Source organism: Lissotriton helveticus, chromosome 9, assembly GCF_964261635.1.
Source record: "Lissotriton helveticus chromosome 9, aLisHel1.1, whole genome shotgun sequence".
Lineage (NCBI taxonomy): Eukaryota > Metazoa > Chordata > Amphibia > Caudata > Salamandridae > Lissotriton > Lissotriton helveticus.
Genome location: NC_136070.1, coordinates 32,497,530 through 32,569,618, shown reverse-complemented (window position 1 = coordinate 32,569,618; position 72,089 = coordinate 32,497,530).

The following is a 72,089-nucleotide window of genomic DNA, read 5'->3' as shown; positions in this document are numbered from 1 at the left end:
GGTGGTGGGTGTGGTGGTGGTGGGTGAGATGGATGTGGTGGTGGTGGTAGTGATGTGGTGGTGGATGTGGTGGTGATGGAGGATGTGGATGTGGTGGTGGATGTGGTGATGGATGTGGTGGTGGTGGTGGAAGTGGTGGTGGATGTGGTGGTGGAAGTGGTGGTGGATGTGGTGGTGGTGGTGGTGGATGTGGTGGTGGATGTGGTGGTGGATGTGGTGGTGGTGGGTGTGATGTATGTGGTGGTGGTGGATGTGGTGGTGATGCTGGATGTGGTGGTGTTGGTGGACGTGGTGGTGGTGGATGTGGTGGTGGATGTGGATGTGGTTGTGGATGTGGTGGTGGATGTGGTGGATGTGGTGGTGGATGTGGTGGTGATGGTGGATGTGGTGGTGGTGGTGGTGGTGATAGTGGATGTGGTGGTGGATGTGGTGGATGTAGTGGTGGTGGTGGATGTGGTGGTGGTGGGTGTGATGGATGTGGTGGTGGTGGTGGATGTGGTGGTGATGGTGGATGTGGTGGTGGTGGTGGGTGTGGTGGATGTGGTGGTGGTGGATGTGGTGGTGGTGGAAGTGGTGGATGTGGTGGTGGTGGATGTGGTGGTGGATGTGGTGGTGGTGGATGTGGTGGTGGATGTGTTGGTGGTGGGTGTGATGGATGTGGTGGTGGTGATGGTGGTGGTGATGTGGTGGTGGATGTGGTAGTGGTGGAAGTGGTGGATGTGGTGGTGGTGGATGTGGTGGTGGTGGATGTGGTGGTGGATGTTTTGGTGGTGGGTGTGATGGATGTGGTGGTGGTGATGTGGTGGTGGGTGTGGTGGTGATGTGGTGGTGTATGTGGTGGTGAGGGAGCATGTGGTGGTGATGGTGGTGGATGTGGTGGTGGTGGATGTGGTGGTGGGTGTGGTGGTGGTGGGTGAGATGGATGTGGTGGTGGTGGTGGTGATGTGGTGGTGGATGTGGTGTGGTGGTGATGAAGGAAGTGGATGTGGTGGTGGATGTGGTGGTGCTGGTGGAAGTGGAAGTGGTGGTGGATGTGGTGGTGGTCATGGTGGATGTGGTGGTGGATGTGGTGGTGGTGAGTGTGATGTATGTGGTGGTGGATGTGGTGGTGATAGTGGATGTGGTGGTGTTGGTGGATGTGGTGGTGGTGTATGTGGTGGTGGTGTATGTGGTGGTGGATGTGGCGGTGGTGGATGTGGTGGTGGATGTGGTGGTGGTGGATGTGGTGGATGTGGTGGTGGATGTGTTGGTGGTGGATGTGGTGGATGTGGTGGTGGATGTGGTGGATGTGGTGGTGGTGGATGTGGTGGTGGTGGGTGTGATGGATGTGGTGGTGGTGGAGATGTGGTGGTGGATGTGGTGGTGGTGGAAGTGGTGGATGTGGTGGTGGTGGATGTGGTGGTGGATGTGGTGGTGGTGGATGTGGTAGTGGATGTGGTGATGGTGGATGTGGTGGTGGTGGATGTGGTGGTGGTGGATGTGGTGGTGGATGTGGTGGTGGATGTGGTGGTGGGTGTGGTGGATGTGGTGGTGGTGGTGGTGATGTGGTGGTGGATGTGGTGGTGATGGAGGATGTGCTGGTGATGGTGGATGTGGTGGTGGACACTTCCAGGGCTGCTGAGCAGGGGCCTCTGCCCCCTTCGAGGCATTTTCTCTGCATTCCTGTCAGGACCTCTGGGAAGCCCCATCCCTTTCAGACTGGGTGGTGGATGTGGTGGTAATGGTGGATGTGGTGGTGGTGGATGTGGTGGTGATGGTGAATGTGGTGGTGGATGTAGTGGTGATGTGGTGGTGATGGTGGATGTGGTGGTGGATGTGAATGTGGTGGTGGGATGTGGTGGTGGATGTGGTGGTGGTGGATTTGATGGTGGTGGATGTGGTGGTAATGGTGGATGTGGTGGTGATGGTGGATGTGGTGGTGTTGGTGAAGGTGGGGGTGGATGTGGTGGTGGATTGTGGTGGTGGTGGATGTGGTGGTGGATGTGGATGTGGTGGTGGATGTGGATGTGGTGGTGGTGGATGTGATAGATGTGGTGGTGGATGTGATAGATCTGGTGGTGGGGGTGGATGTGGTGGTAGATGTGGTGGTGGGTGTGGTGGTGGTAGATGTGGTGGTGGGTGTGATGGATGTGGTGGTGGTTGTGGTGGTGGTGATGTGGTGGTGGATGTGGTGGTGGTGGAAGTGGTGGATGTGGTGTTGGTGAATGTGGTGGTGGTGGATGTGGTGGTGGTCAATGTGGTGGTGGTCAATGTGGTGGTGGTCGATGTGGTGGTGATGGTGAATGTGGTGGTGGTGGTGGATGTGGTGGTGGATGTGGTGGTGGATGTGGTGGATGTGGTTGTGGTGGATGTGGGGGTGATGGTGGATGTGGTGGTGGATGTGGTGGTGGTGGTGGTGATGGTGGATGTGGTGGTGGTGGTGGGTGTGGTGGATGTGGTGGTGGGTGTGGTGGATGTGGTGGTGGTGGAAGTGGTGGATGTGGTGGTGGTGGATGTGGTGGTGGTGGATGTGGTGGTGGATGTGGTGGTGGTGGTGGAGGTTGTGGTGGTGGTGTATGTGGTGGTGGATGTGTTGGTGGTGGGTGTGATGGATGTGGTGGTGGTGATGGTGGTGGTGATGTGGTGGTGGATGTGGTAGTGGTGGAAGTGGTGGAGGTGGTGGATGTGGTGGATGTGGTGGTAGTGGATGTGGTGGTAGTGGATGTGGTGGATGTAGTGGTGGTGGTGGATGTGGTGGTGGTGGGTGTGATGGATGTGGTGGTGGTGGTGGTGATGGTGGATGTGGTGGTGGTGGTGGGTGTGGTGGATGTGGTGGTGGGTGTGGTGGATGTGGTGGTGGTGGAAGTGGTGGATGTGGTGGTGGTGGATGTGGTGGTGGTGGATGTGGTGGTGGATGTGGTGGTGGTGGTGGAGGTTGTGGTGGTGGTGTATGTGGTGGTGGATGTGTTGGTGGTGGGTGTGATGGATGTGGTGGTGGTGATGGTGGTGGTGATGTGGTGGTGGATGTGGTAGTGGTGGAAGTGGTGGATGTGGTGGTGGTGGATGTGGTGGTGGATGTGGTGGTGGATGTTTTGGTGGTGGGTGTGATGAATGTGGTGGTGGTTGTGGTGATGTAGTGGCGGATGTGGTGGTGGGTGTGGTGGATGTAGTGGTGGTGGTGGATGTGGTGGTGGTGGGTGTGATGGATGTGGTGGTGGTGATGGTGGATGTGGTGGTGGTGGTGATGGTGGTGGGTGTGGTGGTGGGTGTGGTGGATGTGGTGGTGGGTGTGGTGGTGGTGGGTGAGATGGATGTGGTGGTGGTGGTAGTGATGTGGTGGTGGATGTGGTGGTGATGGAGGATGTGGATGTGGTGGTGGATGTGGTGATGGATGTGGTGGTGGTGGTGGAAGTGGTGGTGGATGTGGTGGTGGAAGTGGTGGTGGATGTGGTGGTGGTGGTGGATGTGGTGGTGGATGTGGTGGTGGATGTGGTGGTGGTGGGTGTGATGTATGTGGTGGTGGTGGATGTGGTGGTGATGCTGGATGTGGTGGTGTTGGTGGACGTGGTGGTGGTGGATGTGGTGGTGGATGTGGATGTGGTTGTGGATGTGGTGGTGGATGTGGTGGATGTGGTGGTGGATGTGGTGGTGATGGTGGATGTGGTGGTGGTGGTGGTGGTGATAGTGGATGTGGTGGTGGATGTGGTGGATGTAGTGGTGGTGGTGGATGTGGTGGTGGTGGGTGTGATGGATGTGGTGGTGGTGGTGGATGTGGTGGTGATGGTGGATGTGGTGGTGGTGGTGGGTGTGGTGGATGTGGTGGTGGTGGATGTGGTGGTGGTGGAAGTGGTGGATGTGGTGGTGGTGGATGTGGTGGTGGATGTGGTGGTGGTGGATGTGGTGGTGGATGTGTTGGTGGTGGGTGTGATGGATGTGGTGGTGGTGATGGTGGTGGTGATGTGGTGGTGGATGTGGTAGTGGTGGAAGTGGTGGATGTGGTGGTGGTGGATGTGGTGGTGGTGGATGTGGTGGTGGATGTTTTGGTGGTGGGTGTGATGGATGTGGTGGTGGTGATGTGGTGGTGGGTGTGGTGGTGATGTGGTGGTGTATGTGGTGGTGAGGGAGCATGTGGTGGTGATGGTGGTGGATGTGGTGGTGGTGGATGTGGTGGTGGGTGTGGTGGTGGTGGGTGAGATGGATGTGGTGGTGGTGGTGGTGATGTGGTGGTGGATGTGGTGTGGTGGTGATGAAGGAAGTGGATGTGGTGGTGGATGTGGTGGTGGATGTGGTGGTGCTGGTGGAAGTGGAAGTGGTGGTGGATGTGGTGGTGGTCATGGTGGATGTGGTGGTGGATGTGGTGGTGGTGAGTGTGATGTATGTGGTGGTGGATGTGGTGGTGATAGTGGATGTGGTGGTGTTGGTGGATGTGGTGGTGGTGTATGTGGTGGTGGTGTATGTGGTGGTGGATGTGGCGGTGGTGGATGTGGTGGATGTGGTGGTGGATGTGTTGGTGGTGGATGTGGTGGATGTGGTGGTGGATGTTGTGGTGGATGTGTTGGTGGTGGATGTGGTGGATGTGGTGGTGGATGTGGTGGATGTGGTGGTGGTGGATGTGGTGGTGGTGGGTGTGATGGATGTGGTGGTGGTGGTGATGTGGTGGTGGATGTGGTGGTGGTGGAAGTGGTGGATGTGGTGGTGGTGGATGTGGTGGTGGATGTGGTGGTGGTGGATGTGGTAGTGGATGTGGTGATGGTGGATGTGGTGGTGGTGGATGTGGTGGTGGTGGATGTGGTGGTGGTTGTGGTGGTGGATGTGGTGGTGGGTGTGGTGGATGTGGTGGTGGTGGTGGTGATGTGGTGGTGGATGTGGTGGTGATGGAGGATGTGCTGGTGATGGTGGATGTGGTGGTGGACACTTCCAGGGCTGCTGAGCAGGGGCCTCTGCCCCCTTCGAGGCATTTTCTCCGCATTCCTGTCAGGACCTCTGGGAAGCCCCATCCCTTTCAGACTGGGGAGCAAATTTCCAACACTAGGAAAGTTAAACCAAAATTGTATCTCGTAGTTGGTCTAATTCTGCCTCGATCAAACCAGTTGGCTACCACAGACCGTAACAATTAATTGTTAAAGGAGAGTCAGTTCTAGTAAATTTTCCCGAATTTCTGTTGTTGGGTGGCTCTCCGAGCTACCCCCTCGGTCCAGCGTCGATCACATATCACCGCGACGTGGGCCCGCTCTGCTTTCTCACCACAGCAAGCAGTGCTGCGTGAAAGCTGTAATTTACTCAGATTTAATCTGTGCTGGTGCATCAGAAAGCCAGCAGTGTCACCCAAAAGCTGGAGACCTCGCTGTGCTTCCTTTCTTGGGAGATAGTTAATTAAAATTTTTATGAGGGCGCTTTCCTCCCCTCCCCCCTTCCCTGAAATTGCCGCCACGCAGGAGGGATATTTACATCCTGTAATAACAAAAGTCAGCGAAGGCTCCTGTCTCGGTATTTCATTGTGGATTCGCAATTTTATTAATGAGTTGTCCGATTATTCCTATTGGATCGCGGGCACCAGCCACCCTTCTATTTGTGATATTCTAACTGCTATCAACCTTATTCAACAACTCCTAAAATATATAATGCGGGCAAAAACACATAATGTGTTTACATCCCAAAACGCACCCGGTTTACATACAAATAAGTAATATAACAAGTGTGCTATGAGATTCTTTTCATAAGAATTCCTCTGTCTTGGATCATCTTCATGGACGTGATGTGGCCCAACAGCCAGAGCTACCTACTTTGGAAATGGGGAACCAGGGCCGAGTCCCAGCGTCGGTTCAACACCCTGTGATTCTGAGCAAATCACTTGCTGTCTCCGTGCCTGTCTAAGCCCCGTACTTTTCAGACTGGGGGCATGTTTTTTGTTGAGTGACGGATGACGTCTCGGATAGAAAGGACAACAAAAAACACGCCCCTCAATCCGAAACGGACAGGGCTTAGAGTGACAGGCAGAGCTCTTCTCCAATGGCTGGCCGCCATTTAGGAAGCCAGCCAATGGAGAAGAGCTGGCTCGTTTACCTCCCTACTCTAAGACATAATTTCTCGTCCAGCGAGACTGCGCATGCGCAGCCTACGCAGGCCGAGACCTAAAAAAGTGTAAGATTAAATTACACTTGACATTTATTCCAAAGTGTAAGTTACCTGTATGAACAGCCCTTACGTGAGAGGGCTCTTTTCACACACCAGGACATGTCCCTCACACATAACATGCCAATCGCACAACAATAAGTGCACTTTTCACAGACCAGAACGCGTCCCTCACTCATAACATGCCACTCGTGCACCAATGCATGCTCTTACACAAGACTGCACTTTTTACATACCAGAACATGTCCCTCGCACATAACATACTACTTGCACAGTAATGCATGTCCTTACACAAGAGTACTTTCTTAACATCAGAACATGTCTCTCACACATAACATGCCACTCGCACACCAATGCAAGCCCTTACACCAGAGTACTCTTTTCACACACCAGAACTTGTCCCTCACACATGACATGCCACTCACACGCTAGTGCATGCCCTTACACCAGAGTACTCTTTTCACACACCAGAACTTGTCCCTCACACATGACATGCCATTCACACGCTAGTGCATGCCCTTACACCAGAGTACTCTTTTCACACACCAGAACTTGTCCCTCACACATGACATGCCACTCACACGCTAGTGCATGCCCTTACACAGACTGGCAGAAACCCCACACTCACGATAGCGTGCCCTCTCTCACATCTCATGCCCCTCATAGGCTAGAATATCCCCCGCACAAACCCACACATGACCCTCAAGCCTTTCACACACCAACTCATGCCCTCAGTTCTTCAGCAAGACCCCTCTTCTCCCAGAACCCGGGCCCTCCCCTCGGACTGCGGAGCGTTTCACACACCTAAAGACAGTGCAAACAGTGTCAGGTGAGAAAATAACATGGAGCACATCTTAGCAAAACATGATGCAACTTGTAGCATAAAATGCAAAATCTAAAAACCTAGGGAGTGGAAGGCATAAAAAACAACATAATTTAAAATACACAGGATAATAAAACATACACAATATAACATGGCTTAACGTTTAACATAACATATTGCAATGTGTAATATAAAATAACATGATGTAACATGATATGTAATTCCTAGTAACATAGGTAGCATAAAAACCAACATATTCTAAAATACGCTGCATAATAAATAATACAATATAAACATAGCATAACATATTGCAATGTGTAACATAAAATAACATGATGCAACGTGTAACATAATATGTACTACCTAAAAACACGGGGATCAGAAACCATAACAAACAACATAGTTAAAAACACACTGGCATGTAACCTAATATATTACAACATGTAACATAATATATTACAACATGTAACATAAAATATTATGATACATGTCACCTAATGAGTAATACCTAAAAACACAGGGAGCAGAAAGCATAAAAACAGCATAATCTAAAATAATATTACATAACAAAACATACAACATAATGCATGACATAACATTATAGATTATAATGCGTAACATAAAATAACATAATCATGCTAAAACATATAGTATAACATATACAAGTAACTTCTTTAATAACACTTAATGACACATATAAAATATAGTATACCCTGTGACATCACAAGGCACTCGGACTTAAAGCAAATATAATTTTGGAACATATAGCATGCATAATGTTAAAGCATAACATAATAAAAATAGCAAAGACTATATAACATAGTATATATCACAAAACACAGAATCAAAAATAACAGACGAATACTTCAACATAGCATCTCTAAGTACATTACATAAATAATATCGTAACAGATAAGATACCATATTAATAATAATAGATAGCATAAACTATACATTATACACATTATGTTATTATAATAAATGGCATTCCATACCATAAGAAATCATAATGCATAAAATATAATGATATACGGTAATATAACATTTAACAATGTTATGTGTCATAAATCATTACATTTAACAAAACAGAACTTAATGAACCGTTAACACATCAAAACATTTCATCCCGGTATCATACGCGGACGATACCCAACTCCTCTTTCCTTTTAAATCTCTTACCACCGAGGTTAAGAACTCCTTTTCCCATGTTTACCCGGCTTGTATGGCAACCAAACGTATGATCTTATGGACTCCCGTTACGCTTTATTTGGACTCATGTAGTGCACGCTTGTTTCACCCTCTGCCTCCACAACAGGAAGTTCCTAAACCACCTTAGCTCCGATACATTCCACTTATTCTCCATTGTATCATTTTGTTTGATTCTTTATCTTGTTTCCATGCTTGTCATATCTCATGTTCATGTGTTATTTCAATGCCTTTTTTCTTCTTCCATTTTGCAATCCGATCTCTTTTATTATACTGCTTGCTTTTGTCTATTCGTTTTATTTTGCTCAGAGTTTTTATCTTAATATCATATTGTACTCTGTTTTGACACCTGGTTTTCTCTTTTATTATCATCAATAACATTTTCTTGTACTTAAAAAAAAAAAAAAGAACTCCTTTTCCCAGGGAATGAAAGCGGTGGCACATTGGATGTCGTCTAACTACTTGCAATGCAACGTTGGAAAGACTGAAGTCATGCTGTTCGGTGAAGCCAAACTCCTGTGGACTCCGGACTGGTGGCCACTAGATCTTGGCTCAGTCCCTGAGCCCAAACAGGTAGTAAAAAACCTGGGAGTGCGATTGGATCAGGAGCTCTCACTGAAACAACATGGCAACCATGTGGTGGGTTCCTGCTTCCACATCATTGGCCTGCTACGGAAAGTGTTCCCATTGCTTCCTGACTCTACTAGAAGGACTCTGGTACAGGCACTGGTCCTGAGCCGACTAGATGACTGTAATGGCCTGCTACTGTCTGCAAATGAAGGAGTAATGGCAAGACTGCAGGTGGTTCAGAACACCGCTGCCCGCCTAGTATTGAACGCCCCTCCTCGAACCCCTTCTAAACCCCTGCTGGCGAAATTACATTGGCTATCAGTCGAACAGAGGGCCAAATTTAAAATATGCTGCATAATACACAAAAGCCTAAATGGACTTGGGCCAGCATACTTGGCAAATAAATGCATCCCCTATGTCCCTACCCGCTCCCTTAGGTCAAGTGAGCAAGGCCTACTCTGTGTAGCCAGGGCTAAGAAAGCCAGACATGGGACCAGAGCTTTATCTGTGGCAGGACGCTCCCTATGGAACAGCCTCCCCAAGTCTCTCAGACAATGCAGAGAGCACTTCCCTTTTAGAAAGCAACTTAAAACTTTCCTATTTCAAAGTTAGAATGCTTCTCAGCTGCTTGTCCCCCTATTTATGCTGTGGCTGTCAAAGGCGCGGAGATACTCCTCCGGGAGTCGAGTCCAGCGCGGTACAAACTCGCAAATAAAAATAAAATAAATAGACCTTAGTATGACCTTATTATTGCGCAGCCGGGCGGTTGATGTTGTGTTATAATTGTGGTTGGAATGCAATCAGTGGACCAACGGTATTGATCACAATGTTAGATTCTCCTTGTCGTTTGCATGCAGAATCGTTGACCCACACTAAACAGAATGCTAAGAAAAAACGTGGATGGCACGAGCTACTCACACATGGACATCAGAAACGTCACATCTATGGGATAAACACACACTGATTTTTGACACACTACTCCATGACAGCCGAGCTCGAAAGTTTTCCAGGTAAAAGCAAGAGTAGCTCCTCAAGTCCATGTTTTTACTTTGTATTCTGGGTATTGTAGTTCCTGATTTATTAATGGGATAAAGCATTTATAAATTGAATACACGTTTTTTTTTGTTGCTTTTTTTAAAAATGATCCATCATGGCAGAGCTCTTAAGTTTCAAGGTCAAAGTGAGAGTATGTCATCCAGTACAGAAATTTTTGTTTGCATTCTGGGATTTGTAGTTCCTGATATGGTAATGTGATAAACTGGACCACTAATCGTTGCATGCTAACAAAGAAACTTGACTAAATGAGCTACAAAATGACCTGGGAACTCGACATCTCTACGCCATGATTATACGTGCCAGGCACACCGATTTCTTGCCACGGTACCTTGGCACTAGTGCATGCTGGGACATGTAGTTCCCGAAACTAGAGGGGGCTGCCAGAGTGCCCTTCCCCCATCCGTGTCTACTGCAAAGCAGTGTAAGCAGAAGCAGATGGGTATGGAGCACTCCCCTGCCTTCCGCGGGAGCGTTTAGACCTCTTCTGTTTTAATCCCTGTACCTTTATTTTGTAGCGCTAATCCGCGCTTTTTAAAATTCACATTGCCTACCTGCCTCTGGGGTCCTGTCCTCAACTCTGCCGCCCTCGCAGCCGAGCTGATCGCTGCTTCGCCCGCTCATTCCATCGCCTGCCGCCTGGAGCGGACGCTCCCCCGGCCACGCCCACTCCTTGACCACGCCCCCTTGGGCCGGTATTTAGGAGCTGATTGCTAGCTCTTTCCCCATCGGAGCACTCCCCTGCCTTCCGCGGGAGCGTTTAGACCTCTTCTGTTTTAATCCCTGTATCTTTATTTTGTAGCGCTAATCCGCGCTTTTAAAATTCACATTGCCTACCTGACACTCCCCCGGCCACGCCCCCTTGGGCCGGTATTTAGGAGCTGATTGCTAGCTCTTTCCCCATTGGAGCACTCCCCTGCCTTCCGCGGGAGCGTTTAGACCTCTTCTGTTTTAATCCCTGTATCTTTATTTTGTAGCGCTAATCCGCGCTTTTTAAAATTCACATTGCCTACCTGCCTCTGGGGTCCTGTCCTCAACTCTGCCGCCCTCGCAGCCGAGCTGATCGCTGCTTCGCCCGCTCATTCCATCGCCTGCCGCCTGGAGCGGACGCTCCCCCGGCCACGCCCACTCCTTGACCACGCCCCCTTGGGCCGGTATTTAGGAGCTGATTGCTAGCTCTTTCCCCATCGGAGCACTCCCCTGCCTTCCGCGAGAGCGTTTAGACCTCTTCTGTTTTAATCCCTGTATCTTTATTTTGTAGCGCTAATCCGCGCTTTTAAAATTCACATTGCCTACCTGACGCTCCCCCGGCCACGCCCACTCCTTGACCACGCCCCCTTGGGCCGGTATTTAGGAGCTGATTGCTAGCTCTTTCCCCATTGGAGCACTCCCCTGCCTTCCGCGGGAGCGTTTAGACCTCTTCTGTTTTAATCCCTGTATCTTTATTTTGTAGCGCTAATCCGCGCTTTTTAAAATTCACATTGCCTGCCTGCCTCTGGGGTCCTGTCCTCAACTCTGCCGCCCTCGCAGCCGAGCTGATCGCTGCTTCGCCCGCTCATTCCATCGCCTGCCGCCTGGAGCGGACGCTCCCCCGGCCACGCCCACTCCTTGACCACGCCCCCTTGGGCCGGTATTTAGGAGCTGATTGCTAGCTCTTTCCCCATCGGAGCACTCCCCTGCCTTCCGCGGGAGCGTTTAGACCTCTTCAGTTTTAATCCCTGTATCTTTATTTTGTAGCGCTAATCCGCGCTTTTAAAATTCACATTGCCTACCTGACGCTCCCCCGGCCACGCCCACTCCTTGACCACGCCCCCTTGGGCCGGTATTTAGGAGCTGATTGCTAGCTCTTTCCCCATTGGAGCACTCCCCTGCCTTCCGCGGGAGCGTTTAGACCTCTTCTGTTTTAATCCCTGTATCTTTATTTTGTAGCGCTAATCCGCGCTTTTTAAAATTCACATTGCCTACCTGCCTCTGGGGTCCTGTCCTCAACTCTGCCGCCCTCGCAGCCGAGCTGATCGCTGCTTCGCCCGCTCATTCCATCGCCTGCCGCCTGGAGCGGACGCTCCCCCGGCCACGCCCACTCCTTGACCACGCCCCCTTGGGCCGGTATTTAGGAGCTGATTGCTAGCTCTTTCCCCATCGGAGCACTCCCCTGCCTTCCGCGGGAGCGTTTAGACCTCTTCTGTTTTAATCCCTGTATCTTTATTTTGTAGCGCTAATCCGCGCTTTTAAAATTCACATTGCCTACCTGACGCTCCCCCGGCCACGCCCACTCCTTGACCACGCCCCCTTGGGCCGGTATTTAGGAGCTGATTGCTAGCTCTTTCCCCATTGGAGCACTCCCCTGCCTTCCGCGGGAGCGTTTAGACCTCTTCTGTTTTAATCCCTGTATCTTTATTTTGTAGCGCTAATCCGCGCTTTTTAAAATTCACATTGCCTACCTGCCTCTGGGGTCCTGTCCTCAACTCTGCCGCCCTCGCAGCCGAGCTGATCGCTGCTTCGCCCGCTCATTCCATCGCCTGCCGCCTGGAGCGGACGCTCCCCCGGCAACGCCCACTCCTTGACCACGCCCTCCTGCCGCACTATTTATCATGTGCTTCTACCGTTCGCGCAGCGGACGGGCGCAGCGGGCGCGCCGTTTGCGCGCCGAAGGCGTGCCTAAGGCAAGCCCGTCTGCGCCCGTCCGCGACCGGCCGGGACCAGGGGCCACAGACCCTGCCCCTCGTCTGGCGTACTCTTCGGCTCAACTATCTTCTCTCTCTGCCTCTATTCCCCTCTCCCCTTCTGCAGCTCTAAACCTTTCCTTGCACGGTATCTACGCCCCCTCACTCTCTGGTGCTGCTTTGCCCTCTTCTCCTTCCCCAATTCTTCCTCTGCCTTCCCTAGCTCGTGTTCCCCCTGGCCCTCCTCCTGCCTCTGCTATTCTTTTAAATACGCGCTCCGCCGTAAAACACCAAACCGCTCTTTTCAATTTACTGGACACTGACCCCCCGGATTTCCTTTTCCTCACTGAGACTTGGTTTTCTGCCCATTCACTCCCTGACCTTCTTGCTATCCTCCCGGCAACTCACTACGCCCTCCGCGCCGACCGCCCAGATGGAAGAACTGGGGGTGGCGTGGCGATGATAGCTCGCCGTTCCTTGCAATTCCAGCTCCTTTCGCATCCTTGTATCCCCAGTGTTGATTTTCTGGTGGCCCGCTCTCTTAATCTCCCGGTTCCCCTCACGGTGATCCTTCTGTACCGTCCCCCTCAACACATGCCTTCTTTTGTGTCCTCTCTGCAGGATCTCTTGGCCACCCTGGCTGTAAATAATTCTTCGCTAATTCTGCTGGGGGATTTTAACTTTTGGCCGGGTGATCCGCGGGAGGACTCTCTCTCTAAAGATTTCTCTGCTACTCTCTCTTGCCTTAATTTTTCATCCCACGTTTCGACCCCCACCCATACCCACGGTCACATCCTTGACCAGATTTGGTCTCTACGCTGTAACCCTTTGGTCTCTTCTATTGCTCCCTGTGGTTGGTCAGATCATTTTTTGATCTCTTTTTCCATCCCCTTAGGTCAGCCCGAGAAAGCCACCTTGCCCAAGAACATCTGGGCTCGGAGCTGGAATAAGGTTGATCTCAATGACCTTTCCTCCTCTCTTTCCCTATCGGCCCCCGTTCTGACCGACCTCTCTGTGGAAAACCAGGCGAATGCCATTCACATCTGGCTTTCCTCGGCTTGTGACCAGGCCGCTCCACTTAAAAAGATCAGATCGGCCCGCCTCCACGATGCCCATAGGTGGTTCTCCAACGACCTTAGATCCCTGAAGCTCGAGCTTAGGCGGTCGGAACGTCGTTGGCGTCGCAACTATTGTCCCACTCTCCGCCTGACCTATAAGGCTCTCCTCAACAATTATAAATCGGCCATCTTAGCGGCCAAATCTAAATATTTCACGGACCGCGTTGCCCTCTCAGCCAACAAATCCCGTGAGATCTTTTCTTTGGTCCGTAGCCTTGCCACCTCTGACCGTGCTGGTCTTTCCCCCGCTCCCTCGCAATCTCTCTGTCATTCGCTGAATAACTATTTCATTAATAAAATCATCACCATTAAGGCCAACATCCCGACTGTGCCTCATCTCGACCTACCGGACCATCTCCCCCTCTCTTCCTCTGTTCTCGATCATTTCACACCTATCTCACTTGAGCTGTTTCTTGACCTTCTTGTTAAGGTCAAGTCCGGCTCTCCGGCGGATTGTGCCCCTGCTCGAATTCTCAGAACCCTATATACTAGTTGTCCCACCCCCCCCCCTAACCTTCCTCAACTCTTGCTTAGCCCTGGGTACTGTCCCTTCTTTCTTTAAGTCTGCCATTGTGCTTCCTATTCTGAAGAAAGCTGGCCTGGATCCCTCCCTTCCATCGAATTTTAGGCCGATCTCCCTCCTCCCCTATCTAGGGAAGATTCTTGAGAGCCACGTCACATCTTGTCTCTCATCTTACATCGAGGAGAACAACATCTTGGCCTCCCACCAGGCTGGCTTTCGACCGGGCCACTCCACTGAGGGTGTGGTCCTTGCGGTCCTTGATGAATTGAAGGGCAAGGCTGATGGCAATTTTCCTCAGGCTCTAGTCCTTCTGGATCTGTCCGCTGCGTTTGACACGGTCGATCACGCTATTCTTCTTGACCGTGTCAGCGCAGCGGGCATTCAGGGCTCCGCCCTCTCCTGGATCTCCTCCTTTCTTCAGGGACGCTCACAGGCAGTCCACCTCTCCGCCTTCTCTGCTCCCCCCCTCCCGGTCACGTGTGGGGTACCCCAAGGCTCTTCTCTTTCCCCTCTTCTCTTTAACCTTTATATCCGCCCTCTCATTTCCTCGCTTCTTGAGCTGGGGGTCTCGGTGTATAACTACGCTGACGACCTCCAGCTCGTCTTTGATCTATCTTCCCCCACTCACTCTCTCCCCAAGCTCAGCTCTACTCTTGTCTTTATTTCTCAGTGGATGAGCTTCAATCATTTGAAGCTCAACCCTGACAAGACAGAGCTCGTCCTCACTGGTGGTCCCTCCAACCCTTGGTCCCCAGCTTTTTGGCCCCTTTCCTTTGGTCCTCCACCCTCCCCGGTTCCCTCTGTTCGGACCTTGGGCATCAAGATCAGTAATGATCTTTCGATGCACGCGCACATCAGTTCTGTTGTATCCTCCTGCTTCCTTTCCCTCCGCCTTATTCGCAAAATTTCCCGGTTTTTTTCTGTTGACGCCCTTAAAGTTATTATCACTGCCCTCATTACATCCCGCCTGGATTATGGTAATGGCCTGTATGTAGGCATTCCCGCCTACGAGACTCGTCGTCTCCAGGCCATCCAGAACCAGGCGGCCCGTCTTGTCCTCCGCCTTCCTAAATTTTCCCATATCACTCCTGCCCTTAAAACCCTCCACTGGCTCCCCGTTCAGTTCAGGTCCCAGTTCAAACTTGCCTGTCTGGCCTTTCGGGCGCAGGCTCGTTCTGCTCCTTTCTTTATCAATTCCCTGATCTCCTCTCACGCCCCCACCCGCTCCCTCCGTTCTTCCTCCCTTTCTCTCCTTCACGTCCCCCGTTTCCGTAAGTCCCGCACAGGGGGTACCCGGTTCTCCGTGCGTGCCCCGCAGATCTGGAACTCTCTTCCTATCTCTATTCGTTCTATCCCTATTTTCTCTCACTTCCGGAAAGCCCTTAAAACTCTCTTCTTTCGTCAGGCGTTCCCGGTCTAAATTTTCCCCCGCACTGGTCGGCAGACACTGATGTGTTCCTCAGCGCCAGGAAGCCGCTTGGCCACAGAGCGCTTTATAAGTTTATTTTTCATTTCATTTCATTTCATTTATGAGAGAGAACGAGGCTGAGAGCGGGTCAACTCTGCAAAAATATTATATATATCGGCCTCAATCTTTTTCCAACTTAAATGTAAATGCCAGCATTTGTAAAGTGCACAGCTACCTCCGACGGAGGTGTCCCGGCGCTGGGGGCCGTCGGGAAGATTAGGCAAGCTATTGCCCAGTCACATGGTGCTCGGCGGACCTGCCGCCGGAGCTGGGGATCGAACCGTGATCCCTGTGGTCCGAGTCAGTTGCCCTGGCCGCTGCGCCACACAGCGAGTTTGCCGCTGCCCGCGTCCCCCACATGGGGACATTAGCAGGACAGCCCCCTTAGTGCCCATTAATCGTAGTACCCCCCCTCCTTCAGTCCTTGTAGAGGGGTAGGCTCGGGCAGTTCACCAGCCCCTCCTCTGGCCGGGTGCACCAGTGACGTGCATCCGGGGGAGGGCGTGTTTGGGGGCGGGCAGGGTATTTAGGCCCCAGCCGCCCAGAATGCGACCTCTTTGCTGGTCATCCTGCCCCTCCTGGCTGTTTGCTGTCCGGATGCGGTTCCGGTCGTCCTGCGCATGCCTCGCTGCACCCACCCTATCCTCGTACCCAGCAGCTGGGCAGGTGGCATGCTGTTTTGGACGTTCTAATGTTTTTCTTTTGTGTTGCAGGCGGAGTTACAGGGCGATCTGGAGGTAGATGGGTACAGTAAGGGTACCTCTGCGGCAAACTGGTACAGTAAGGGTACCACTGCCTGGCACAGTAATGGTGCCTGAGCCAAAGACCTGGAGCCGCAGGGAGGTTCCGGGAAAACCACAACGGCGCCCCGTTAGTCCTTCGGGCGGTTGGGGGGCCTGACCAACCGGGGGTGTGCCATACCACACTCCGCCCTGAAAGGGGGGGAGTATAAGACATGATCACGTGATCCGGAAGGGGATCACCAAAGGCTGCACTGTCCGGGCGTCGACCCACCATGCCGGCTGGCTCATAAGGCGGGCGGGGCAGCGAGGGGCTGCCTGCCCTGGATCGCCCGTAAGATAACCCACTAAAACGTCATACTTTTGTTGTATGAAAATTAACCTGCAGCAGTTCTTTACCCATAACAATGTGTCCTGTGTAATCATTACATGGGAAGTGTATAAAATGCAAGGGGGAGCGGATGACCGGTGTGGGCACTATGGGGTCGCTCTGATGTTCTCCGCTCTAACACAGAAGAGACCCCGCAGAGTAAGGAGCTTCTAGGCGGAAACTGCGATGGGTGATTGGCTGGCGGGGAGCTTCTGGGGGGACCCTCAGTGGGCGAGTGACCGACTGACAGGCTGGACAGCTATTGGAGCTTCTGGGTCCTCCTCCTGACGGACAGGGTGGGCGGCTTCAGTGTAGACCCTCTGACTGGTAGATGGGCTGGGACCACCACTGACGGAACCTCTGACTGATAGACGGGCTGGGACCACCACTGATGGACCCTCTGACCCACTAACTGATAGATGGGCTGGGACCACCACTGACGGACCCTCTGACCTATAGATGGGCTGGGACCACCACTGACAGACCTTCTGACTGATGGACGGGCTGGGACCACCACTGACGGACAGGAGGGCCTGATCCCGAATGGACCCTCTGACCCTCTGACTGACAGACGGGCTGGGACCATCAATGACGATCCCTCTGACCCGCTGACTGATAGACGGGCTAGGACAACCACTGACGGAACCTCTGACTGATAGACGGACTGGGACCACCACTGACGGACCCTCTGACCTACTGACTGATAGACGGGCTGGGACCACCACTGACGGACCCTATGACCCTCTGACTGACAGATGGGCTGGGACCACCACTGACGGACCCTCTGACTGATAGACGGGCTGGGACCACCACTGACGGACAGGAGGGCCTGATCCCGAAGGGACCCTCTGACCTTCTGACTGACAGACGGGATGGGACCACCACCGACGGACCCTCTGACCCTCTGACTGACAGACAGGCTGGGACCACCACTGACGGACCCTCTGACCTACTGACTGATAGACGGACTGGGACCACCACTGACGGACCCTCTGACCCTCTGACTGATAGACGGGCTGGATCCACCACGGACGTACCCTCTGACCCTCTGACTGATAGACGACTGGGACCACCACTGACGGAACCTCTGACTGATAGATGGACTGGGACCACCACTGACGGACCCTCTGACCCTCTGACTGATAGACGGGCTGGAACCACCACTGATGGACCGCCTGACTCAGATACGGACTGGGACCACCACTGACGGCCCCTCTGACCCTCTGACTGATAGACGGGCTGGGACCACCACTGACGGACCCTCTGACCTACTGACTGATAGACGGGCTGGGACCACCACTGACGGACCCTATGACCTACTGACTGATAGACGGGCTGGGACCACCACTGACGGACCCTCTGACCCTCTGACTGACAGACGGGCTGGGACCACCACTGACGGACCCTCTGACTGATAGACGGGCTGGGACCACCGCTGACGGACCCTCTGACTGATAGACGGGCTGGGACCACCACTGACGCACAGGAGGGCCCGATCCCGAAGGGACCCTCTGAGGTTCTTTGGTTTTCGACTTCATCCCGTATGCGGCCGCCATTTTTTGTCCCGCCGCCATTTTGTGTTCTCAGGCAACACGGCGAACGGAGTGTTTTTGCCTTTTCCAGCTGCTACGTGTCTTTTCTGTTAAAAAGTAACCCCCTGCCCTTGTTTAGGAAACCGATGTCAGGGTTTGGCCGAGTCCACTAATCCATGTCTGGGCTGATTGATCCCTGTCTCGACTGACTGTTGGCTCTCCCTATTCTTTCTTACTTTATCTTATATGACTGGCCTTCGCTATTCTCGCCTTGTATTCTCTTATTACACAACTATCCTTTGAGGCACACAAATACGTCCTGCCACCTGCAAATTGGATTACAGGCACTAGCACTGATTAAAATGTGGGAAGGGGTGAAACACGGGGTCTGAAAGAAGGGCGTATTCGGGACATTTCATAGCTTGTTTTCCAACTTTTCCTATTGGCCAGCCTTGTATGTATTGGGAGTAGACATTGTAAATATGTGTGTTATAAAAGATTGTGCGCCACGAAGTAAAGTGGCAGTCTCCTGAGAACCTACTTTGTACTTCTATTTTTTTTTTTTTGCAGAGTTTTATATAGCGCGAACTAGAACCGAACCGAATCAGTTATCAGAGCGCTTTACATAGCACCAGTTACGTTACATGAGGACACACTTTCATTTTAGGCACGGGCAGATTAAGTGATTTGCCCAGAATCACAGGGGGTTTTTGGCGTCGTTACCGAGACTCAAACCCAGATCCCCAGGTCCGAGGTCGAGCGCCTTAGCCGTTCGGCCAACCCCTCTGTCCACTTCTAGGACAACTGTGCTTAGATGCAGCTAATAAACCCTGTTTTCTACGCCTAACAGAGTGTCTCGTGTCTCTGTCCGATAAGGCAGGTGAACTCTAAGATTTAAGGCGTGCCCTGCGCCGCCAGGTCCATAAGGCCCGGTTCTTCACCTCTGCTGATAGACGGGCTGGGACCACCACTGACAGACCCTCTGACCCACTGACTGATAGATGGGCTGGGACCACCACTGACGGACCCTCTGACTGACAGACGGGCTGGGACCACCACTGACGGACCCTCTGACCCACTGACTGATAGACGGGCTGGGACCACCACTGACGTACCCTCTGACCTACTGACTGATAGACGGGCTGGGACCACCAATGACGATACCTCTGACCCTCTGACTGATAGACGGGCTGGGACCACCACTGACGGATCCTCTGACTGATAGACGGACTGGGACCACCACTGACGGATCCTCTGACCCACTGACTGATAGATGGGCTGGGACCACCACTGACGGACCCTCTGACCCTCTGACTGACAGACGGGCTGGGACCACCACTGACACACAGGAGGGCCTGATCCCGAAGGGACCCTCTGACTGATAGACGGGCTGGGACCACCACTGACGGACCCTCTGACCCTCTGACTGATAGACGGGCTGGGACCACCACTGACGGACCCTCTGACCCTCTGACTGATAGACGGGCTGGGACCACCACTGACAGACCCTCTGACTGATGGACGGGCTGGGACCACCACTGACGGACAGGAGAGCCCGATCCCGAAGGGACCCTCTGACTGACAGACGGGCTGGGACCACCAATGACGATCCCACTGACCCTCTGACTGACAGACCGGCTGGGACCACCACTGACGGACCCTCTGACCCACTGACTCATAGACGGGCTGGGACCACCACTGACGTACAGGAGGGCCTGATCCCGAAGGGACCCTCTGACTGACAGATGGGCTGGGACCACCACTGACGGACCCTCTGACCCTCTGACTGATAGACGGGCTGGATCCACCACTGACGGACCCTCTGACCCTCTGACTGATAGACAGGCTGGGACCACCAGTGACGGACCCTCTGACCCTCTGACTGACAGACGGGCTGGGACCACCACTGACGGACCCTCTGACTGATAGGCAGGCTGGGACAACCACTGACGGACCCTCTGACCTACTAACTGATAGACGGACTGGGACCACCACTGACGGACCCTCTGACCCTCTGACTGATAGACAGGCTGGGACCACCAGTGACGGACCCTCTGACCCTCTGACTGACAGACGGGCTGGGACGACCACTGACGGACCCTCTGACCTACTGACTGATAGACGGGCTGGGACCACCAATGACGATACCTCTGACCCTCTGACTGATAGACGGGCTGGGACCACCACTGACGGAACCTCTGACTGATAGACGGATTGGGACCACCACTGACGGACCCTCTGACCTACTGACTGATAGATGGGCTGGGACCACCACTGACAGACCCTCTGACTGATGGACGGGCTGGGACCACCACTGACGGACAGGAGGGCCCGATCCCGAAGGGACCCTCTGACTGACAGACGGGCTGGGACCACCAATGACGATCCCACTGACCCTCTGACTGATCGATGGGCTGGGACCACCACTGACGGAACCTCTGACTGATAGACGGACTGGGACCACCACTGACGGACCCTCTGACCTACTGACTGATAGACGGACTGGGACCACCACTGACGGACCCTCTGACCCTCTGACTGATAGACAGGCTGGGACCACCAGTGACGGATCCTCTGACCCTCTGACTGACAGACGGGCTGGGACGACCACTGACGGACCCTCTGACCTACTGACTGATAGACGGGCTGGGACCACCAATGACGATACCTCTGACCCTCTGACTGATAGACGGGCTGGGACCACCACTGACGGAACCTCTGACTGAGAGACGGACTGGGACCACCACTGACGGACCCTCTGACCTACTGACTGATAGATGGGCTGGGACCACCACTGACAGACCCTCTGACTGATGGACGGGCTGGGACCACCACTGACGGACAGGAGGGCCCGATCCCGAAGGGACCCTCTGACTGACAGACGGGCTGGGACCACCAATGACGATCCCACTGACCCTCTGACTGATCGATGGGCTGGGACCACCACTGACGGAACCTCTGACTGATAGACGGACTGGGACCACCACTGACGGACCCTCTGACCTACTGACTGATAGACGGGCTGGGACCACCACTGACTGACCCTCTGAACCTCTGACTGATAGATGGGCTGGGACCACCACTGATGGACCCTCTGACCTACTGACTGATAGACGGGCTGGGACCACCACTGACGGACCCTCTGACCTACTGACTGATAGACGGGCTGGACCACCACTGACAGACCCTCTGACCCACTGACTGATAGATGGGCTGGGACCACCACTGACGGACCCTCTGACCCTCTGACTGACAGACGGGCTGGGACCACCACTGACACACAGGAGGGCCTGATCCCGAAGGGACCCTCTGACTGATAGACGGGCTGGGACCACCACTGACGGACCCTCTGACTGATAGACGGGCTGGGACCACCACTGACGGACCCTCTGACCCACTGACTGAAAGACGGACTGGGACCACCACTGACGGACCCTCTGACCCTCTGACTGATAGACGGACTGGGACCACCACTGACGGACCCTCTGACTGATAGACGGGCTGGGACCACCACTGATGGACCCTCTGACCCTCTGACTGATAGACGGGCTGGGACCACCACTGACAGACCCTCTGACTGATGGACGGGCTGGGACCACCACTGACGGACAGGAGGGCCCGATCCCGAAGGGACCCTCTGACTGACAGACGGGCTGGGACCACCAATGACGATCCCACTGACCCTCTGACTGACAGACAGGCTGGGACCACCACTGACGGACCCTCTGACCCACTGACTGATAGACGGGCTGGGACCACCACTGACGTACAGGAGGGCCTGATCCCGAAGGGACCCTCTGACTGACAGATGGGCTGGGACCACCACTGACGGACCCTCTGACTGATAGGCAGGCTGGGACAACCACTGACGGACCCTCTGACCTACTGACTGATAGACGGACTGGGACCACCACTGACGGACCCTCTGACCCTCTGACTGATAGACAGGCTGGATCCACCACTGACGGACCCTCTGACCTACTGACTGATAGACGGACTGGGACCACCACTGACGGACCGTCTGACCCTCTGACTGATAGACTGGCTGGGACCACCAGTGACGGACCCTCTGACCCTCTGACTGACAGACTGGCTGGGACGACCACTGACGGACCCTCTGACCTACTGACTGATAGACGGGCTGGGACCACCAATGACGATACCTCTGACCCTCTGACTGATAGACGGACTGGGACCACCACTGACGGACCCTCTGACCTACTGACTGATAGATGGGCTGGGACCACCACTGACAGACCCTCTGACTGATGGACGGGCTGGGACCACCACTGACGGACAGGAGGGCCCGATCCCGAAGGGACCCTCTGACTGACAGACGGGCTGGGACCACCAATGACGATCCCACTGACCCTCTGACTGATAGACGGGCTGGGACCACCACTGACGGAACCTCTGACTGATAGACGGACTGGGACCACCACTGACGGACCCTCTGACCTACTGACTGGTAGACGGGCTGGGACCACCACTGACTGACCCTCTGAACCTCTGACTGATAGACGGGCTTGGACCACCACTGATGGAACTCTGACCTACTGACTGATAGACGGGCTGGGACCACCACTGACGGACCCTCTGACCTACTGACTGATAGACGGGCTGGACCACCACTGACAGACCCGCTGACTGATAGATGGGGTGGGACCACCACTGACAGACCCTCTGACTGATAGATGGGGTGGGACCACCACTGACAGACCCTCTGACTGAAAGACGGGCTGGGACCCCCACTGACGGACCCTCTGACCCTCTGACTGATGGACGAGCTGGGACCACCACTGACGGACCCGCCGACTGATAGACGGGCTGGGACCACCACTGACGGACCCTCTGACTGATAGACGGGCTGGGACCACCACTGACGGACCCTCCAACTGATAGACGGGCTGGGACCACCACTGACGGACCCACTGACTGATGGACGGGCTGGGACCACCACTGACGGACCCACTGACTGATGGACGGGCTGGGACCACCACTGACGGACCCTCTGACCCACTGACTGATGGACGGACTGGGACCACCACTGACGGACCCTCTGACTGACAGACGGAATGGGACCACCACTGACACACAGGGGGGCCCGATCCTGAAGGGGGGGTCTGACTGACGTGCTGGGGCGCTTCTACTGAGACCCTCAGTGGGTCAACTGTGATTGGCAGGCTGCGCAGCCATGCCCACAGTTACCACTCAGGAGCCAACTGCTCGCCCCATACGTGAAGAGGTTCTGCACCCATCAGAACATGTGGTTCACACACTACATACCCTCCCACATCATAACATGCCATGCGCAGATCATACATGTCTCTCGAACATCAAACATGCCCCACATCACAACATGCTAATCGTGCATCAGAGCTTGCCCATCACGCATTAAACATGCCCACGCATATCAAAACATTCCTCCAAATTCACAACATGCCCGTCACATATGATCATGCCCCCTCACAGAAGAACATGTTGCCGACAGGCGACAGCATGCCTTTCATACATCACATGTTCCTCCCACACCTGAAAATGCCCATCACACAACAAAAGGCGCTGTTCACACATGAGAACGTGTTGCCCACACACTACAAGATTCCCTTCACACACTACAACACGCCTCTCTCACATCAAAACATGCCCTTCACATGCTAGAACATACGCATTACTTTTCACGACACATCCTTCACACATGTGTGTCACACATCACATTTCATTCACATATCAAGCGACTATTCACAAGAACACTCCCCTCCCACACCCAAACATGTCCCTCACACACATGCCACTCCTACACAGATGCATGCATTACATACATGAACACTCTCCTCCCGCACTAGAACATGCCCCTCACACACACATGCAACTCGCACATGAGCCTATACCCCACACACAGGAAATTAAGACATGTCCATCACACATACCATGCCACTCGCACTCAAATGCATGCCCTTATGCAAGTGTGTGCTTTTCATACACCAGAACATGTCTCTCACACATAACATGCCACTCGCACACCAATGCATGCCCTTACACAGACTGGCAGAAACCCCACACTCACGATACGATGCCCTCACTCATATCACATGCCCCTCGAAGGCTAGCGCATGCCCCTCACAAACCCTCACATGACCCTCAAGCCTCTCACACACCAGCGCATGACCTCAGAGCTTCAGCAACACCCCTCCTCTTCCAGAACCCCGTGCCCTCTCCTCGGACTGCGGAGCGGGCACACACCTAAAGACCCAGGGGGCAGAAAGTATTACAAACAACATAATCCAAAATGCACGGCATACCAAAACATACGACATAAAATGTGGCATAACATTTAAAACAATATATTATAATGTGATATATAAAATAACATGATGGAACATGTAACATAATATGTAACATCTAAAAACTTGGAGAGCAGAAAGTATCACAAGCAACATAATCTAACACACGCTGCAAAATAAAAGATACAACGTAAAACACGGCAAAACGTTTAACATGACATATTATAACGTGTAACATAAAATAACTCAAAGTCATACGAAAACATATACTATAACAGATGCGATATGTAACTTCTTTAGTAAAACTTAAAGACGCATATAAAATGTAAAATGTCGCATCATAAGGCGTAGAACAAATAACATATCGAAAAATGCAACCTGCATAATGTAGCATAACATAACACAAATAGCAAAAAATATACCGTAGTTAATGCCACAAAATACCACAAACCACAAAATATAAAAATAACACAAGAATAATGCAACATAGCATCTCTAAGTACATTACACAAACAATATTGTAACTGATGAGATACCAATTCAATTAAAAAATTCTTTATTTCGGCCTTTATGGCCATAAAAGCACAGAAGAAAAAAAATACCATAATAATAAATAGCATAAACTATATGTTATACGTGTTATGTTGTTATATAAAATTACATAATTTACTACATACATTAATAAATCATAATGCGCAAAAGATCATAATACCATAATACGACATAAAATAATGTTATAAATCAGAAAACATAACAAAAGAGAAAATAATGAACCATTAACACAAACTACAGCAATACGTCTGGCATATACCTAAAGGTGACACAAAACAACACCACATAAAACATATAAAATAAAACATGTAACGTAAGATATATAGTAACAAAGGACATAGCATAACCTACCTTACATTACTTACATCATAAGGTATAGCACAACCTGTTCCCCAACAGGTAAACGTGTGTGTGACACTTTCCAGTTCCCTTCAAGTGTGTATAAGTTTCCGAAGTGCAGGAACGCAGCGCTGCGAAGTGAACGCCCGCGGTTAAGGCACTGCGCCCACTTTATGTGATGGCTAACACATGTGAGGTGGCGGCTCGTCCTCTTCACGCCCAGATCTTGGGCATATTTAACCCCCCCCCCACCCCTCCCTCAGCGACCCTCCCCCTCGGCCATCATCTGAGTAAGTTCCATGTAGCGCCCTGAAGGTTGTAGCGCCTCCGCCGCCCGCGCCCCCTCCTCGCCGCGTCTGCAGTTCTTTTTTTCCTGCCTGTATTGCTTTGTTTTGTTTTGGTTTTTTTCTTGTGTCTGAGAGTTTGCGTGCCGTCTTTCTAATGTTTTCATCGATGTCAAGCCCTTGGAACAAAAACACGACCAGTGCTGCGCGGTCCCCTCCCCCCGCTGGCCCCCGGGGGCCCCTGGCTGGCTGCGCGCGCCCCCGCCGCCTGGCATGGCTGCAGGAGTGTTTACTGCACGCCTTATTTCCCCTTTATCTTTGCTGGCCCTGGATGTCAGGGGCTGTGAATTTAATATTGATTTTATAAAGTAGTTTTACTGTAACATGTCGGCTCGCGTTAGCCGGCGGCGCCCGGACGCGCGGGCACTCAGGCGTGTTGGCACGCAATGCGCGCCCTGCCCGCGCCCCCGCCCCGCAGCCCATGGCTTATGCATGAGCCCAGTCTGGAGTGGATGGCGAGGCCGGCGGGGGGTCCGGGCCAGCGCCAGGATCCAGCCTCTTAGAGGGGCTACCAGGGCTATATATACCCGGCCAGGGGGGGCCACGGGGGCACCTGGGCGAGCCATGCGTGCCAGGAGCCTGTTAGAGGGGCTACCAGGGCTATATATACCCGGACAACCGTGCTACAGGGGCAGCCCGGGCAGCTATGCGTGCCAGGCGCCGCTTAGAGGGGCTGCGAGTCTCAGGAAATGTATATTATATATATAGCCTGCACGCATGCTGCTTTCTCGCAGGCTATGTTCTTATTTTGTTTAACTTTTTTGTTTTGTTTACCTGTTTTTTATGTTCTTTTTATACATGTGCTGAATTTATGAGTTTATGCTATGTATTATGATGGTATTTTTTTCTTCTGTGCTTTTATGGCCATATAACAAATTGCTGTTAAACATGTCGCCTTGAGCATTGTACAGCGCTCTGATACCCCTAACGGTCATGTTAGCGCTATAAGTACATTCTACATATACATATATATAAAAATATAGGAGAGACCGAAAGGACGCACTTGCGGAGGTCAGGGGTGATGTCAGAATATTGGGGGGGGGGGCGAGGCAGAGACTTGGGGGACAGTGGGAGGACGCGGATCAAGGAAGGTCTGTCAGCCAGAGTCCCACAGAGTGTGGGCCCCAGAAAGCCCCTCCAGTTAAAGGTACATGTATGAGACCCCCGGGGCAGATCTCAGGGGTACTCTAAGGTGAGCCACCAGAACAGGGCATTAATTGAGGTTAGTGCCCTACATAGAATGCTGCGAGGGGCCCAGCCAATCAGATGCTTAGGAGCTGGGCATTAACTAGAGTTGTTTGCCTGCATGCTGAGCTCTGTGGGGGTGCCATGAGCAGACAGGGACAGAGAGCTGGTCGGCTGCCTCTGTTGGGGGAGGAGGGGGTGTTAATCGCATTAATAAACTTCCTTCTGTAGCCACTGACCCTGCAGGCCCAGCGGGCACCCCTTACCGCAGAAGGAAGGCGACCATGTGATGTAAATGATACCTCACCCCTGTCTCTCCCGGACCCGGGTACCCCACTCAGACCAGCGAAAGATGACCTTTTATTGACATAACGAGGTCTCTGCTGGGAACAGAAGCTGAAAGGGTCGCAGGAAAATAGGTGTCCTACTTAAAATGATTTACCCAAAGTTGCATCCTAGCTGAAAAGGTATGTCCTGAAGGAGCAGCGTACGTCACGGCCCCTCCTGCCCAGCCTCGTGGTCCTGGGTGGGGCCCCATTGCCAGCCCTGTCCCTGGCAGTAATTTTCACCCTCCGCCATGACATGAACCAAGGGAGTTTCGGCTAGAAATGTAAGTTCTACAAAAGGGGGTGGTGATGGACGGAGCATCTGAACCAATCAAACACTCACACCCAGTCAAAAGATCTGGGTTTAATCCATCACCGTTCTTTAGCCCACTCCGCCACCCCAGTTCAGACATGGCCATATGCAAATCAGTCTGACCCTGTGCCTCATGGGAACAGTCCAGCCCCAACTGCCAAGCCATGCCTTCCCTGGACCGGAAACAAGCTTCCGAGGACCGGTTTCTGGCATTCCAGCCGTCTTCAGCCCGGCTTGCTTGAATCCAGTGGCAAAGTGAGCAAGGGACTCACGTCTGAGCATACCCTGCCACACTTATGGCGGCCAAAGCGGATAGCAGTGCTGCATTGTTCATCATAGAACAAAAAGTCAGATTGTGCTCTGACATAACCTTCGACTCTCTCTCGGCTGCAGCTGCAGGTTCTGTATCGGCTATTCAGCCAGACGCCCTACCTGGATGTGTTCCTGAAAGGCTGACAATGCACAAAAGGCTCTTCTAAGTTACACCTTTTGGTGGAATAAAGGTCCTTGCTTCCCAATTAGAAGACCTGTTGAAAAGCTCGGTTGAGGATCGTAAACTTCTTACCATTGTAAGACCTCCCTAAAGGTAGGGGGTTTGTTTTCTGTAGAGTCTTTGGTCAGACATCTTTTGCTAGAGGTGCCAGTCATGCCATTCGAGGCCGGGGAAATGGCCGTGATGGATCCTTCGCCAACAAATCCTGGCAACAGCCTGCAGCACCTCCAGCAAACTCTAAACCCTGAGCATCCTACCAAAGTGGAAGAATCCAGGCATTCTCAGCAGTTTGGGAATCAGATGTCTCGAACACGTAGGTACCGTGTCTAGTGAGAGAATACTATGACATAGATTTTGTACCCCTTCCCCCACCAGGGACATCTTCATTCCGATCGGTTTCACAAATGTCTCACAATCCAGACAAACATCAAGGGGCTAAAAGGAATACAGGACTTATTGAAGAAAGGTACAGTGATTCCAGTTCTGCAGCAGGAAGTCAATCCAAAAAGTTTGGGAGAGTTTCTGCCATTCCGGATTAAAAGAATGTAAATCTGTATATTCCTTCACATCAAATGCCCTACCCTTGCAGCGGACAATAGTTCTCCCACCAAACAGGTTTGGTGTAACGCAGGAGGTATATGCATATATTTTTTACACGTGAGTTTCATACACATATTTAGTGAGCCCATTGAACAGAAGTTGCAAGGCTGCGGCAACACCATTATTGTTATTGTTATTGTTACTTTAGTTTGTATAGCGCCAGCTCACCTACAGGTCTCAAGACGCTTTCATTAGAGAAATGGAGAAGGCGTGACAAGGCACTTCTGCGCTTCCGAGCAGCGCTCCTTGCTCTTGAACTGCATCCAGGAACTACCCTCAGTTGAACAAGACTTAAAATGCAGTCAGCGGCTTGTGTTACATGCCATGAACCCTTCGGTTTCCAGCAGAAACCTGGCACTTTGTAGACGCACATTCAATAAACAAATGTAACTAGAATGCCGATAGTTAAAAACCAATCCTATTTCCTAGAACGTTTTGTCCTTATAACAAAACCGCACACACGATATAAGCGGTCACAAGTAAATGGGACAAATATAACGAAGACCCATTTTACTGTAAACATACAAATAAAATCATTGAAAAAAGCAAATCATTCACATGTTAACTTAAAAATATCTTGGAAAACTGTGTGTTTAAAAGTTAAAAATACCATCGGATAAGCGTGTTTGGTTCAAACAGCTGAAGAACACAACAATCTGAGAACACAACCAAGGCAAATGAAACAAGCATTTGAAAAAAAGCATGGTGCGTTATGTTTAATTAGTAACCTGATCCACGACGAGGAATGCAGCTGCCACCCTGCGCGACGTTGCTCGCTCCCGAGAGCACAACAGCGTGGGAGTGAACATTAAAAAAGAGGTGGGACATGCACCCACCTTTAGTCATTTGCGTGCTTTCATTATAGAAAGACACAAGCAAAAGCCAATCCAATGTGTGGGAGGAGTCAGACCCACACAGAGTAGACACAAGAAGCCTCGCTAAGCTCGACCTAAAAAGGAGTGCAGTGGTGGCACATCTGTTGGTGTTTTGGAAGGTGTGTGAATTTCCAGGGTGTGTGACAGCAGCGAACAGCAGATCACACCTCTTTTACTTAACTGAGGGACTGACCGATGACCAGCCTTAAGCGTCTTAACTGAACTGACTTCTGTTCTAATCCCCCATACAATGGCACCCCCAGGTCCATTGAAAGACCTACTAACAAGAGAAGGGTCAGATGTTGTCCTCTGTTAGCACTTATTAAAGATGGGTTCTGATACAAGACTTTCTACCTCTGCCTCAATCAATCAATCAATCAAATATTTATAAAGCGCTGAAAATCACACGTGAGGGTCTCGAGGCGCTGGGAGAGTTATCTGCTCTGGTCTCCCATAACTGGACTCCCCACTTCCAGGCGACCATATGTTGACATGTTGAGTGTACGAGTGCTGCACATACAGACCATGTGCAAATTGTGTGATTTCCAGGACATATTGCTTCCAGTTCCAAGCTCCCTCTCCTTGTGTCGTGTTTTGGCAGCTCCTGAGTTAGCGTTTAGCACAGCTACACGGTCTTTTCTGTTAACTTGACCAAAACGAACGGGGGCCATTTTGAATCCTTCTGCCTTCCGTTTCCTATGAACACGTTGCCTCGTGGTCAGTGTGCCCTTTTGTCCTTTCTCGATACCCATGGTCACTAGTCTGCTCGGCAACAGGCTATTTTTAGTACTGGTCAAGCGCACATGCGCATTACGCACCAATTGGTCACTCTTCAGGAATGTTCATGCCAACTGACCAGTGCTGTCGAAACTCCTCCCACGTGTTGGCTGTGTTCCAAAAATGACCTTATATGTACCTAAAATGTGTAAACTTGTAACCGCCTATCTTTTTATTGCTATTAAACTATATAAAAGTGGTCGCGCACCGATGTTCGGTGTGCTACTTCTTACATTACCGAAGGGTGCTGTTGGAATGTATCACCACCCCATGGGGTCTTAATAAACTTGTCTTTTACCTTTTCCAGTGTCCGTGCCAACTTCTATACTAAGGTGTTCGAGAGTTTAGCAGAGTATGTAGGCCTGATTTGAACCCAACACCACAATTGGCGACCACGAAGGGACTCATCGGCGACTCGGAGGCCCGAAGGAGAGGTCGTGACGAAGGTTAGGAAACTCGCCATGGACGCGATCGCTGCCATTGAGTGACCCGAGTCTCGGCACCCACGGTGTGTTTTCCCTTCCTTCCGATCTGACCTTCCAGGTGGCGCCGGTCTTCGACTGAGATTCTGATCTTGGATTGTCGTGATGTGCCGTTTTGGCTGATTTGACCACAGAATTTGGCAGTTGGACGTTGGACGTTTGCAAATATTTGGTAAGCTTTTGAGCGGTGAGGTAGTCTACTGACACTTACTGTGGCTTTTGAACCTTTGAATTTGAATTTGAATTTGTTAGCTAACGTTTTGAATCTTTGAATTTGAATTTGAATATGTGAAGTGCACCTCACATAGGCAGGCATGTAGGGATATTTCTCTGATTTATTTGATTTGAACAGTGCACCGTGTTAGGTGGCATTTTTGTAGTATCGCGTTTTCGTGGTACTTTTTGAAACATGCCTGTTTTTAGCACACTCCGTAGGATGTGCTGTTCTGAAAATGGTACCAATTATGTAAATGTAAATGTACAGGAATTTATATAGCGCAAATCACCAAGCGGTTTCTAAGCGCTTGCTTAGGGAACCCGTCCTGGTATTCCCCTGTGAGATAACCCCGCCAGGGTATCCACAAGGTGAAAGCCAGGCATCCCGCCGCGAGGGGCCGTTGTGGAGATTAAGCAAGCTATTGCCCAGAGTCGCAGAGTGTGAACCCGTGAATTGTGTAGGCACCGGAGCGAGAATTGTCGAGTCCATGGACATTTTAGGACTCAAGACCCCGCCGATCCGGGAATTGAACCCTGGTCCTGGGCTGACCTCTGCTTCCAGGTCTGCCTCCTCTAACCAGTGAGCCACACTTCTCTCAATTATCGATTAAGTGAAAAACAGCCGGCTCCCCCAGAGGGGACTCCAAATCGTGAAATGTATATTAAATTCGGTATTCCACCTATAATGTATAGTACATTATGGCATAAGTATACTAAGACTGATCGTGAATTACAGTGGCCACTATATGGGTCGTTTGACCTTCGAAAGGTACAGTATGTCGAGCAGTGTTTGTTTCAGCGAAGGTCTAGACAAGATATGTTTGATTGTGTGCGTATGTGGGAGAAGGAGGTGCGTGAACGAGTGAAGCGTGAGGAAGCCTTGGCGGAGAAAGTGCAGCGGAAGGCTGCACATGACAAAGCTTTACAGCTACAGGAGAAGGAATTACAGGAAAAGAAAGAGAGGGAGAGACGAGAACGTAATTTACAGGTTAATGGTCAATTCCCTATCAGGCGTCCTCTCTATCCAGTCCTTACTAATGAAACGGATGATTTTTCATTACTAGATCGTTGTCCGCCTCCGTACGTCGTACCTACGGCTCCGAACGAGGACTCGGACGAGGATAGTGATCGAACACAGCGTACCAGGTTATATACGGAACGAGCTGCGGAATTACGCTCAATTGCGCGAAAGCTAAATAATAATACTGTTACTGTTTCTGATGTTACTAAACAAATGGAACAGTGGTCTGATAAGGAACGACTGTATTTTTTAGATCATTTTGGAGATGAAGTTGTTGAGCGGTATAGAAAATATTCTCTCGAGTTAGAACCTAAGGAGATATCCAAGGATCGTGAGAATTTTCGTAAAGGTCTTTTTGTTCTTTCAGATGCGGACGACTTCTTCAAGCGTTTGCTTGAACTGCGTAATGAGACGACACGGCTACGGGAGTTGGAAAAGTCGAAGAATTCGTCTACGTCCGGAGCGACGGGGATATCCAAAGAATGCCCTATCTTTGAAACAGATAAGATCGCTGCGATTAATGTTAGACCTATGCGAGAAGCTGCGCCTTTATATGTCCCTCATAAAGGGGATGGCACAGATGATGATAAAAGCTCCAAAGACGCGAAAGGGTATTTTGTATATAATTGGGTTTATACGCCTTGGAATAGAGCAGATGTCATGGCGCTTAAGAATGCTTTACCTGATCCCCGTAAAAACCCTGCGGCTTTTTATGAAAATGTTGAAAGTGCAATTTCTTCATGTATCATGACGTTAGTTGATATTGATCTATTTTTCGGGTTGATATTGCCCCCTGATATGTGGAGAGCCATTCGTAGGTTTGATGATCTCACGACTCTCGGGGCCACTTGGAAAGATCTTGTTCAGGCTGATTTAGATAGAGAACCAGCATGTAAGCCGTGTCAATTAATATTAGACCTTCCAGGTGCCATACTAACAAAACTAAAGACTCTTGCTCCCGCTAAAAAGATTGATTGGACTATATTAGCCTCTTGTAAGCAGAAAGCGGATGAATCAGTTTCCGATTTTTTCTCTCGCTTCGAGGAAGCGTTCCATGATTACAGTGGTCAATTATTGACAGAAGATACTGGCAGGCATCTATTCGTTGATAAGTATGTAGCTAATCTCCTACCGGAGATTGCGAAACGATTAAAAGCGAGTGAAAGTTCATGGACCACAGCAACCCCTGCCTCTTTATTGACTATGGCTCAATATTATGAAAGACAGGAATTGGAGGCGAAAGAAAGTAGTGAAAAGAAGGCGAAGGAATTGAAAACGAAGGTAATGTTAGCTCAGGTTCAGGCTACGAGAGGGAACAATAGAGGGGGGCGAGGATCGTACAGTAATGCTCCTCCCCCTCGTTCTGACATTTCTGTGAATCAATGTGCATACTGCAAACAGTTTGGGCATTGGATTGCAGACTGTCCGGTGTTTCGAGAGCAGCGTAATTTGAGGGGACGAGGAAGTGGGAGATCTAGGAATTATTATGGAGGGTCAAGAGGAGGTTATGGCACGAACGATCGTGGAGGATATGGAGCAAGGGGTCGTGGTCAGTCAGATTATAATACGTTTGATAACCGCAATCAATATCAGATAAATGAGGGTGATCCTGCTGAACCACGGGATGAGCATTACGCGTAGGATTGCGTAGGATGGGGTGTGGAATCGGTTGAGGTACCAGTTGATCAGAGGGGTCCATACATAGAAGCACATGTTTTGGGTTCTACTGATCAATTTCTGGTCGATACAGGAGCTACTCGTAGCGCTTTGTCCAAACACTTGGTTCCAAGGGCTCCCCTGTCTGGCGAGGTAATTACAGCAATAGGGTTCGATGGAACACCTACTTCTAGCCCACTGTCTCAACCAGTTGCATTTCATGTAGATAAATTTGCTGCCCCTTGTCCCTTTTTGTTGTCTCCAAATACACCCGATAATATTATTGGACTCGATATGTTAAAACACTTTCGAGCTACCATTCGCTGTGCCCCAGAAGGAGTGCGAGTTGTGCTGAATGAGAATTACCCAGACTTTGAGCGAGTGTGTTTTGTCCATGAATCTGAAGTTCTGGCCTCCTTACCAAAAACATTGTGGGCCACTTCTGACACGGATGTAGGACGAATGATAATTCCCCCAGTGCGTATTACTGTAAAGGAGGGAGTATCTCTGCCACGTGTCCCGCAATATAAGATTTCTAGAGAAGGTGAACTTGCTTTAATACACATTGTAAATGATTTGATTTCGGCAGGAGTAGTCGAGGAAGTTCCTTACAATGTTTGCAATAGTCCAATTTTACCGATCCTTAAGAGAGATACCGATACTAAAGTTTACCGTTTCATTATTGATTTGAGGGAAATAAACAAGATAGTAGTGCCTCAGTATCCAGTGGTATCTGACATCACCACATTGCTTACGTTGGTTCCACCGACGGCGACTACTTTTACAGTCATTGATTTGAAGAACGCCTTCTTTTCGATCCCTGTACATCCTGACAGTCGATATCTATTCGGCTTTACATTAAATAATAAATCGTACAGATTCTGTCGAATTCCTCAAGGCTATACTGAAAGTCCTAGCATTTATAGTCAGGCATTAAAAAGGCAGCTTGATTCCTTTGACTTACAAGAGGGAGTGGTTCTCATTCAATATGTAGACGATATCTTACTTGCTGCAGACACGCCAGAACAATGTGAGAAGAGTACCTTTTCCTTGCTTTCCTTCCTGGCCAAACATAATCATAAAGTTTCGAAGAAAAAGCTGCAATATTGTAGACCAAAGGTGACCTACCTCGGTCATCTTTTGTCTAAGGAGGGCCGTGCGTTGACACCAGATCGAATTCAAGCAATATTAGATACCCCAGTTCCTCGCACTCAGAAAGATGTTCGCGCCTTTATAGGTTTGACGTCTTTTTGTAGGCAATGGATATTGGGTTTTTCACATACCGTTAAACCATTGTTGGCATTGTTGTCTAAAGATACACCGATTCCCATTGAATGGACGGATGAATGTCAGAATGCTTTTGAACAATTGAGACAAGCTCTTTGTTCTGCACCAGTGTTGGGTACACCTGATTACACGAAGATCTTTACATTATATGTACACGAGAAGGATGGGTGCGCATTGTCAATGTTAGTGCAGACACACGGAGACAAACAGAGGCCTTGTGCATACTTCTCGGCGGTACTCGACCCTGTGGCTCGAGGATTGCCTGGATGTTTTCGAGCAGTTGCAGCAACAGCAGTTGCGATACGACAAAGTGAGGGAATAGTTTTGTCACACAAATTGTTGGTGCTAGTTCCCCATGCGGTAGATGCGTTACTGAATCAAACGAAAACACAGCATCTAACCAGTGCCCGTCTGACAGGATATGAGCTAACATTGTTGGCGCCGCACATCACACTAAAGCGATGTGCAGCACTAAATCCTGCTACTTTATTGCCGGATCCTGTTGCTGAGACCCAGAAGGAAGAACAACATGATTGTGTTTTTCTGACTGAGGAACAGACAAAGGGTCGTATCGATTTACAGGATACGCCATTTCCAGATGTGGATGGGGAACTGTGGGTTGATGGGTCATGTGTGAGGCTACCAGATGGTACGACTTCCGCAGCTTATGCGATCACGACACTTAAGACTGTGGTAGAAGCAGCACGGATACCCCAAAAATCAGCTCAAGCGGCTGAGTTGATAGCCTTAACGAAGGCATGTGAGTTAAGTGCTGGATTATGTGTGAACATTTACACGGATAGTCGTTACGCTTTTGGAGTAGTGCATGATTTTGGCCTACTTTGGAAGGAACGAGGATTCCTGACTTCACACGGAGTACACATCATGCATGGAGAGTTGGTGCGCGATCTCCTGAATGCACTGTTATGCCCAAAGAAAGTTGCAATAGTCAAGTGCAGTGCACATAAAAAGGTGACGGACAAAATAGGGCAAGGCAATGCTTTTGCAGACCGCATTGCGAGAGAGACCGCTATGCTGCAAAATAATTGCCCCATGTATGTGGTGAAGTCACAAGCTGAGCGGTGGCATGATGCTAGAGAAGAAATACTCGATATACAGAAGTCAGCATCAGAGGCAGAACTTGTGAAATGGGCCACCGAGGGAGTATTGGATGATGAGGGTTGCTGGCGTAGTAAAGACATGGAGAGATGGAAACTACCCATGGCCTATTTACAAACAATGGTGCAAATGACACATGGACTGGCACACATTGGAGCTCTCGCAATTACTAAATTGCTTACACGAGTTTGGGAAAATGCTGACATTGCTAGCACGGCTAAGAGAGTAGTGCAGACCTGTCTGATATGTTTGCAGCACAATCCCGGACAAGGGACTCATACTCCTAAAGGTGGGTTTGTTCCACCTACTGCACCATTCGAAGTACTACAAATGGATTACATCCAGCTGGAACGCTGTAATAATCTCAAGTATGTCCTAGTAGTGGTGTGTGCCTTCAGCAAATGGATTGAGGCTTACCCTACGAAAGACAATACAGCATTGACAACAGCTACGGTGCTACTCAAGGAGTACTTCCCGCGCTATGGTGTTTGTAAACTTATGTGGAGTGATAATGGCCCTCATTTCATTGGAAAAGTAGTGGAATATGTCCTGAAAGGATTGGGAATCAAACAACGATTCCATGCTGTCTTTCATCCGCAATCAGCAGGTTTAGTGGAGAGATATAATGCAACTCTGAAGCTGAAGCTAGCAAAGATAGTGGCATCGACATCTCTGAAATGGCCGGACGCTTTGCCTCTGGCATTGCTGTCCATTCGATCAGTGCCCCATTCTCGGTCTGGCCTCACACCCTATGAAGTAGTGTTTGGAAGGCCTATGAATATCTGGGGAGTTCCAAAACCTCGTTTGATACATGATATGCCTTGTATAATGATGAACGATTATCTGGCACGATTAACAAATGATTTGCTTTCTATTCATCAACAGGTTCGAGAGGCGCTCCCTGATAACTCCGCTGGTGAGGCTCACGATCTCCGTCCTGGGGACCACGTGATGGTCAAAATATTTGAGCGATCCAGCAGTTTGGAACCAAGATGGCATGGCCCTGAGCAAGTGCTGCTGGCCACGCGAACTGCTGTGAGAGTCACCAACAAGAAGCGGTGGATTCATTCAACGCACTGCCGACGTGTCTCTCCGGATCTGGTGAGCCCTGTGGTGCTATCCGACTACAGAAAGATTTTGGATACAGAAAAGAGCCCAGCTGTCACGCCTGATGAATTGGAGGGAGCCTTCCCGGACCACGTTGTTTCGGATAAAGTGAAGTACAATCTACGCCCCAGGAAATAAGATTTCTTTTGTGCTCTTTTTGAAACTGGTTGGTGACCGCTCTGAGGTTTGTGAAACGGAAGCCGGGAATATCAAGGGGGGGGGATCAGTTCTGCCCAGTGTAGCGACACCCGTCTTGAATCCCGGAGAACAAATCAACGGCAGCCTCGGTTCAGGACCATCGTTTTAATTTTTCTCGCTTAGTATTGCTTTTGAAGAGTATTGTTTTGTGAACTATGGCATCTCCTTCGACACGAAGAGGGAGAATTCTTGGTGCTGTTTTATTTGTCTTGACCGTAGTGGTGATCGCAGTATTAGCTTGGACTATAGAACTGTTGTTTCCTGCACGAGAACATTTACTGCCCACCACTCCAAGTCCGTCTGAACATTTTCATTTCACTCTGCCTTTTCACGAAGAAAGACATAGGCAGACTTATTTGAATAACAGCTTTATTAAGATTCTGCATCATACTCATAACATGACCAACACGTCCAATTGTTGGGTATGTGGGATGTTGCCCGGACATCAGAAGAAGGGAGGAACACCACTCATTCCTCTCCCGTTTTCTCATAATGGTTCTTGTCATGCTTGGTACACTCTTCTTTTTACTCTGCGATGGCCAACGAAAGGTGGATTACTTTTTCGGTTGAATAAAATATGCTATAACGATAAAGATGGCTATCCACATGCTGAAGGAACTAAATTCGAATGGGAAGAATATCGTCCGGACAATATTTCTACACCTCGTGTATATACGAATCAAAGACTCATAAATGTGACGAACATGCATATAATAACCGTGATCGATACAAAAGCAGATTTGTGTATTAGAAATAAAGGTACAATCCCCGTAGGTCGCAGTGAATGTAATATTACACTTACCTTTGATACACCAACTGGAATTGCATTTGTAGCTTCGCATAACACATATTTTATTTGTGGAAATAAGGGATATCACCGTCTACCTTTGGGATGGTTAGGAACGTGTTATGTAGCATTTGTATTACCACCTGTGTTTATTGCTCCTCCCATGTATCACAATGATTATGTTTTGTACCATGATTTCATATTGAATAGAGTGAAACGAACAATAGATCTTGATGAAATAGACCAGACTGATACCACTTTACAACAGTATGTAGATTTCAATTTGGGGTTATTTTCATTCGTAGGAGCTGCATTGAATAGCAGAAAGATAAGGCGGCTTACACGTGTGGTGGAAGCCGTTGCCAACGAAACTGCCTCTGCTTTAGGGAATATTACTGAGGAATTGCAAATTACCAGAATTGTGGCGCTCCAGAATCGAATGGTTCTAGATGTGATACTAGCTGATAGGGGTGGAGCATGCCGCGTCATCGGAAGTAGTTGTTGCGTGTACGTACCAGATAACTCACCTTCTGTATATGATTCAATTACAAAATTACATAAGATAGCTGCGGAGATCCACCCAGAAAATGGAACATGGACCTTTTCTGGTTGGTTCTGGACCCTGCTTAGTACTTGGGGTTGGAAATTATTAACGATTCTCTGTGTTTTTATTGGAGTATTATTTTTCCTTTGTCTATGTATTCAATGTGGCCCTACATTATGTACTGTATGTATCACAGCCTGTATTCCGTCCAAACGAGCTATTGTCAAACAAGAGAAACTGATCAATGATGAAGTATTGAAAATAATGGCTATTGACATTAAGGATGAACATTCTGACTATGTCCACTATGAGGTAGCTTTTGCTAAACGCTAAAAGGGCCGTCTGTCGTGTTTTGGCAGCTCCTGAGTTAGCGTTTAGCACAGCTACACGGTCTTTTCTGTTAACTTGACCAAAACGAACGGGGGCCATTTTGAATCCTTCTGCCTTCCGTTTCCTATGAACACGTTGCCTCGTGGTCAGTGTGCCCTTTTGTCCTTTCTCGATACCCATGGTCACTAGTCTGCTCGGCAACAGGCTATTTTTAGTACTGGTCAAGCGCACATGCGCATTACGCACCAATTGGTCACTCTTCAGGAATGTTCATGCCAACTGACCAGTGCTGTCGAAACTCCTCCCACGTGTTGGCTGTGTTCCAAAAATGACCTTATATGTACCTAAAATGTGTAAACTTGTAACCGCCTATCTTTTTATTGCTATTAAACTATATAAAAGTGGTCGCGCACCGATGTTCGGTGTGCTACTTCTTACATTACCGAAGGGTGCTGTTGGAATGTATCACCACCCCATGGGGTCTTAATAAACTTGTCTTTTACCTTTTCCAGTGTCCGTGCCAACTTCTATACTAAGGTGTTCGAGAGTTTAGCAGAGTATGTAGGCCTGATTTGAACCCAACACCACAATTGGAATTGGCAATTCTCTCTTTTTTATTTTTTAAAATTTTTTTTGTGTTTTAAATAGTCAGAGACATTGGGTATTAGAGCGCTTTACATGAGCACCAGTTTAATTACAGATGGACACATTCATTTTTGTTAGGCACAGGGATATTAAGGGGCAGATTTACTATTACTGGCGCATCCCTGCAAATTAGCAGGAATGCGCCAGTAATTGTGCGCCGCAGCTCCACCACCCATGATGCACCGCATTTACAATGCGGCGCACCATGGGGCCAAAATGGCACAGATGCGTCACGCATCTGTGCCGTAAAAGCGGCGCATTGCTGGAGTTGCGTCGCAAGAGCGACGCAGCTCCAGCAATGCTCTGGGGGGTCTATTCTTTCAATGCTGCCTCAAGCCTTACGCCTGCTTCAAGCAGGCGCAGGGTTTTGATGCAGCATTGGCCTAAAAGTGACTGAGTGAAATCTTGTAGATTTCACTCAGCCACTTTTAGGAGGCGTTCCTGCGCAGGAACGCCCCCCCTGCGCAGGAACGCCTCCTTATGGCGCAGGGCTTTACAACGTGACGCATCTCCCAGATGCGTCACGTTGTTAATACCCCGCACCACGGTGCATCTTTTGCGCCACCGCTGCGTCACAAAAGTGACGCAACGACGGCGCAAGGGGCTTGTAAATCTGCCCCTAAGTGATTTACCCAGAATCACAGGATGTTGAGCCTCGTTGCCGAGACTCGAACCTGGTTCCTCAGCTTCGAGGTCGGCCGCTCTAGCAGTAAGGCTACATCCTCTCTTCTCTTTGCTCTAGTCATTCCTTGGGGTGGCTTCTCAGAGAGCCCTTGGTGAATGACCCATGTCTGCTTCTGGTGTAATCTACGCCTAGGGAGAGCCTTCCATAGGACAGGAGAACACCACGCCCCACTATGTTGTAAGTAACGCAGACGCAGACTAAAGTAACAGTGTACTTTACTGAGAGCGGCCCCACACTGCAACAAAGCAGCATCCAGGCAGGAACACAGCAGAGCAGGACTCACAACATAAATTGAACAACAGCAACTAAATGGACCAATTCAAATATAGGAGCATTGGAGGTACCACATTCTGAAAATAAGTACTCACTTGTATTACATGAAAAGGTAACTACACACTGTCTGCCTGGCAAGATTTGCGTCCAGATCTGCCTATGTATTTGCTCTGGAAAGGGAAGGACCTTCTAGAAGCAATTATCTCATGCAGTGCTCACTATAAAAGACAACTCATTAATAAATAAAATAAAGTAGCCTGCAGTCAGCTCAAAGAAGGCTTCAGACCAGGACAACCCTGTTACTACCTCACTCAGGACTGGGAACAGATCACAGTGACTGGAAAACCCTTGCTGATGTCCCCAGCCTTGGGAGAGGAACTGCTAAGATGCCAGGTGAGGAGAGCAACAACACTGACCAGAGCACAAAGCGAAAGGCCAAGCTGGCAGCAAACCTGCATGGAGGTCGGCTCAAGGACTTGATCCATCCTGGACCCATGAGTAACAGGCAGCCAAGCCGAGAACCTGATCCTTCCTGGAGCCATGAGGAATTTCCAGCCAAGAGAGAACCTGATCCATCCTGAAACCATGAGGAATTTCCAGCCAAGGCGCGAACCTGATCCATCCTGGAGCCATGAGGAATGTGCAGCCAAGCCAAGAACCTGATCCATCCTGGAGCCATGAGGAATGTGCAGCCAAGCCAAGAACCTGATCCATCCTGGAGCCATGAGAAATGTGCAGCCAAGCCGAGAACCTGGTCCATCCTGGAGACGTGAGGAATGTGCAGCCAAGCCGAGAACTTGATCTATCCTGGAGCCATGAGGATTGAGCAGGCACAACGAGAACGTGATCCATCCTGGAGCCATGGGGAATGTGCTCCAAGCCGAGACCCTGATGCATCCTGGAGCCATGAGGAATTTCCAGCCAAGCCGAGAACCTGATCCATCCTGAAACAATGAGGAATTTCCAGCCAAGGCGCGAACCTGATCCATCCTGGAGCCATGAGGAATGTGCAGCCAAGCCAAGAACCTGATCCATCCTGGAGCCCTGAGGAACATGCAGCCAAGACGAGAACCTGATCTATCCTGGAGCCATGAGGAATGTGCAGCCACAACGAGAATGTGATCCATCATGGAACCATTAGGAATGGGCATCCAACCTGAGAACCTGATCCATCCTGGAGCCATGAGGAATGTGCAGCCAAGCCAAGAACATGATCCATCCTGGAGACGTGAGGAATGTGCAATCAAGCCAAGAACCTGATCCATCCTGGAGACGTGAGGAATGTGCAGCCAAGCCGAGAACTTGATCTATCCTGGAGCCATGAGGATTGTGCAGGCACAACGAGAATGTGATCCATCCTGGAGCCATGAGGAATGTGCTCCAAGCCGAGACCCTGATGCATCCTGGAGCCATGAGGAATTTCCAGCCAAGCCAAGAACCTGTTGCATCCTGAAACCATGAGGAATTTCCAGCCAAGGCGCGAACCTGATCCATCCTGGAGCCATGAGGAACGTGCAGCGAAGGCGCGAACCTGATCCATCCTGGAGCCATGAGGAACGTGCGGCCAAGGCGCGAACCTGATCCATCCTGGAGCCGAGAGGAACATGCAGCAAAGGCGCGAACCTGATCCATCCTGGAGCTGAGAGGAACATGCAGCAAAGGCGCGAACCTGATCCATCCTGGAGCCATGAGGAATGTGCAGCCACAACGAGAATGTGATCCATCATGGAACCATTAGGAATGGGCATCCAACCTGAGAACCTGATCCATCCTGGAGCCATGAGGAATGTGCAGCCAAGCCAAGAACCTGATCCATCCTGGAGACGTGAGGAATGTGCAATCAAGCCAAGAACCTGATCCATCCTGGAGACGTGAGGAATGTGCAGCCAAGCCGAGAACTTGATCTATCCTGGAGCCATGAGGATTGTGCAGGCACAACGAGAATGTGATCCATCCTGGAGCCATGAGGAATGTGCTCCAAGCCGAGACCCTGATGCATCCTGGAGCCATGAGGAATTTCCAGCCAAGCCAAGAACCTGTTGCATCCTGAAACCATGAGGAATTTCCAGCCAAGGCGCGAACCTGATCCATCCTGGAGCCATGAGGAACGTGCAGCGAAGGCGCGAACCTGATCCATCCTGGAGCCATGAGGAACGTGCGGCCAAGGCGCGAACCTGATCCATCCTGGAGCCGAGAGGAACATGCAGCAAAGGCGCGAACCTGATCCATCCTGGAGCCATGAGGAATGTGCAACCAAGCCGAGAACCTGATCCATCCTGGAGCCATGAGGAATGTGCAATCAAGCCAAGAACCTGATTCATACTGGAGCCATGAGGAATGTGCAGCCAAGCCGAGAACCTGATCCATCCTGGAGCCATGAGGAATGTGCAATCAAGCCAAGAACCTGATCCATCCTGGAGCCATGAGGAATGTGCAGCCAAGCCGAGAACCTGATCCATCCTGGAGCCATGAGGAATGTGCAGCCACAACGAGAATGTGATCCATCATGGAACCATTAGGAATGGGCATCCAACCTGAGAACCTGATCCATCCTGGAGCCATGAGGAATGTGCAGCCAAGCCAAGAACCTGATCCATCCTGGAGACGTGAGGAATGTGCAGCCAAGCCGAGAACTTGATCTATCCTGGAGCCATGAGGATTGTGCAGCCACAACGAGAATGTGATCCATCCTGGAGCCATGGGGAATGTGCTCCAAGCCGAGACCCTGATGCATCCTGGAGCCATGAGGAATTTCCAGCCAAGCCAAGAACCTGTTGCATCCTGAAACCATGAGGAATTTCCAGCCAAGAGAGAACCTGATCCATCCTGAAACCATGAGGAATTTCCAGCCAAGGCGCAAACCTGATCCATCCTGGAGCCATGAGGAACGTGCAGCGAAGGCGCGAACCTGATCCATCCTGGAGCCATGAGGAACGTGCGGCCAAGGCGCGAACCTGATCCATCCTGGAGCCGAGAGGAACATGCAGCAAAGGCGCGAACCTGATCCATCCTGGAGCTGAGAGGAACATGCAGCAAAGGCGCGAACCTGATCCATCCTGGAGCCATGAGGAATGTGCAACCAAGCCGAGAACCTGATCCATCCTGGAGCCATGAGGAATGTGCAATCAAGCCAAGAACCTGATTCATCCTGGAGCCATGAGGAATGGGCAGCCTAGCCAAGAACCTGTTCTATCCGGAGCCATGAGGAATGTGCAGCCAAGGCGTGAACCTGACCCATCCTGGAGCCATGAGGAATGTGCAGCCAAGCCGAGAACCTGGTCCATCCTGGAGAGGTGAGGAATGTGCAGCCAAGCCGAGAACTTGATCTATCCTGGAGCCATGAGGAATGTGCAGGCACAACGACAACGTGATCCACCCTGGAACCATTAGGAATGGGCATCCAACCTGAGAACCTGATCCATCCTGGAGCCATGAGGAACAGGCAGCCAAGCCGAGAACCTGATCCATCCTGGAGCCGTAAGGAATGTGCAGCCAAGCCAAGAACCTGATCCATCCTGGAGCCATGAGGAATGTGCAGCCAAGCCAAGAACCTGATCCATCCTGGAGCCATGAGGAATGTGCAGCCAAGCCGAGAACGCGATCCATCCTGGAGCCATGGGGAATGTGCTCCAAGCCAAGACCCTGATGCATCCTGGAGCCATGAGGAATTTCCAGCCAAGCCGAGAACCTGATTCATCCTGAAACCATGAGGAACGTGCAGCCAAGGCGCGAACCTGATCCATCCTGGAGCCATGAGGAATGTGCAGCCAAGCCGAGAACCTGATCCATCCTGGAGCCATGAGGAATGTGCAATCAAGCCAAGAACCTGATCCATCCTGGAGCCGTGAGGAACGTGCAGCCAAGCCGAGAACCTGATCCATCCTGGAGCCATGAGGAATGTGCAATCAAGCCAAGAACCTGATTCATCCTGGAGCCATGAGGAATGGGCAGCCAAGCCAAGAACCTGATCTATCCGGAGCCGTGAGGAATGTGCAGCCAAGGCGTGAACCTGACCCATCCTGGAGCCATGAGGATTGGGCAACCAAGCCAAGGCCCTGATCCATCCGGGGGCCATGAGGAATGTCAGTGGAAAAACACAAGCTCATGATTAAATCCAGACATGGGCCCCTCTATGTACCTTGCGGAGGGGCAACTTTCTGTACGCCAATGAGGAGTGTGCTGCCTAACCGAGAACCTGAACCATCCAGAAACCAGGAGGTGTCTGCAGCTGAGCCGACCCATGAAGGACCTGAGGAATACACAACCAAGCCAAGGATATTATCCATTCAGGAGCCAGGAGGAAGGTGCAGCTGAGCCGAGGTCATAAGGACGTGACTCATCCAGAAACCGAAGGGAACATCTAGCCGAGCCAAGGACATGAGACACCCAGCAGCCATAAGGAATGTGCAGCTGAACTGAGGACGTGACACATTCAGGAGCCGGAAAGAGTGCATAACGGAGCCGAAGACATGGTCCATCCAGGATCCATTAGGAATCTGCAGCCAAGATAGCCCTGGCTGGTCGAAGTTCTGAACAGTCAGAGTCCTGAAGATGTGCAGGAAGCTTTCAAGGACTGTGCCTGCAGTGAGCCTATGGCATTCATGAGCAAGCATGACTTTGTGGGAGACGGTATCACCCAATCTCCAACCGGAGCTGAATCACAAGGGTTTCAGCCTCTCGCCCTGGGTCTTGAGCGGCAATCTTTTGGCTATGGCTGGTCACCTGGATTCAGGAACAATCTAAACCTTCTCAGTACAGCATAGTTCCAGAGATCCAAAAAACATGAGATTTTAGTTTACGGTATTGAGGGTAGGAGAGGAAATATGGGCGATCCCCGTCTGTGCGAGGAATTGAGATTTCTGCCTCAGATCAATGGACTGGCCGGTGTGTCCTTTGGCACACTGAAACGCCTCAAGAAGTTTCTGCCACTTTTGCCCAAAGTGGCCAAAGAAATGATGACCCGCGCCCTTATCCTCTCACGTCTGGACTACGCCAATGCCCTGTACATTGGTCTCCCGGCATACCAGCTAAAAAAGCTGCAGATTGTCCAGAACGCGGCGGCTAGAGCCATACTGGGTATTCTGGGAAGGTCTCGCGCGAGTCAGACTCTACGGGATCTGCACTGTTTCCCGGTTGACCAACGTATTTTGTTTAAAGCTCTTACGCTTGCCCACGGTGCTCTTTACAAGGCTCGGCCTCAGTATCTCAGAAGTCGGTTCACGTTTTATGTGCCACCCAGACATTTACGTTCTACAGGTCAATGCGTGCTGTTGTTCCCAGGTACCGCCTGTCAAGAACTGGAGGCAGCTCCCTTTCTGTCAGAGCGGCCATGGCTTGGAATGCCCTGCCCTTTGAACTGCCGAACACCGGAGACCTCAGGCTGTTTAAAAAACATTTTAAAACGTTGTTATGTAAGTACATCTTCCAGCCGGATCTGCCCCTCTTTGTCTCCACCATTTGGCTTCCGCGCAGGGACACTTCCGAGCAGCCGTGCGCGTTTTAAATGGAGGATAACATAACGTAAAATAACATAACATAACAAACCACTACAAGAACAATGTGGCAGGTGGGAATAACGCACCAAGACAACCGAGGGTGTCCTCCAAAGGAAACCATATCTAGATGTGGGAAACCCAATGTCCTGCATGTCACCCTACACCAAGGATTTTTACAAAATTGTAACCACCCTGGGTGTCATGTTTCATCATTGGCTCACCACAGTCACCTGAGAAAAATCTAGTGGTGAGTTGGCCCCCTGTCCTGGCAAAGATGACTTATTATGGGTAGTGGAATTTGGGATCCTATGCAAGAGTTAAAATTCTCAAACCGTTCCCGAGGTATCCCCTTCATTCTTGGAAGGGTCTAGAAGGTGATTAAAACCAGGTAACTTTTGATGCCATCCGCCTGGTCAACATGTTTCGGCCTTGCGATGCCCATGAGCGGGGTCCCTGGCTTTTATCAGGACCGGGGTCCCTAGTATACGACCTCACTGGCTCATCGCAGTTACTTGGGGTCAGAATCCACACAATACCCCATGTGGGAAGGCTCTGGGAATTGTTCACCTGCTGTGGGGATGTTGTGAAGGTCCTGTAGTAAACAAACAGAAGTTGTCAAAAACAAAAGTATATCTATCAGGTGAGACACAACAAGCCAAGACACGTAACTCACACAAGGGGAGTTCCTCTTGTTACAAAGTCTTTTTGTGGATGTGCCACTACGCCCACACCTCTACCTGCCTGTAACTCTTCCTGCACAGACCTCGTCTTACCTGTACCTCTCCTTACCTGTACCTCTCCTTACCTGTACCTCTCCTTACCTGTACCTCTCCTTACCTGTACCTCTCCTTACCTGCACCTCTCCTTACCTGCACCTCTCCTTACCTGTACCTCTCCTTACCTGTACCTCTCCTTACCTGTACCTCTACCTGCACAGACCTCTCCTTACCTGTACCTCTCCTTACCCGTACCTCTCCTTACCTGCACCTCTTCTTACCTGTACCTCTCCTTACCTGTACCTCTCCTTACCTACACCTCTCCTTACCTGCACCTCTCCTTACCTGTACCTCTCCTTACCTGTACCTATCCTTTCCTGTACCTCTCCTTACCTGTACCTCTCCTTACCTGTACCTCTAACTGCCTGTAACTCTTCCTGCACAGACCTCTCCTTACCTGTTCCTCTCCTTACCTGTAACTCTACCTGCACAGACCTCTCCTTACCTGTACCTCTCCTTACCTGTACCTCTCCTTACCTGTACCTCTCCTTACCTGTACCTCTCCTTACCTGTAACTCTACCTGCACAGACCTCTCCTTACCTGTACCTCTCCTTACCTGTACCTCTCCTTACCTGTACCTCTCCTTACCTGTACCTCTAACTGCCTGTAACTCTTCCTGCACAGACCTCTCCTTACCTGTTCCTCTCCTTACCTGTAACTCTACCTGCACAGACCTCTCCTTACCTGTACCTCTCCTTACCTCTACCTCTCCTTACCTCTACCTCTCCTTACCTGTACCTCTAACTGCCTGTAACTCTTCCTGCACAGACCTCTCCTTACCTGTTCCTCTCCTTACCTGTAACTCTACCTGCACAGACCTCTCCTTACCTGTACCTCTCCTTACCTGTACCTCTCCTTACCTGTACCTCTCCTTACCTGTACCTCTAACTGCCTGTAACTCTTCCTGCACAGACCTCTCCTTACCTGTTCCTCTCCTTACCTGTAACTCTACCTGCACAGACCTCTCCTTACCTGTACCTCTCCTTACCTGTACCTCTCCTTATCTGTACCTCTCCTTACCTGTACCTCTAACTGCCTGTAACTCTTCCTGCACAGACCTCTCCTTACCTGTTCCTCTCCTTACCTGTAACTCTACCTGCACAGACCTCTCCTTACCTGTACCTCTCCTTACCTGTACCTCTCCTTACCTGTACCTCTCCTTACCTGTACCTCTAACTGCCTGTAACTCTTCCTGCACAGACCTCTCCTTACCTGTTCCTCTGCCTGCCTGAACCTCTCCCTAATAGTAATTTTCACTTCAAATCGTTCTCCCTGCCTTCATTCATCTCCACCAGGCTGCGGTTCTCTCTGCCTGAGCTTCTCTCGGCCTCCAGCTGCCCATGTTTGTCCCTCCCCATCCCCGTAGCCCTCTCTGCCTGCCTTCAGTGGCAGCCTGTGCATGGAAGCGCAGAGGGGTGGTGGGGCAGGGTGGAGGTGGGCAGGGTGGAAGTTGACATACAACGGGATAGTGAACATAAATAAATAGATAAATAAAACTACTTACCTTGCACTCACCACATCGCCGAGTAGGCGCAAGGTACATTTTTTTAAATGTATTTCTTTTATGTTCACTCTCCCGTTGTATGTTGACTGTGTCTCTCCCTGTCTGTCTCTCTCCCTGCCTTTCCCTCTCTCTCTCCTTGCCTGTCTCTCTCTCTCTCCCAACCTCTATCTCTCTCTGACTGTCAGTCTCTTTTCAAGCCTGTACCTCTCCCTACCTGTCTCTCTCCCAGCCTGTCTCTCTCGCTGCCTATCTCTCTCCCTGCCTGTCTCTCTTCCTGCTCTGCCCTCAGGCCTGCATCCCTCACAAACCGCTCTCAGCCTCGCCATTCCCTGCTGCAGCTCGCGCTGCTCGCATCTGCACTTGCTTGCTCCTCTCCCAGACCGCATGTTTCATGCCCCTTCCTCTGCCTAATGCACTTTTACCAGGACACACCTCTTCCTGTGTGCTCCTCTGCCTTTCCTGACAACTTCCTGGCTGTACCTCAACTGCAGATCTGCCCCCAGACATGCCTCTGACATAGCTGACCTCATCATCGCACTGAACGTTGACCTGACCATTCTCACTGAAACCTGGTTAACAGAATCCTCATCGCCAATCATTGACATTCTAGTACCCCCCCAACTACCACATCATCAGATTGGATAGGACTGGCAAGACAGGCAGTGGAATCGGATGCATTCATAGGAGCAACCTCTCAGTTACTAGAGCCACTTCCCCTATGCTCTCCTCCTGTGAACACATCTGCCTCGAAGTCATTAGCGAGGGAAAACCAGCATGCTCTCTACATATCATTTACCACCCACCAGGGGACAACCTCACCTTCACTCAACAACTCATGGACGTGATCACAACCAACTCCGGTCGTCAAAACACTCAAATATTCCTGGGTGATTTCAACCTCCACTGGAATGATCACAATGACGCGGTGGTAAATAGTCTCAAAAACTTCCTCAACGCTCTAGACCTCACCCAAATCTGCAACCGCCCCACGCATGACAAAGCTCTATCCTTGATCCAATCATCTCAAAAGAGGAATCTACCCAACTTGGTTCAATCGAACCGTGTGACTGGTCTGACCACCACATTATCACATTCCTCATCAACGAAAATGTTGAACTGAACCCTGCTCAATCCACCAAAATTAAGGTCTGGAAAAGAGACCTGAAGAAACTCAACCCCAACTCATTACCTCCCCCCAGCTACAATCTTCTCCTACCCCCTACCGGTGCCTCAGACGTTCGGGCTCTCACCGACCACTACCTTAACTCAATGCCCTCAATAATCAATGAGGTCACCCCCTCTACAACTTAAGAGAGTCTCCGCTAAGAACTCAAAACCATGGTATGATGGTATGCTTAACGAAGATAGACGAGCCATGAGACTGGCAGAACGCAACTGGAGATCAGCTCCCTCGGCTATGCACCTTAAAACACTCAAGAAAAAGAGAAACGCATACTTTAGGAAAATCAAGCGTACGAAGGCAGATTTCTTTAGCCACCAGCTTGACCAAGCAAAAAAACGGCCTAAAAAGCTGTTTGAGTTAATCAAAACCCAATCCAAGGAACAACCTCAACAATCACATAGCACGACTAGCACTCTACCGTCATGTGAAGAATTCTCTGCTTTATTTAACCTAAAGACAGATAACATCAGGAACGATCTCCTCAATGATATAAGCCTTTACTCCAGCCCCCGCAACATAACACCCATTGAATCAAAAAACAATGCTACATGGTTGTCCTTTGACACCTACACAGAAGAAACTATAAGCAAAATGCTCAGTACCCTGAAACCCTCTAATCATCTCACGGACCCCCTTCCAAAACGATTAACAGCTCACTGCAACAAGGACTCATCCCTGACTCCCTCAAAGTGGGACAAGTTTCGCCCATACTTAAGAAACCCACAGCAGACTCTACGGACCTAAATAACTACCGTCCTATTTCAAATATTCCTACCCTGGTCAAATTGCTGGAAAAATGTGTACACCTACAATTGACAAAACACATTGATCAGTCTGACCTCCTCAACTCACACCAATCTGGCTTCCGAGCAGGACACAGCACGGAAACAGCCATGACTCACATAATTGATGACGCAATTCAAATTTTAGATCAGAACGATACCTGCCTCCTCATCCTACTCGACCTCTCATCAGCCTTTGACACCGTCAAACACGAAAACTTACTCGAGCTGCTGAATGTCAGAATGGGTCTATCAGGGTCTGTACTCAAGTGGTTTACCTCCTTTCTGCATAACCGGACCCAGAAATTCAAGATCAACAACACGATGTCCTCACCCATTCCTGTCACACTAGTAGTGATATAGTTAGGACCTAGTTTCCATAGGAAATCCGCATCATTCTATTGGGAATAACTTTGGCGCCGGTTGATGAATCTTCGCGAATTTCTCAAAGAAGATGGCCCGCTCCGCTCCACTCCTTCCATGAAAGTTTTGGGGGGATTCGTGAAGTGGAGGCTGAGAAAAAGGGGGGTCCCAAAACGTGTTTTCCCCATGCAATTTTCCATAGGACGATTAGACGCGGCTACAGCCCGAACGGCTGAACGGAATTTCAAGAAATTTGGCAAAAAGGTAGAGTCTGTTTCGCAGATCGCCCTTTTGTTTAAATGGTGTAAATCCCTCCAGTAGTTGTTGAGAAAATTGAGTTTGAAAAAATGTATATATCTATAAGCGCGCACCGTGCGCGCACCGTTCGCGCACCATGCGTGCGTGAGCCGAATTATGATTTGCTGTCAACCGTGCGTCAACATTCCAATCGGTCGAAATCAGGAAGTGTTGGCCGCCATTTTTTGGCAGAGGCTAAAAGTGGAAAGTGTGAAAAGGGGGCAGGGTAGAGGCTCCCTGACCCCCTAGGCCTTCTCAGGGGGTCCCTGAAGGACCTCGAAGGGCAAATAATATATATATATATATTTTTTTTAAATCGCGAGGTGTGCGCACGTAGCGCGCACCCTACAGCCGCCATTTTGTGTAGTTTCAGAAGAGAGTGAAAAACGAAAGCGGAGTACATGGTAAAGGAGGCAGTGAAGAGACTCCCTGACCCCCTAGGCCTTCTCAGGGGGTCCCTGAAGGACCCCGATGGGCAATAAAACCCTTTTGTTTAAAAAAAATTGCGAGGTGCGCGCACGGTGCGCGAACGCCAGAATAAAAAACAAAAAAATGACATTCAAATAACTAGTTTGTGTGTTTAGATGTTGGGTGGCTCTAAAAAGAGCTGTTGTGTTCATTGAGTGTTTTTTGTACCTACAAGTAAGTACCGATGCAGAGTCTAAAGATTAAAAGGAAGACTCTGTTCCCTTCATCTGTAAATGTACACCATCTCGCCTATAAATGCCTTGCATGTTGTAACGCAAGTTGTTGTGGTATATAGAACCCATACCATAGTCTCTGAGGAATGCAGAAACAGACTTATTCACATGTTTCCTTGCTTTCTCAATCTGCGGACAATATTGGTTGGACCAGTTCCATTTTTGCCTTTGGCATATATTAGAATATACAAAGGCAGTTTGTGGAAAAAGTGACATCAATTGGCCAAAGGTGTCCTTTAAAAGCATTTCCAGACCTACCCCAGTCAAAGTGCACAGGTCATTGCCACCACAGTGCACAATTATGAGGTCAGGGTGTGGGATATGCAAAAAGGATTTTACCAATGGCATCAATTGGTGACATCTCAATCCTCTCTGGCCAATCCATATAATATCCAAATTTTGGTAAATCAAGGTTGAGAAAACATCTATTTGCTGCATACCTTTCACTCCAGAAAATATAGCTATGTCCTACAATCCAGACTCTAAGCATCTTGAAGGCAGATCTGGTTGTACTCAGATGGTCTCTGGAAATTAAATGGCAGTTTGAAAATTTGGAGTTTGGAAAAAATGTTGTTGAGATTCAGTGCACTTGAAAAACAAGAAATGATTGGTGGTTTCTGATAATTTAACATTGAAAACTAGGGTGCATACTACTGTTTTTTAAAAGGAATAATACTATTGGTTTAGAAAAAGTGATTGAAAAGAACATTGCACAGGATAAGCTGGAATATTGAGAAGTCAAACACACTTGCTGCTTTGGTTTGCAACATTGAGAGATGAACTTTTCACCTTTTGAGTGCAGTTAGGTGTTCTATGGAGAGTTACCATGGTAACAGGCAAAGAGAGCAGTGGGGGAAGGTTGAACTTTATGTGAGTTTGAAAGTGTTGAAACGTACAACCAATTAAAATGTTAGTTTAGTTTTGAATTTGTGTGGGAAGAAATTTCATTGGTTATGTAGAAAGATATGTGTTGAAAATGAGAGGGAATCAGGGCCATTTGTGGTTGCAGTGTCTGAGGTACATTTCAGAGATTCTGCTTAAGAAAATCTGGTGTGTGATTGACACTGTTCTAAATCTTCAAAAGCAATTTTAAAGGTGAGTTATTAATTCGTGAGGGGATAAATGTTGTGCATTTTAAGTTAATAATAAAAATGGGTTGCAATGTGGATGTTACTCATTGTCTAGCTCTTTCACTCTCCCTCACTGACTTCCTTTCTCTCCAACACTGTTCTTTTTCCTTCTTCAGTTTCTCTATAAATCCTTCTGTTTTCCTTACACCTTTTTCCTTTTTCTTAATATGGCTTTTTTTCTCTCACTCTCCTTTTCTTACCCTCATATCTTTTTCCTCACTGTCATTATTCCTTTTCTTCACTCCTGTTTTCTAACTCCCTCTCTCCTTCTGATTTACTTTTGTTTGTTTCTTTTTTCACTCTCATTTTCTCTCTCTTTCTGTTTCTCTTACGCTTGCTCTCTTTATACATCACTACTAGCAAGGTCCCCTCTTCCACCCCTTTCACTGTAGTAATCATTTGACTGAATTGCCAGGATTTCTGTTATGTGTCTAAGGTCACAGTGTGAGTCTCATGTTTGGATGTAATGCTGGGAAAAAAAGTAATGCTGCAAATTGGAAATGTATTTTGAAAATGAGTCAGGTTTCTGCATTGTAATGTACTGGCACATGCATCAATATTGCATTTTGCGATTCCTTAATTGCGAAAAATAAGGAATCGCAATTAAGGAATTGCAAACTGCAATGCTTCAAGTAATTGCTGAAAAAAAAGCGATTTCTTAAAATTCCTTAATTGCGATTCTCTAATTGAGAATTGCAATTAAGGAATACCTCCCCATCCATTCCTATGGGCCTAGAGGCCCTTTGGAATGAATGGAAAGACATTCTTAATTTGCAATTCACCATTAGAAATTCGCAAATTAAGAATGCAATTTCAAGGGTGCAGGGGTGTCCAAAGGACACCCTGTTGCACCCCTCAAATCTGCTTAGAAGTACATTTTGCACACTCACATGCCCGAAGGGCATGTGTGTGTGTGTAAAATGGAACTTTGAAAAATGCACTTTAGTGCATTTTTCAAAGTTTTCGCAAATTACTATGAAGGTCAACTTCATGGTAATTTGCTCCTCTTATTTGCGAATTCGCAAATTTTAAAAGTTTGATGCATTGCATTTAAGGAATCTCAATTTGAGATTCCTTAAATGCAATCGCAATTTAAGAAATCGCAATTTTGCGATAATTACAAAAATGATAATGCATCTCAAAAACAGGAATTGCATTCGCAAACGGCCAAATTTTGCGATTCGCACCATTTGCGAATGCAATTTCCTTTGATGCATGTGCCCGGTAGTCTCTTAATCATTTTAGTGTGGTAAATGTGTTTTGGTAAAATGTATGGTTTTAAAGTTTTTGTCCAGGATCACACTGAGTGTCTGTGTAAATTAAATAATTATATTTGCACCTTTTTGTATAATCTCCTCTGTCTCTCCTCACAGTGTACCTCTCTCTGCTTATACTGTGTTCTTTCTTCTGATATTGTGTCTCATGTTTGGATGTAATGCTGGCAAAAAAGTAATGCTGTAACAACACAACGCTTAGGAGCACTCAGACATGGCTGGCCGAGAACCATCTCAAACTTAACGCTCTAAAAACGGAATTCCTTCTTATAGCACCTCCCACTAAAATCCCTATCACCCAGGCTTGGTTTCAACACCTAACCGCACTCAACATCCAACCTACCAGCAAACTCAGCAAAATCTTTAGGCGTAACCCTTGACGCCAATCTCAATATGCAATATCATATCAGCAAGGCAACTAAAGGAGCTAACTTCCAACTCAATACTTTGAGGAAGCTTAAACCCTTCCTCCCAGCCAAGGACTTCCAAACTGCAGTACAAGCCCTAGTCATTCCCCGGATAGACTAAGGAAGTGTTGCCCTCTGTGGTCTCCCCATATCAACAACCGCACCACTAAGAGCCTCTTTGAACACCGTAGCGAGACTCATCACCGGATCAAAAAAGCACTCGCACATTTCTCCTGAGTTAAAATCCCTGAACTGGCTGCCTTACGAAGCTAGAATCCATCTGAAAGTAGCCTTCATGACACACAAGGCCATACACCACAGCTCGCCCAGCTACCTCACTCAGAAACTGACAATTTCAGGTGGTTCAAGAGCAACAAGAAGCACACAAAATCTCCTTCTGAAACCACAAAGATTCTAGAAGGAAAAAACGTATAAACGCTCCTTCTCAGGAATGGCACCTCGGATCTGGAATGCTCTCCCTCCAGAAACTAGACTTATCCACTCCACTGCATCTTTCAAAAAAGAAGTAAAATCGATCCTCATGGCTAAATTCACCTGAACATATGCTATGGAACTCCTGAGACTCTTCATCTATCCTTCTACTACATGTCTGGACTGTTCTACTATGTACTTTTTACCTTATCTTACTTTGCTTTCCATTGATAACCCTCAGCTCCTCTGTGCACAAAATAATTTGTTAATCACTCGATTGTTTTTTTCTTATCCCAGCTATGTGTAAAGCGCTCTGATATCCGCAGGGATCTTGTTTGCGCTATATAAAACCTTCAAAATAAATCAAATAAAATACCTTCATTTTCATGCCCTTATCTCTCTCTGTCTACATCTCTCCAGGGCTGCACCTCTCCTTGCCCATCCCTCTCTAGCCAACGGACATCTTACTTGCTGCTAATTCTTCTTAGCTGTACCCCTCTCTACCTGCACCTTTCCTTTTCTTGTTTGCATCTTTTCCTTTCCACAGCTGTGCCCATGCATTATTCAGACCTTGGGACTGCCAAAGCCAACACAGGAGGTCTGGTTCAGAACTGGAAGTCAGACATGTTACCGTGTCCAAGCTCTCTCTCTCTCTTTGCACTTTTTTCACTATTTATAGATAACAATGCGTCAATAATGCCCATACATGTATCTGATATACCTTTTTAATATTGTCCAGTAGCTCTTGAAAAAAATCGTTTTCAACTGATTTATACCAGGAAAATGTTTTATCTACTTTTTTCACTCACAATTTCACACAAAAAAACAACCTGCTCCACTGTAGTCAGGTGTCGCAGCACACACGGACGGCATTCGGCTGTTCGGGTGGGACCCCGATAATGAAGCATGTCACCAACTAGGTTGGTGAGTAAGGGTCTTCTTAGAAAAGGACAATTTCCTTTTCTTGTGCTTCTTTTCTTTTCTCTACTCCCACTTTGCTGAGACCTCGACAGGTCTTATGGTGGTACTCCTCCATTTGTTTATTTACTTGACCATTAAGGGGATCAGGAGTATTTCCCTCCACATAGTTGAAATCCCTTTCTCTCTCCTGTTGTTTTACGCTGTCTATACATTCACCAGTTTGAATGTGACTTTATATACACAGATACCAAGCCTTACAAGGGCCAGATCATATTGTGGTGCGGATATATAGATGACATTTTGATGATTTGGCGCGGGGACATCTGCCCTTGTGTTTCCCAGTGGATTACTGAATATGTTCCTTACTTAAAATTCACTCATAATATAAGAAAGGATAGAATTACTTTCCTAAACCAAGACATAGAAATCAAAGATTGCAACTTCACAACCAATGTGTTTGCGAAACCAACAGACAGAAATGGCCTCCTCCATTTCAAGATTTTTCACTCAAGATCACTTATGGAAACCCTTCCTTTCGGTCAATAACTGACGATAAACAGAACCCACTCCGACATTCTCACATGTGATGATCCCACTGGTGCACTAGTGAACAATCTTACATCTCATCTATAGAAATACCAGAAAGAGGGCCCGTAATAAAAATAGACTCCCTTCTGGAATGCCAACTCGAACAAACATCTGGCAGGCTAACCTGTGTCACCTGTGTACTGTCTTACACTCACCGCACCTGCACTGACAGCACCCAGCACTCCACTCTCACACTCCTGCAGCCACCGACACAACTTTATGCAATCGCATGTATGCTCCACAACACCTGCTCACTCACCAAACATGCAATAGAGATCTGGGACCTGCTGAACAACAACGCCCGATTCTACTTTTCCTCAAAAAAACCTGGCTGAACCCTGCGCCAACAACTGACATCACCACAGCCATCCCCCGGCTTCAAGATCACCAGGCAAGACAGACTTTACAAGACAAGAGGCGGACTCAACATCATCCACAAGAACACCATCAGCTGCGTCACCTCCACGGACAAGTGATGTTGTAGAAATGAAACACCCGTCATTCAAACTCTATGTCAAAGCCAACTTCACCCTAAGAAGCACTCTCTTCTACAGACCACCCGGACTACCCACCACCTTCACCGACACCATCACCTATTTTGTGGTACCACTTGCTCTCAACGCTAGCAATTACATCCTACTTAGAGGCTTGAACTTGTATATAGAAGACCACACCAATTCCAACTCAAAATCACTCATCGAAGACCTTGGGAGCCTGGGCCTCACCAAATGTGTAAAGAGACCTACCCACGTTTCTGTACACCCCCTAGACCCTATTTTCACCACCTTCAACTACATCAGAGTCGAAGAGCCCACAACAGTCTCCTGGATAGACCACACCCTAGTCAAGTTCAGCATCCTGTCCTGGCCCAATGCACACACAGCAACGCCAGACCAACCCGCCAAAACTGGAACTTTATCACTGACAAAGACTGGAACACTGCACTGAACACCCACCAACCCGAATACAGACACAGGCAGCCCAAATCCATCAAGAATTTCAACAATGGATCACCTCCTGCTCTGACTCCCTGGTCCACCCCAAACACAGCAATACAACAAGATCTAGAGCAGAAGCCGATTGGTAGATGTGAGAACTCAGGCTGAGGAAACACCGCAGCAAACAACTGGAGCAGAAATGGAGAAGGAGCCAGAACAACGCAGACAGGAGCACTGAGACGCTATCACCAAATGATCAGGAGCATCAAACGTGCCTCTCTGGCAGACCAAATCGATGCCAGCACCAACAGAAGAAAAGAAGTCTTCACCATTGTGAAGGATTTCACATCACCAGCAGCTACCCCCAACTTGATCATCCCTTCGTATGACTTCTGAAACAATCTCTCTCCATCCTTCAGCAACAAAATCACCGCCATTTACAACTTCAACCCGCAAACAAACCCCACACACCTCTCCAAAAGCCTCCCAATCTTATCCAACGAACAGATACTAACCTCATAGCCGATCATCGCCCAGAAGAAACTGCGGCCACCATTAAGTCCAGCAATTTAGGGCCCCACTGGGCCGCTATCCATACCATGCCTACTTGAGAGGGCTGCAACCCATCTTAACATGCTCAGGACCATTCCGAAGGCCTCCAACTCTTCCATTTCCTTCCCAGATGCTTGGACTCCCATTCCTGAAGAAACTCTCAGTGGACCCTTCAACCCTTGCCAACTACAGACCGATCTCCCTGCGACCAGTAGTGGCCAAGGATTTCGAGAAAATCATCAACATACTCCTCACCGAATATCACAATGACCATCACCTCCTCAACACCACTCGGTCTGATTTCAGACCCAACCACAGCACGGAAACTGCCGGCATCGCCGCCACAGATGACATCCACATGCCTCTGGAAGAGGAGACCCAGTGGCCCTCATCCTCCTCGACCTCTTCAAGCATTTGATACCCCGATCCTCATCCAACTCCTTCATGACAACGGAATAGAAGGACACGCACTCCAACGGATCTGCTCCTCCCTGACTGGAAGAACCCAGTCAGTCAGCCTGGCACTGGGATGTCCACAACCTCATCTGCAGAGTTCAGCAAGGATCCTCCCTTAGCCCGACCCTCTTCAACGCATACCTGATCCCTCTAGTCAGCATCATCTGCTCTCACAACATCAACGCCCTCTCGTACCTGGCACTCCCTCTGAATCCTTATCCAGTGAAATGTGTGCAATGAAAATATCTGGGTTTCCTGAGGCTTTTAAGAATTTCTTTTTTTTCCCTAATTACTAACATTCAACAAAAGACACATCACAGACACAGTAGCAGGCACTTCAAATTGAGTGTTTTTACACTTTAAAAAAAACCCACAAATATACATTTACATACATTCAGACACTCACAAAGCATTGCACCTCCATCCGGAATAATTCATATAATAAGTGTGCTGCCAGAAAAGACAGTACGCCACGATTCCTAACATGGCCTGCGTTCCGGTTTTTGAGGAGAAAATATAATTCTGTTTCTTGATGGTCTAAAGAAAATGGCTACATAGGCTTTGTTGGGGGCTGTAGTTGTGGAGACAGCACGAGCACTCCAATTACATTAGGATTAAGACCCTAATTATGGCATTTTTGTACATGTCCTTCTGTATGTATATGCTATCCAGATTTTATTCATATTTTTCTAATCTTTTTCATCCAGATGTTTTATTGATCAAGACATTATATTACAATACATTTGCCTCCTTACTTAACTGATAAATGTGCACTGTCATTTTGATGCCTGTAGGGCTCACGTGCAGTATGGAGCCCCTACACAACCCGACCACACACTTTGCTGGAAACATCCCCACGGTAGGGCATGCAGATCAATCAATCAGGATTTGTATAGTGCGGCTGCATCGCCCGTGAGGGCCTCGAGGCGCTGTGCGGTCATGCTGCGGGATGACGTTGTCTGTTTTCATTGGTTGAAATCCAAGTCTTGAGGTCCTTCCTGAACTGGCTAGACGCCGGTTAGCGTTATTCTCGACAGTTTACTCTTTGTCTGAGATCAGATATAAAATATGAACTCTTCATAACACTGAAGTACCTATACTGACAGAGTGAATGAATCATACTCACTCTTTTGAATTTTGGCGGCACTTTCAAATATATATGATACAATTTTCGCGTGGATAGACTATCAACAATCTAGCATTTGCCCTGAAGAAGTCTGTGGCCTATACCACTATAGACGAAACACGTGTTGGCGGCTAGTCCTCATGAGAAGATTATCAATGGAATAAAATGGAGAAATGAAAATCACTCTACTTGTGATTATTTGAAGACACCTTACTGTTTGTGTGCCCTTAGCTCAGGATATAATCTGTTTGTTATCCTTCCTGAACTGTTGGAGCGATGCTGAGCCTCATCCGTGCTCACCCGCTGAGACTGGGGCTCCCGTGGACTCCCTGTGCTGTCACTGTGCCCACACAGCAGCCTGGGGATCAAGATCGACAGACACACCAGGCCTCGAGAGCATGGAATGAACTTCCGTTTCAACTTAGAAATGCCCCAGATCTCTTATCCTTCTGTAAGGGCCTGAAGACATGGCTCTTCTCTCACTATTAGGGCTCAATATCCTCAGGTAACCAGTACTTAGAACCAGGACACCCAAGGGTAACCGTGCGCTCTAGAAGTATAAATAACATAACATAACACTCTCATTTCCAGACTTTTGGTTGCACACATTAATGCAGGCACAGGAAGAGACTGCCTTCCCTCTGAGACGTCCTTCTAGAGCTGCCAGTTGTTGTGGCGGGCAGCACAAGAAACCCCTGAGGACTGGTCTAGAAGCAATGACACAGCACGAGTGCCGTGGACCCCAGTGCAAGGACATGGGCCCTTGGCCCCCTGCTCGACTAATAAAAGACGTCATCTGTAACTGTGCTGCAGTGGGTCCCTCACATCTCTGGGCCATGGTGCCACTACTCCTGCTGCCCTTACGATGGGCACTCATGTTTAGAATTAAACAGATCAAAGGTTAAACAAACCACAGGTAACACAAATGTAAGAGCATTGTGTCTTATTTTGTCACTGTTCTAGGTATCACGAGACATGTGCCCAGAAAGGTTTCTAGCTCTTCAAGGGCTACAGTGGCAGCTGGTAGAGAACAGGGGTGGCGGGGTGGGGGGCACAGAGGGGTTTGAAAAATATAATTTAAATATCACTTGGCGTGGCTTAGCGCGACAGCATGGCGGACGTGGCTTAGAACAGCTCCGCCCCGCCGATCAGAGATCCTGCACTTATCCTTCCTTTCCCCCATCCCAAAAAGCCCCAACTACGGGTCTCCTGATCGAGAGACCAGCGCTGAGCTGCACGGTGAGACTGAGAGACGGGCGAGCGCTGGGAACGGAGATCCGGAGCTCCGAACAGTGCGGCCTGTGTGATTATCGGGAGCCAGGACCTAGATTTTGGTGCCCCCGGAGGCCAAGAGGGGCCCCGCGGAGGTGCTGGCCCAGGGCCCGGGAGCGGCGAGATCGTCTGGCAGGCGAAAGGCAGACCTGGTGTGTGGGAGCCCGGTGCTGTGCCGCGCGACTGGACAGAGTGGAAGGCGAACGCTGAGCGCGGTGATCCTGAGTGGAGCGGAGGTGCTGAGCTCCGGGCGGTGAGGCCTGTGCGACTGCCTGGAGCCGGGACCTGGATTTTGGTGGCCCGCCATTGCCATGCTCCAGGCTGCGGCAGAGGGAGTCGGACATCTGTGGGGCCCTTGATCCCAGTATACTGTATTTTCCACAGGACATCTGGAGATTGGAGGGGGTCGCATCTGAGTCAGTGGCTGAGGCGCTGCGTGGGTTCCTGGCACGCATACGGGATATTGAGCTGGGCAGCCACTACCTGATTGGCGACGACCGAGACCCCTACGCGGTGGTGCAGTTGGCCCATAGCTGGGAGTGCAGACTCTAGCGCCCTTCGCGACTCGATCTTGGGGACTGGCGCCTTCTCCTGGTGGAGGCGGACCCGCGGGGCACGGGTGTTGACGGCTATTTCCTGGCAGAGACTGTGGAAGGTCAAGTGGAGGGGGGGTCCTGAGTATTGACGGTCCCCCCCCCCCCCCTGGCGGCCGGATTGGGCCGCGGAGGTAATTGAAAGCAAGCGGGGAGCCCTCTTTCAGGCAGGGGCGGTCTGGTCCCCACTGGCCGGCTGGGACAGTGCGGAGGCGGCTGACGGCTGAGGAGCGCCGGGCTCCAGGGTGAGCGGCAGCCGTAAGGGAATACAAGCTTCTCATTTAACATCAGTGGAGACTGGCCTTGCTGGCACTGGATCACTGGGACATGACATTTTGTGACCGCGATGCCATTTTGTGACTGCTGCGGAGAAATTGTGTGGCACTGAAGGAGTGGCTGGCTGGCACTGGCAAGGGACTTTAGAGGCAGTGAGCCGTGGGTGTGACTTGGACGACGGGCTGCGGCCACCCTTGGAGCCCACGAACAGTACGTTAATCCTGGGCACAGGGTTCCTGCGACACAGCAGAGGCCGAGTGACACGCCTGGGGAGACCGGGACCGGCCATGACCAGAGGAGGAAATAGCGGTGGGGCCACGAAACAGGGGCCCATGGACAAGTTTGCGGGCCCGAGCGGGGGATCGTGAGCCTCCGGAGGCCCCCAGACATCGGGGCCAGATAATTCAGCCCTTATGGCGGCGATCACGCAATCCAGAGATATGCTGGACGCAAAGATTGGGGAGGTGGGGGCTGACGTTACCCTCTTGCGCCAAGACCTGCGGAATGCTGTGACCCGCATTACTGAAGCTATGTCCAGACTTTCGGAGGTAGAGGATGGCATGGCGACCTTAAAGACAAGCATTTACAATGCAACGGTTTCGCCTTTGTAAAAGTTTGAGCTATTGGCATTGTAAATGACACATTTTGTATTTATGTGTTGGTTTTGAAAGCAGATAAATAAATGTCATTGTCATTTACAATGCCAATAGCTTAATCTCTCACAAATGCGATACCTATTGCATTTGCACACACACACAAAGCACAAACACACACACACAGAGCCACACACAGACAGAGCTACACACAGACAGAGCCACACACACAGACAGAGCAACACACACAGACAGAGCAACACACACAGACAGACATTTTATGTGCCCAGACACCAACTGGTGGATAATATATTGTAAACAGAAGCTTTGTCGTTTCTCACAGTTTTTTCACGACACACATTGGCTTTAACCCACAACGCCTATGCTTGTCTTTGTTGTGGCCTTTATTTACAGATGACTGTCTGTGCTTTTTTTGATGCAATGATCTTTTTTCTTTATAACCTCATAATAACACACTTCAGGTCCTTCTGTAACACTTGTCTTTAGAAACTATAAGGCTAGTTCAATAGGTGAAGGATGCCGGAGATATTGGAAGAAACACCAACCAATGAATACTTCTAGATGAAAAATGTGAATAGGCTAAACCGCAAAGCCCTGTAAAACACTGCACGTGTGCCCATATACAATTCCGGAAGCATGCTGCCTGCTGCCGCCGTGTGAACAAACTGTGATTACGGGATTACGTGTATCCGCGCAGATCTTGCCGATAACAGCAAAATACTGCTGCTTCTGATAAACTGCAACCTCCGGAGATGAAGGGCTGATACAGGGACGGCTGAGCTTGGGGCGCACTCTACCGAATGGAATAACTGTTAACTTGAGAAACAACTAAGACGAATGAAAAGCAGCGATCGGTTTTCTGCTGATAGTGCTGGGATAAATGTCTCCCTGCAAGTGGTGCCGCGTATTATCTCCGCCTTCAAACGCACACTCTTGTCTAAAGAGCTCTTGTGGGAGCGGACACGTGCACAGCTAGTGGTGCCAATTGTAAATTTTAAGTGCTATGCATTTGATAGCTACATCAGCGCTTTGGGCGTCGGATGGCTTAGATCAGTGAAAAATGAAAGTCGACAGGGGACCCCTGAGTTTTTATTAGCATTTCATGTCTTCTAAAGGGACTAAAAAGTATTAAAAATGCAATGTCTCGCCTTTGATTACGTTAAAGGCATTTGCTTTGCTATACAATACCATTAACAAAGCAAATCGCTTTAACTTAATCAAAGGCGAGACCTATTGCATTTTCAATGCTTGTTTAAGCCAGAAATTGCTTTATTTTGGCTGTCCCACACTTGAAATTCCCTCTGCTTCAATGGAAATTAATGGGGGAGGGGGGGAACATTCTCCCAATTATTTGTAATACCCCTCACTTTCCTATTCTAAAATGTCGGCATGTATGTAAATGAACACCGGAAATGTTTTGCAAATTCTCTCTCATCTACTTGATCTTGGCTCTTTTGGAATAGCAAAACGTATACAAATAGCCGGATTTTTTTATCTGAAAACGGTACCAACTCTAATGGCAGACTGGAGACTCTTCCGTTGGTAAAGCTTTGTAATCAAAACCGAAGGTCGGCAAGAGAACTTACCGGCCGTATTCCCTGCGCCACAGCCTTGGAAACACCACTTCGGCCCATTACTAGGGCAGATATAACGCTCTGACCTCTGCTCAGCGTTGACATTTTGTGCAGATCTTGCAACACCGCAGCCATATTTGCCTTGGAAATAAACTAGAAGACGTATTTGGAGCATTGAACTCAGCTGAGCGCTGTAAGAGCAGCCATCTTAGATAGGTCATTGCACGTTCACAAAACTCTAGGATACTGGAAACCATTCCCGTAGTATTAGTCCCTTTTTTACGTCTATTGACCAGAGTTTGCCATTGGTGGAGATGCTGATTTGTGTCATGCTAGAGGTTTGTGAGGTTACGGCGGTGAAGCAATAGCCTTCACTGAAAATGCCTCGGGACCGGCGCTAAGCGCATGCGTAGTGGTCTGTGTGGCGGAAGTAAAAAGCGTTGCCTGGCAGCAACCGCAGTTTCTTGCTCACAGTTAGACATCTGACAGGCGCGTGCGCAGAGTGGATTTTGCTCTAAAGTGTGGCAGAAGCACTGTGCTATATCTTACACTACCCATTTCCCTGTTTGTCAGTAGCACTCAAGATGTCTCTACTTTTTCATGTGCTCTTCTTGCTTTCCGCCCCAACACTTTGGGCTCGGTACACCCCCGACTGGGATTCCCTGGACGCGCGCCCGTTGCCTGACTGGTACGATGAGGCCAATTTCGGAATATTTCTGCACTGGGGAGTCTTCTCTGTACCTTCCTACTGCTCCGAATGGTTTTGGTGGCTCTGGGAAGGCGAGCACAATGCTGATTTCGTAAACTTCATGAAAAACAAGTCAGGTCACAGCGCGGCCCGGGGAATGACGTCACGGGGGTGTCCCGGGCCGGCAGCCAATCACAGCGCGGGACTTAAAAAAAGAGTCAGAAACGCCCACGATTCGCGTTCTGACCGGGAGAAAGTGATTGACACTGATGTCTTCCAATGGCTAGCCTCCATTTATGGAGCTAGCCAATGGAAGACAGAGGCGGGACCAAAGCCCCATATGTAGGACATAAGATTTCGCCCTGGGCGGAGCACTGCTTACGCAGTGCTACGGCCAGGTCGAAACCTAAAAAAAGTGGCCAATATGGAAGGGATTCAAAAGGGCCTAGTGCTCCGAGCCGACGATGCAGAAGGGCGGGCTTGTGGTTCCGAAAAATCTAGATTCATAATAGTACTGGACTCGAGAATAAAAACTTCGTCGAAATAGGACAAATTTGGTATTAAAAGACCGAGAATGACGAGTACATCAAGTACATGTATTTTTAGCGTATTCGAGTGACGATTTCACCTCGAAATCGTCATTTCCCCTCTAAAACCCTTAGCTGCATGTTGCCCTTTACATAGACCTTAATCCAGTTGAATTTGATTCCACAAGGACACATACTCCTTAATCGACTTCTCCCTGACCCCAGTACAAGTTAGAACCATTGCCCCAGGCCGAACTCGTTAGGTCAGTTCCCTCCCAGTGGCCGAGCAAGATAGCATCTAGGCCCAACCAGCCATAAAACCATTTGAGCGCGCACACCTGCCATATCTCGCTCACATCTTTCTCCACTCCTTTCCTTCACTTGCTTTATGATGGGGAGGTGACCATTTTTATTAGGGGTCCAGCGATATCTGATGAAATGTTGGGCCTTGCCGGATGATTTGTTATGGGCAGCACGACGTGAAATATGTACATGTCATCATGACTCTGCTTTTCTTTTGTAATCAGTAACCATAAATGAAATACCACGAATCCAAGGAATGTTTTGCCCAAGGCTGAATATTATGTATAAGAAGAGAAGCCTAACTTCGTGAAAGTGTGCAGTCTCCTGAATATACTCGTATCGTACTTCTAGGGCCCTGTCACCTTGGTTGCAGCCAATAAACTAATCTTTGACTTCACCTGGAAGACTCTGAAGTTTCTGTAGGTCTGACTCAGGAGAACCCGAGGTCTCTGGGTGTTGATCCCCTGGCACCGCTGGGTTACCGGTTCTGTACCGGTTCTGAAAAACCCAGTACCTCATTTGGCGCCCAGCGTTTGGGGCGATTCCAGTGGTACCAATCAGCCTGAAGATCGTGAGGAGCTTCGTGTGAAAATTCCGGAGGAGGGCCCACCACCTCATCGACCCCTGCATGTTGACGTGGTCCGAAGGTCTTTACTGCGAGGTTCCCCGCTTCCCGACGGCTACAAGGACTGCTGCCCTGGCTATCGCCCTGATGTTGGACCCTTGAAATTTTCGGTAGAGCGAAACGCTGAGACGAGTCTTCTGGTGAAGCCATCGATATTTTCAGTTAAGTATAAGTGGAGCGTCTCCCAGTCCATAGTTGGACTTACTTTGTGGTATCTTGGAGATACATAAGGTTTTTATTGGTTCTTGCAAGCACCATAACCGAAGGACTCGTGTATTCACGAGAAATATCGTAATCGATAAATCCTTTGAAGTTTTGGAACTAGACTAGAGAGCGAGGATGCCTAGTCTTAGACTCGGGAATTGGTTTTGTCTTGGTAGTAATAATAGGGACTCCCGATTGGAGGACTCATGTCCGGTTCCTCCAGTTGGAACTCCGACTTACGAGCTATACGTTAAACATGGGGTAGGCCCCATCGTTTACAACGAGGTATGGATTAAATACACTAGGAAAGATGGTGTTTTAAAATGGCCCCAATATGGTAGCTTCGATTCTGAAATCTTAGACAACCTTGAAGTTAAGCTCTTCAAAAAGAAAGCCCGGCCGGCGATGTTTGACTCTTTCCGCTTATGGCGCAAAGAAGCCAAACAAAAAGAAATTAAATTAGCTAAGAAAAATAAGAGAGAAGGGGGACTTACAGTAATGCAAGCTGCCGTGCAGTTTAAAGATAATGAGGAAGAGCAGATAAATGAGCAGTTGCACAGGCAACGTAAAATGGCAATAGATAAGTGTTATCCAGTTTTGCCGTCTCTTCAGCAAGGGACAGCAAAAGAGCGTGAAAAAGAGCGTGACAAAGATCCATTAATGTCGCAATTATTAACTTCGCCACCCCCCTATGCGCAGAATGCTACAGCACCCCCGCAACCTTTAGTTGCACAAGCTGCGCCTCTGGCTCTTCCACAGCACCCACCAGCTGTTCTTCAGCTGGCTCCTACTTCTTCGGTGCAGCCTCCTCCAGGCCCACCGACCACTTCTGTTCCACCTATGTTTTCTACGATTTCGCCTACTGTACTTTCTACATCTCCTAATGCCCCCTCTATGATTTTGCCTAGTACCACATCTATTGTTCCTGATACCTCTTCTGCCACCTCTACCCCCGCCTTATCTCACCCCGTTTCTTCATCTGTTTGTCCTTCAGTTTCACCTTCCCTTCGGCAGAAAATGGCCAGCACTGTTACTAATCTTCTTTTACCTCTTTTCGGGTCGCCTGCTACGACCCCTAACATAGGTAGAAGACAGTTGCGAAGTCAACTGCCTGATTATCAAGAGAGAGATTCCCTGAATAGTTTAGCTCGGAAATGGGTCATGGACACTGCAAAATATGATATACAGTCTGTCATGGAAGTCTTCCATCAATGGGAAACAGCGACACAGAGATATGTGTTCGAACAGATGTGTGTCTTTCTTGGCGAGGATTTAGAAGACAATGATCAAGAATGCATCCCGCAAGAGATGTGTCGTGTACGATTTAAGTTTGGAGAGGGTATGATTGTAGGTCCCGATGTGGAAAAAGCAGTTGAAATGCTATTATCATATCGGAGTAAGGGAAGCAGTCCTGGGTCACCATCGGAATTTAGTGCATCTAGTAGGAAAAAAGCACGACAATACCCTATGAGAGAAGTTCCCCCACAATGGAGAGAGGGTGACGCGACAGCTGTCCCACCTGTCCTGCCCCACTTCCACCGTGTATGGGTACATGTCCCATGGAAGCGAGCTGAAGTTTTAGCACTCAAACAAACACTACCAGATCCGCGTAAAAATCCTGCAGGGTACTATAAAGAATTGTCGCAAACTGCTGGGTCATGTATAATGAATTTGGCCGATATCGATATGTTATTCGGGAACGTTGTTCCACAGCCTTTATGGGGTAAAATTCGCCATGTAGATCATGACCAGGAATTAGGTGATACGTGGGCTAATATTACTGCTGCAGATGCACGACAAGTTGGTGGTGCCAAGCCTGAGCCTCTGATAGCGGAACTGCCTGGTAGAATAGTAGATTACATGAAAACGATAATGCCTGCAATACGCGTAAATTGGGATAAGTTATCTGCATGCAAGCAAAAGAAAGAAGAAACTGTGTCAGATTTCTTCACCAGATTTGAAGAAACATTCATTGACCACAGCGGTCAAGATATGACCACAGAAGGTGGTCAGAGATTGTTCGTCGATAAATTTGTGCACAATCTACTTCCAGATTTGTGTAGGAAATTGAAAGATTCGGAAAGTTCTTGGGCAGTCTCATCTTCAGCCCAGATATTAGCTACTGCACAGTACTACGAGAATAGAGACAAAGATGAGAAAGATAAAGTAGAAAAGAAAACTAGAGAACTCAAAACGAAGGTTTTGCTACAGCAAGCCTATCCGCCACGTGGTGGTGGTAATAAAAATAATAATGGTCAGAATAACTACCAGAACACTTTTCAGCAGCCTCAGAGAAACTTGCAAAGATTCGATTACAATCAAAACCGCGTAGGTCCCAACCAGTGTTTATACTGCAAACAAGAGGGTCATTACAAATATGACTGTCCTGCCCTACCACAACATGCAAATGGAATTTCTGGCGTAAGAGGTCGTGGTAGTCAGCAAGCGCCTAGAGGTAGAGGGCGTGGAAACGCCCCTCAGGACGCACGTCCCCTTCCACCACAAAACTCCATGAACAGGTTTGACCAGCAAAATAACGTATCTGACAGGACAGCTCAATACTACGTTGATGAGTATTACACAGAAAATGAGCAATGGGAGAATAATGATTGCTAGGACAGCCTTAGACAAGGAGAGGGAGTTGTTTCAGTTCCAGTAGATCAGAGTGGACCTTACGTTGAGGTGATTACATCGGGTGTGTCAGAACCTTTTCTGTTGGATACTGGTGCTACAAAGAGTTCTATTATGCACTCCAAACTCCCTGGCGCACCTTTGTCTGGCGAAATGAACGTTTCCGTAGGTTTTTCTGGCGCCCCGGTTAGAAATCCGATTTCTGACCCTTTATCTCTTTCTGTTGGTCCTTGTGAATTCGAAGCACCCCTTATTTTGACAACAGGTTGTGGTGAAAATTTGCTAGGATTAGATTTGCTAAAAAGATTGTATGCGACTTTGTACTGTTCTCCCTCAGGAGTACAACTTACTTTAGGTAAGAAAGTGGTTTCTCCCATGTATTTGTCGAGAAATGCGCTTCCAGCAGAATTGGCACTTCTTCCAGATATTCTTTGGGCTACTGGTCCGAATGATGTAGGTCTTTTAGAAATTCCACCGTATGTTGTAACATTGAAGTCGAATGTCAAAATGCCACGAATTCCCCAATACAGGATATCCAATGAGGGCGAAAAAGCTTTGCTAGCGATTGTTTACGAGTTGATTGAAAAAGACGTAATTGAGGAAACACGAGGCAATGTTTGCAATAGTCCTGTTCTGCCTGTTTTAAAACGAACTGACCCTTCTCAGCCACCTGTGTATAGATTCGTGATTGATCTTAGAGAAGTAAATAAGATAGTGGTGCCACAATTCCCAGTTGTCCCCGACATTACAACATTATTGACTATGATTCCAGCCTCTGCATCCTGGTTTTCGGTGATTGACCTGAAGAATGCTTTCTTCAGTATCCCGATTGCTGAGGAAAGCAGGGATATTTTTTCCTTTAGTTTAGGTGGTCGCAGCTTCCGCTTTAAGCGCGCTCCTCAAGGCTACTGTGAAAGCCCCTCAATATATAGTCAAGCTCTGAAATGTCAGCTTGACACAATGGTTTTGCCCAAAGGTTCCACTCTCGTACAGTACGTGGACGATTTGCTCATCGCTGCGGATACTGAGAAAATTTGTAAAATGGCCACGTTGACATTACTGCGCCATCTATGTGATTTGCATCACAAGGTGTCACTTTCCAAGCTTCAATATTGCCGACAAGAAGTGACCTACTTAGGTCATCTCTTATCGAAGGAGGGAAGGAAACTGACTGCAGAAAGAATTCAGGCAATAGCTAAATTGAATGTGCCAAGAACGCAGAGAGAAGTACGCGCTTTCTTGGGCATTACATCGTACTGTAGACAGTGGATTCCAAATTTTTCGTTATTAGCCAAACCCTTATTGGCACTAACGTGTACAAATACACCCAATCCCATTCCTTGGTCTGATGAGTGTCAGAAAAGTTTTCTCGAATTACGCACAGCATTATGTTCGGCCCCTGTGTTAGGTAACCCCAACTACAGTAAACCTTTCACATTATATGTCCACGAGAAGGAGGGCTGTGCATTGTCTGTGCTGACTCAGTTATACGGAGATAGACAGCGGCCATGCGCCTATTTTTCGTCAACTTTGGATCTGGTAGCACGAGCATTGCCAAGTTGTTTGAGGGCCACAGCAGCAGCAGCAGCTGTTTCTATTCGACAGTCTGCAGGTCTAGTAATGAATAATACACTAATCGTGATGGTCCCGCATGCAGTAGACACGTTGTTAAATAGGACCAAGACACAGCATTTAACTAGTGCTCGACTGTCCAGTTATGAATTGACGCTACTAGCAAGCCATGTGCACATAAAAAGGTGCAGTACCTTGAACATAGCCACATTGTTACCAATTACAGAGGAATCAGATGCTTCAGAACAGCACGATTGTGTCCTCAGAACAGAGGAAGAGACGAAAGGGAGAGTTGATTTGTTCGACACTCCTCTTGCTGAATGTGATGGTACATTATGGGTGGATGGTTCCTGTTTTAAACTCCCAAATGGTAATGTGACTAAAGCATATGCTGTCACAACTTTGCACACAGTCGTTGAAACTGCGCGAATACCACATGGTTCAGCTCAAGCCGCTGAACTCGTGGCTCTGACGAGAGCATGTGTGTTATCTAAAGGAATGAAAGTGACTGTCTATACCGACAGTCAGTATGCTTTTGGAGTGGCTCACAGTTTTGGACGATTGTGGAGAGAACGTGGGTTCCTGACTTCGCATGGAGCTAAGATTCAGCATGGTCAGTTGGTGAATGAGCTTCTTGAATCACTGACGTTGCCCCTGAAAGTAGCGATCGTGAAATGTAGTGCTCACAAGAAAGTGATTGATGATGTTGGTCGTGGAAATGCATTCGCTGATGAAACTGCTAAGGAAACTGCAAAGAATATGATGAGCCGAATGTATGTTGTGAGCCCAGAAAGATGGACTGGTGATGTTGGAATATGTGAAGACACGATAGAAAGTGTGAAGTCCATCCAAGCTGAGGCCACGGAGAAAGAGTTAAGCATGTGGAGAGAAAGTACAGGGAGAATGGATGCAAATGGTTGTTGGATTGAATCGACAGAGCAACAGAGATGGTTGTTACCCGATGCATATGTGCCTGCAGTGGTTACAATGGCTCATGGGATGGCCCATATCAGCGCGAAAGGGATTTGCGAGTTGTTGGCCCCAGTGTGGAAGAATTCTGGGATTCCCAAGTGTGCAGAGAATGTTGTCAAGAATTGCATGGTATGTCTGAAGCACAATCCTGGTAGGGGAACCCCAACTCCAGCTGGTCATTTTGCACCTCCTACGTATCCGTTCGAGGTTTTGCAGCTAGATTTCATACACATGGAGAGGTGCAACAACTTAAAATATGTGCTCGTGGTTGTTTGTGCCTTCTCAAGATGGGTAGAAGCCTATCCCCTAAGGGACAATACTGCCTTGTCCACAGCGAAAGCCCTTGTGAAAGAGTTCTTCCCCAGGTTCGGAATGCCTAGAATGGTCTGGTCGGACAACGGAAGTGAATTTGTGGGTTGTGTGATGAAAAGAGTGTGTGAAGGGCTAGGCATTAGGCAGAAGTTCCACGCTGCAAATCACCCCCAATCAGCTGGATTAGTGGAATGTTACAATGGCACGCTTAAACTTAAATTGGCCAAAATCCAAGCGAGCACAGGTCTTAAATGGCCTGACGCTCTACCCTTAGCACTCCTATCCACCAGAATGACTGTGCATTCGCGAGTGAAACTCAGCCCCTATGAAATAATCTTTGGTCGGCCAGCCAACATATGGGGAGTGCCTAGGCCCACGAAGTTTA